The sequence below is a fragment of the Manis pentadactyla genome, chromosome 1, assembly GCF_030020395.1.
Source record: "Manis pentadactyla isolate mManPen7 chromosome 1, mManPen7.hap1, whole genome shotgun sequence".
Taxonomy (NCBI): domain Eukaryota; kingdom Metazoa; phylum Chordata; class Mammalia; order Pholidota; family Manidae; genus Manis; species Manis pentadactyla.
Window position 1 is genome coordinate 73,972,136 of NC_080019.1, and position 62,453 is coordinate 74,034,588.

General features: G+C 46.7%; 1 protein-coding gene across 1 annotated transcript; it reads left to right on the forward strand.

The window, feature by feature from the left end:
• The first annotated feature begins 7,905 nt into the window (after positions 1 to 7,905).
• On the forward strand, positions 7,906 to 31,155 carry RBP1 (retinol binding protein 1). Its single transcript, XM_036877337.2, is given in 5 exon segments — positions 7,906 to 8,180; positions 8,182 to 8,284; positions 8,769 to 8,947; positions 29,062 to 29,163; positions 30,911 to 31,155. Coding segments are annotated over 5 exon segments (597 nt in total). The 5' UTR covers positions 7,906 to 8,021; the 3' UTR covers positions 30,965 to 31,155.
• The last annotated feature ends 31,298 nt before the right edge of the window (positions 31,156 to 62,453 follow it).

The following is a 62,453-nucleotide window of genomic DNA, read 5'->3' on the forward strand; positions in this document are numbered from 1 at the left end:
CAGAGCCTCACTAAGGTACATTAATCTTTAACTCTATATGGATTTTTCTGCTTAGAATATATGCCCTATGCTTTCATTCCATGTGGGGATTCAGTTTCTGCTTCCATACTGATGATGACTTGGGATTCTTATTTTGTCTCCAGTATTTTCTTCTGTGGGCTTATTTATCAGATCCAGTATACCAAGATCCCCATAGACCTTTGCCTTATTCAGGGAACGATAGCTGATTAAGACCTTGGGCTTCGAACTCACAGATCCAGACCCAAATTCAGTCCCCAGCCCTGCCACTCTACTCATGTGACCTCAAGTAAGTCACAAACCTCCCTAAACCTTGTTCTTTTCTTCAATGAAGGCCCAGTGGAGTCATATCTCACCCAGAGTTCTCTAGTCAGCACAAGGCCCATGTGTGGTCCTAACAATTACTTCTGAAGAGTTCTTAACTCTGTGCAAGGACTCCTGTGGGCCCACCCCACCCCTCCCATCCCTCAGCCTTTTCCAGTCTTCCCTCTTCTTCCAAGGCCAGCTGCCTGCTCTTTGTCCATCAGTCAGCCTTTCGGGGTCACATCCATTCCTTCCCTCTGCCCAGCCCCTCTGCTTGGCTCCATAGGAAGGCCAGGGAATGTACACAAAAACCACAATCTTCCTTAAAAACCAAGGAAGTGGCAAAGGTATGATTATATATAGTTCATTTTCCCTCAAATTTATTACTGGCCAAATCATATTTTAAGAGTATCATCAAAGTGAAAACACAAAATCTATAAAATCTTCTGTTAAGCCTCAAATCCTCAAGGCTCAAGTCCACCAAGTACTAGAAAAAGACTGACCAAGAGAAGTGATTTAAAAAAAAAAACATCGGGCACCTCTCTCCAGCCACTGGCCCAGTGGAGATGCTCAACATGAAGCAAACACCATGTGGGTCAAGCATCTGCCCACACCTGTCCTCTGCCTAAACCCTGCAGGGGCCCAAGTTCCTGGATAACCTGCCCCCCGCTCCCACTCAGCCCTTCTGCAGGCGTGTTCTGGCAGAGGTATAGTGAGGGGCCACCAGTAGGCAGATAAATCATATTGACCCTTTCCACTTTTTAGTGACTCTGGTGTAATTGCTGATGACATCTCACTTTAAAATTCCTCTAGTAATTGCTTCAGAACAAAAACCATTCGCTCCCTCATCAATGGCGTGATATGGCAGGGCATGAAGCCCGCCATCACTGGTCTTTCCATCTACCATATCACCGACAGGATGAAACAGCTGCTTAAAGACTGGAATCAGACTGAATCTCAAGGACTGACTTCTGATTTCCTACCAGCTATGCTACCGTGTAAGATGCTGTCCCTCAGCTGAAACAATGCCCTGGGAGACCATCCTGTTGGGTGCCTGTAAACTGCTCCACAACCCTCCTGCTTCTGTCATCTGGGTTTGTGGCCTCTACTCTATAAGGTTCCTGCCCCCTTATAGATCTGTCAGGTCAGGAGATCCAGCACAGTCACCTCCCTGGCACAGCCTTGGAGCTCGTGTGTGGGCTTCCATCAGCTTATGGGTAATTCCCCAGGCCCGACTTCTGTGCCTGCCCACGGGAACCACAGGACCCCACAGGACCCAGGCTTCTTTTCCAGGAGGCATTTACCCTGCACATAGATGTCTATGGGCCGCAGGTTTGGAAACTTGGGACCCAAGGACCTTTGCAGGAGGATGTTCAACTGGGGAGGTGCACTGGGGTAGATAAAATAAAGGGTGTCTTGTTCTTCACAAAATTGCCACGACCAACAACATCCCCTCATTGAGTGTCCTGGGTCTGCCCACTGGGCCAGGTCCTTACTGTGGACAGGACCCTTGCCATTCCCATTTCTGTACCACCCTTTCCAAGGTACTCTAGCCATCTGGCAGCAACCCAGGGGAATTACCTCATCACCCTGAAGCTGGAATAGCAGGAAGCATGTGAAAAGTAACCCCATCCCTAAACCAGGCCCTGGCATGTCTCAGTGGCAAGCCTCCCAAGATAGATAGCAAAGAAATAGGACCACCCGTAGGGTACCTACCTTCCAGTTGCCTAGACTCTGCTCTTTTTAGAACCCTGAGTTTCACACCAACTCTTTTTGGTTTCCTGGACCCAATTCCTGTATGTGTGTCTGTCTGTCTGTCTGACTGGATGTGTGTGTGTGTCTGGTTTTCCCACACACTACACCAAGCAATTCTCAAATACCAGGATGCCCAAGAACTCAACTCAATTCTGATGCTATCTGCCTGGAGACAGCACCAGATTCCCCAGGTTAAGTGTTCTGTCCTCCAAGACTGCCCTCCAGCCCCATTTCAGACGCAGGTCGCAAGCCCCAGGCACTTACCTGTGCATCTGACCAATAGGTTAGAGATTGGAGGTTCCAACAACCTCCCCCTTAAATTTTATTACTCTGAGAGGGCGGCTCAGAATTCAGGAAAATACTATCCTCGATGGAGCTTGGTGGCACATGGAAGTGTCCTGGTTCCCCAAGTGTGGAAGCTCTCTCTTAGAGAGCAGCAGTGTGCAAAAGAGAGAGCAAAACACTCTTGTCGTGGGTTTTTGTGAGGGCCTCACTGCATAATCATGACTGACTACATCATTGGCCATTGGCTGATTCAATCCCCCTACCTTGGGGGGTCCAGAAGCCTCCCATAACATACACTCCTTTCACTTCTATGGTGCTGAGGCATTTTTCGAAAACTGTGGATAAAGACCAGTACACCTGAGAAATATATATTTGGTCATCTGAATGACCAAATATATATTTCTTATAACTCATGTTATCACAAGCCATGAGCCTTGTATGCCATTTCTAGTAGCATGTTACACTGAACAGTCAGTCACATGAGGTAACATGTGGGAATGAGGACTGCAGATGGAATTCAGAAACACAATTTAGTAACATGAGCCCAGATGTCCTATCTGTGCTCTGCAATTCCACCCCATTCCAATGGCCATTTACATGTACAGAGGGGACTGACTGGGGCTTTTATAATCCTGGCTAAACAAGAACATGACTGCTCACTTGGTGTCAAAACCCTCCCCAAATGCCAATGCAAATTACCTTTTTTACACCTAGCAAAAATCCAAGAGTTTGACAACATAATGTGTTGGGAAACAGACACCCTCACACATCACTGCTGGGAAGGCAAAATGGAACAGTCCTCGGGAGGGAAATTTGGCAGTATCTAGCAAAAGTATTTAAGTATTTTCCCTTTGACATAACAATCCCACCCCAAGAAATCTATCCCAAAGATAGAATATGACAAGGCTTAACCTGCTCATTGCAGCACTGTTTGTTACACCAAAAGACTAGAAACAACCTATGTGTCCATCAGGAAGGGACTGGTTCAGTAAACCTCAGCATATCCATGTAATGGAGCACTTGCCTCCGTAAAGGGAAGGAAGAAGCTCTCCCTGAATTACTGTGATAGATCTCTAGGATGTTCTATCAAGTTAAAGAAAGGTATGTAGTATGCTATCATTTAAGAAAAGAAAACCATGACTATTTATATTTATATTTTTTAATAAAAGGGTAAACCATAAAATAAAAGAGCTATATCAACCAATGGCAATGGATAAGGCTTGTTTGGATCCTGATTTAAACAAAGAAATTGAAAAAAAAATTATAAGATAAATGATATTATGAAATTATGAAATATTTGATGATATTAAGGAATTACTATTTTTGTTTTTTAGTTGTGATAATGGTGTATAATTTTTCTTTAATGAGTCTTCATCTTGGAGAGATACTTCTTGAAATGTTTCTAGGTGAAATGATATATGATGTCTGGTGTTTGCCTCAAAATAATTTTGGAAATGGGGGGTGGGTGGGGATATTGCTGAAACAAGATTGGCTGTGGGTTAATAATTGTTGAAGATGGTGATGAATCTATGGGAGTTCAACATATAATTCTCCCTATGTTTATATAGGTTTAAAACTGTACATAATAAAATAGTTATGAGAGCAAAAATGAGTGAGAAAGAAGAGAGAAAAATAGGAAGGAAGGAAACGAGGGAGGGAGGGAGGGAGGAAGGAAGGAAACCAGAAACCCCCTCCCACCTCCCACGCAGTATGTATCACAATCTGTAGAAATAACTGTTATGTATCAATGAAAGGCAGCTGACCCACTCTACAGAGCCATTTTCTAGACAGAAATAAATCCCAGGCTACTCCCCTTTAAGTGGGTTTAAGATTCTGGAGCTTGTAGACATGGTGCGTCATTTTCACATTTGCATATTCATGAATCCATCAAAGAACATCCTCCCTAGACCTTGGTGCTGCTCAGTCCCTGCGGCCTCTTGACAAGCTCACTTACTCGCCAACACCGTGGACACAAGAAGGCAGCTTTGTGGGGCCACTCTTAATCCTTTCAGACGTTAAGCTCACAGATGGCACTGCGACAGCGCAGACTGGAGCAGTGTCTGTTCTCTATTACGATCTATTTGCACACAGGAAAGGAGAAGATTCTACAAGTCTCCAAAATAAAATGAGCCCCTGAGAAGACAGGCAGACATGTGGTGTCAGATGAGGAAGGTTTTCTGTATATGCACCAGGCAGGAGTAGGAAACCGCCTGTCCCCTGCTAGGAGACTTGACTCTGGCTGAGGGACCCCAGGCAGAGAGGGCAGGATTAGGCTGGGGGGCACCCTCCTGCCCAGCCTCTTGTGAGGAGCGTCCTTTGGGGAGGGACGGAGCCTCGGGGTCTCTTCCCAGGCTCTCGGCTCCAAACCCACAGCCCTCAGGAAGCGATGCTGCCCCCACAATGCCTCAGACCAAGCATTCTGCCTCCACAGCCTTCACAAGCAGCCCCTGACTGGGCAAGCTCCAAGACTTCACAGTGACCTGGGGATAAGACTTCGCGCCTCACAGGGCCATCGGGAGGATCCTGGGCGATCAAGGAATCACAGGGTGGAGGTGGTTCCTGAGCTCTCACTTATGCCCACAGAGCAGACTGACCCGGTAGAACCCAGTTCCTCTGGGCTCCTCACCCCTGCCCCCCAGCCCATCCTGAGGCCCTGGGCTCTCTCCTGTCCTCCCTCCCCCACCCCAGGGTTGCTCAAGGTGCCTGTCAGTCCTGCGGTACACTCACAGCCTTAGGTGGTTCCCACGGGACTGGTCGCCCCTCTTTATGGTCTTGGGGGCTCTTAGGGCTTGGTCGTGGATCTCCAGGTGTCCCCTGCTCTTCTTTAAGGCAGGTGAATAAGCAAGCCCCAGTAGGCTGTCCTGGAGCCTTTTCACCCCTGTTCCCATCATTAACAAATCTGCCCCTTCCTGGGCACACTTTTGCTCTCCTACCGCCCTGCTCCCCACCTCTCTAATCCTGGCTGTCCTCAGTTCCAGTGAGAGCCCTCCTCCTCCTGGGTGTCCTCACGAATTGCTGGTCCCACCCAGATCCCCTCTCTCTTCTTTCTACACTGTGCTCAGTTACTCTTTGCTTTCCAGTCCCAGTGATATCACTGACAAGAAGGAGCTCCACACGCCACTGATTAACGGATTAAATCAGGCAAGGCAGAGGGGCTACGGGAGCATCACCGTGGTGACCCCTCACCCTCCACAGCACTGCCACAGAGCGCTCTTCACTCATCGCACTGGGGTGATTGTAGGGCCCCAGAATGGAGCACAGGCCAGCTCCCTTCTCTCCCTCTCCATTTGTCTCCCTCCTAAGGCTGCTCTGGCTCAAACAGCAGCATGTCTGGAGCAGTACATACTTTGTGATTTCTTTAACCCTTATCTCCTTTGCTAAGAGGTAGTACCTAGATATGTAGACAGAGTGTCCCCATTTTACAAATGCGGGAACTGAGGCAGAGAAGAGATAAGCAACCTACCCAAGATCACTCACTCGGCAGGACAGTGGCACAACCAGCTTCAAACCAAGCATTCTGCCTCTAAAGCCTGCCCTCACAAGCAGCTCCAGCTGCAGTTAAAGCACACCCAGCTGGAGCTATGCTTGCGGAGCCCTCCTGGGAGGAGTCCCAGTACTGATCTGTTGCGGAATTAGACAAAGGCAGAGAGAAACCAGACAAAACCAGGCTGAACCACATGGCCCAGCCATGCACCCAGCTGGCCAGCTCAGAAGAGTGAGGTCAGTGAGCAAGAGATGCCCAAAGTGGCCAGAGGAGGGAGAAGTAGCCAGACCTTGGTTCTTTGCAATGGGCAGGGAGGACCAGAGAGGTGTGGGGGAGTGGGGAGGGGGGTGGGCAAGGCCTCCACCTAGAGGGTGAAGACTGGCAGAGGGCCAGAACTGACTGGATCCCTGCTGTGTGCCAGGTACTGTGCCAGACATTTAGTATTAACCATTTCAGGAGACTTGGAACAAAGGGAGAAGGTTGGGGAGGGTGAGAAATCCAGTTGTCTGAACTGGATGGTGTGGAGGAGCAGGGAGAGGCATTTAGACTAGTTGCGGGGGACCACGGGAGCGACATTTCACTGCTTAAGCCTTTGGCTGACGCTCTGTTCCAGGGAGTCAGGCTGACAAGGAAGCCCAGGCCTAAAGCTGCTGGCCCTGACCAGACGCCTCAGGGAACCCCAGCCCGGCCAGGACCCACCCATCCATCTGACTGAGCCACAGAACTTTCTTCTTGCACATTCAGGTTAGGCAGGGCCAAACAGGCTGCCCTGGCTGTTCCACTGAGATGAGCCCTGGGCTGGCTAGGGAGAGGCGCAGAGCCAGGGCCTGTGTGCTGGCCTGAGCATCCCAGAGCCAGGTGAGAAGAGATGGGAAATGGGTCTGTTGAGGGCTACAGCAGTCCGGAGCAGTGGCTCTCAGCTAGGGGTGATTTTGCTCCCAGGGGCATTTAGCAATGTCATGGAGACATCTTTGTGGGAGGTACCAACTGGAATCAACTGCGCAGAAGCAGGGATGCTAAATATCCTAGTATACATAGGACAGACACCCCCACTTCCCACAACAAAGAATTAATGTGACCCAAAATGGCAGAAGGGCTAAGACTGAGGAACCATTGAGCAAATGGGTAAAGGGGGTTGAAATCCAAGCCACTTCCTGGCATGAAGCCACCCCTGCCCTAAGTAAGAGGCATCTTTCCCTAACGCAGCCAGATGCAGTGTGCAAGCTTTGGGGAGGAGGCGGGGGTGGTAAGGGGGGGCCATGGTAGCACTAGAGGGGGATGAGAATGCACTTGCTGTCACCCAGGCTGTGATCTGTGCAAAAAGCAATTTAGAAGAGACATTAAGTCTTTAATAGAGGGTCAAAAAGTCAACCCACGTGATTATGTCATCTCCTTACTGGCAAAGACACAAGGTTTTAAGGCATGACGACATACCCACCAGGTAGCAAATGAGATGTGATCGAAGGTCTTCACTGCAGTACTGTTTCTAATAGTAAAGAATCGTAAGCAACATAAATGTTCATCAATGGGGGACAACGCTAGATAAACAATGGACTATCCTGCAAAAAAATGGGGATGCTTTCTATGTATAGGTGCCCAGGATACAGTAAGTGAAAAGAAGCAAAGTGCAGAACCCTGCGGAGTACTGTGCTGCCTGCTGTGCAAGGGGAGGGAAAACTCAATGGCATCTTGACAATGCCTTATATTTGCAGGAAGCAAGGGATCTAAAACATCGCTGCGCACCATAGCAATCCAGAGGCCCCATACTTATTTCAAACAAGAAGTTTGCTTTAATTGGGGTGGGGGGCGTGATGTGGAGAGCGCCTCACTTTTCTCGCCCGGAGTTGAACTGCCCAGCTTTCCCCGCCCGGGTGCCCACCGGCCAACAGGGCGTTAGACAAAGGCCTTTAAGTGGCCTCTTTCCCGGACCGCTCCAGCAACACCCGAGGAGACTGTTTCCCAGCCGCCGAGGGAGAAGTTCACGGCCTTTGAAGGAACCCCGCAGGAACCGAAGAGTTGGGGCCAGTAAAGCGCCCCACCCCCAGGCCATTTCCTCTTCCCTTTACGAGTGGCGACCTGAAGGCCTGCATGAAGGTGGCCGCGGGCCAGGAGCAGACCCGGCCCTCCAAGGTCCCCCGCCCCAGTCCCCGCTGGTGGGGGAGGAGCGACAGCCACAATGGATCCTCCCGCGGGCTTTGTGCGCGCCTGGAATCCAGCCGTCGCCGCCCCTACGAGCCCCCTGCCCGCGGCGGGCGCGCATTTCCGGGCCCCCCACCGCTCGGGTCGCCTCGGCCACCGCTGTCCCGGCAGAGCCAGGAGCTGCTCGCGCCAGCTGCGTGGCGGTCCGGCCCCAGGCGCTCCCCAAAATGCCGGTCGACTTCACCGGGTACTGGAAGATGCTGGCTAACGAGAATTTCGAGGAGTACCTGCGCGCGCTCGGTAAGGAGCCCTGCGGCCGGGGCGCCCCCTCCCCTGAGCCCCCCAAGCCTGGGCCCGTCGCCTCCGCCGGGACGAGCCGCCGACCGGGCACCCGGGCAGCAGAGAGCGCGGCCGCTAACGCGGCTGCCAGGGTGGCCAGCTGGCTGCGTGTGGACTGAGGAATGCGGGTTGTTAGGGTTCATTGGCGGTAGACCTCTGACTGTTGGCTCTAGACTTGGATCGTTTCACTAGGAAAGCAGGGGTAGGTTTGCTAGTTTTTGCTTTTAAAAAGCTAGTAAGTGCAGAAAACTTTGTTGCGGGGAAAAAGAATGAAAAGGAGAAAAAGAAAAGGCAGACAGCTGTATGGAGACACAGGACTAAGCGAGCAGGGAACCCCAGCACTTTTCCCGGGCAGGAGCTGGCTCCTGGGGCCCCGCAACCTTGGGAACAGCTGTCTGGATTTTCTTGCCAACTCTCTACCCGTCTCTGCCCCGCACCTATACAGATGTCAATGTGGCCTTGCGCAAAATCGCCAACTTGCTCAAGCCAGACAAAGAGATCGTGCAGGACGGCGACCATATGATCATCCGCACACTGAGCACTTTTAGGAACTACATCATGGACTTCCAGATTGGGGAGGAGTTTGAGGAGGATCTGACGGGCATAGATGACCGCAAGTGCATGGTGAGGATTTGCACATGTCAGGATATCTCCTGCCCAGGGGACCTGACCAAAGGCTGGGCTAGTTCCTCTGAGAGGCGAGTTAGGACCTTGTGCTCTGAGGGACTGAGATCTCACCCACAGCTTCTGGGGCAGGCAGCAGGGACTCACCAAGCATGCCCCTCTGTCCAAACCAGATGGTAATAGTTATGAAAGTTACAGTTTGTTGTGTCTCCATTGTGTGTCTGGGCACTGAGCCAGGTGCTTTATACAGCTGACTTCACTTAAGCCTTACAACAACCTTTGAGGGATGTATAAGAGCGCCCATTTTACAGATGAGGACACAGTCTCAAAGAGCTGAAGAACCACGCCCAGAGTAGCTGGGCTGGAAACGCAGGTAAATCTGTTGACTCTGTTTTCTGGCTGTCTATGGGCTGTTGGAGGAAGGGAAGAAAGAACAAAAAATACAGGGAAACCTTCTGAAGCATAAACTTGCTACATGACCTAGCATGAAGCCATTCTGGGACACAGGGCACCCTGATCTCTACCAGAAGCCTTCCGACCTGCCCATCCTCCTCCCCAAACTGGGATTTGGCTCCTGGCCATCCCCTTCCCACCGTATCCTCCTGCTGCTGAGCTTGCTTTGAACCGTGAGGCCAACACCTACTTAGTAGGCTGGTACTGCTGCAGGCCAGGCCAGAGCAGGCAGCTGGGGAAGGCAGGGAGTATGCTATCCTCCCCCAGGGCGGGATGCTTGCAACCAGGAGACCCCAATTAGCGCAGCCCAGCAGACTGCAGAAGGTCAGCCCCAGGCCTCTATCAACATTCTCGGGTTGCTGGGAAGGCAGGGTAGCCCGGGCCTCCCTTTCTTAGCCTTGGGTCCAGAGCTAGTTCGTGTGCACCCCAGGGAGCCACCTTGCTTACTGATGAGGCTCTTGCTCTCCTCTCCCCCACCCCATTTACTGAGGGTCTGCAATGTGTCCTTCAGCGATCCAGTTATTTCACACCTCAGCCCAGTGAGCAGCCATAGTCCACAATGACTGAGGCTCCCAGAGAGGAGACTTGTAAGAGATGAGATTTGGACTGTATGCCTTTGGACTTTGAGGCACGCTCTCTTGCCCCCAGCCAAGCTCCTCTCTGCTGGTAGCCTTCACAGAAACCACATGGCTGAGGAGTGTTAGGACTGGTTGAAGGAGGGCTGGTGTCTAGGGATAGAGAGCCCCAGGTGTGTATGGCTCATCCCCACATTGCTGACTCATCTGAAGGCGGTCAGGAGTTAGTATCTGAGTCTGCTCTTTGGAACGATGGCAGGAGAAGGGGTAGCCAGCGGGATGATGCCAGGAGAAGCGGTAGCTGGCACAGTGTCCTTGGAGAGGCCACTAGGGGGGAAAAAACACTATTGTCCTAGGAAAGTCTCAGGTTGTGCCCATAGAAGGCCCAAGGCCTCTTAGTCCTCAGAGAGGCTCACAGCGGGAAAGGAGACCTTCAGACGCGGTCTGCCTTGGTGAAGTGGGGGCCTGCTTTTCAGACCAGTGCCCAGGGTCCACTCCTTGACCCACTGCATGGAGCTGCACCATAAACAGTCCTTGTCCCCAGCTGACTTTCAAGGTCCTCACAAGAGCACATCTCTGTCTGGGTCACTGCAGCCTCCGGAATGTGCTGGCTTGTACTTGCTTGGCTAATTAGCTCCGCTCTTTCATTCCTGCCCTCATCTGTTATTGCATGAGACATTTATTGAACACCTAGTAATACTAGCTAATACTCATCAAGTACTTACTGTGCACCAGGTACTGGTCACATTTTATTTTAACTCGATCTTCTCTGCACTGTTTTCAACCCCATTTTACAGATAAGAAAACCGAGGCAGGATTTCTTGTTGCATGACCTTGGGAAAGTTAAGTAAGCAGCAGAGGAGGATTTGAATTTGGTCTGTCAGCTCCAGGGTCCCTGCCATCAGCCACTGCACTGGACCTTCCATTTTGCTCACATGCTGATCCCTGTACAGACACAGGGACAGAGGGGAGTGTGTCACAGTCCCTGATGTCCAGGAACTCACAGTCTAACAGAACACAGTGTGGCCAGTGGTGACAAAGGGAGCCCCCAGAGGGAGTCCCAGAAGTGGTCTGGAGCAGGTAACTTCCACACTTAATTGTAAAAGAAAAGGAGTCGCAGGGGGGTGGTTTGGACCCAAAGGGAAGGGCACATGGCTGTCTTTTCTTCCTGACCCAGCATTACACCAGTGGTAAGTGGACAGATCAGGGGGCCCCGCAGCTTGGCAACCTAGATGAAATTGAACTATGACTCACGGTCACCTTTGCTGTCCCAGGACTCAGGGCAGCCCCTCCAAGCAGATGGCACACACTCAGCTTGCTGTTGGGGGAATGGATGGCTCTGCTCCCTCTTCCTTTGCTCCCTGCATTGCACAGAAGCCCTTCTCTGGGCTGCCCAGCTCGATGGTGGGCTACAGCAAAGAGCATGGCTGGGGAAGCGTATAGGATAATAGAGTTAGAGAAACTATCCAGCCTAAGACATGTGAATGCAGGGAGAGCTGCACACCAAGTGGCCACACTGGCTGAAGTCACTAGGTGCCCCAGCAGTTGCCAAAGATGACTTTTGCCCCTGTCCCTTCTGTTCCATGTGCTCTGCATCCACCAGCCAGGGGCAGTGGCCAGGAGGAGGCCACTTTGTTCTCATCGTCAGGTTGGGTTCATTCTAACAGATTCTTCCCAGCAGATTATTCACAAGGGTCTCATTTCTCACCTGGGATCATTCATTCATCTGTTTTGTCCATTCCTTCCTTGGTCCTGCAAGCACTTTGTGGTGCTTTGCAGCCCCCGTGTTACTGGTGGATGGCACGGGATTCCTGTCCTCACAGGGTTCATGTAGGGGGGCAGGCAGAGCTGAGCAGCCATACTGTGCTAATGGGGAAGGACAGGCAGAAGGACCCCCCTCCTGGGCCTGGGAGGTCAGGAAGGCTTGTCTAAGCCTGAAGATAAACAGGAAGTAGCCAGGCAAACAGAAGGTGAGGAGAGGAAGCCAAGAGGATGTAAATACTACTTCAGAACCCACACCAGGCCCTGGGCTAAGCCCTGGGCACACAGAGGCAGCAAGGCCTCCTGGAGCACTTGGACCGGTGGGGAGACAGACACGTCTCTGGGCCCTTATAGCCCAGTGCAGTGATGGGAACAGTGGGCTGAGGGCTGCAGGTTGGGGAGCAGTGGTCAGGGAAGGTTCCTGGGAGGTGATGATGACTGGGCGGGGCCTTAGGGGAAAAGTAAGAATTAGGACAGATGTGGCAAAGGGATAGGAGCATGGCACAGAGGCACAGAGGTCAGAAAAGGCCTGGTTGGAAGGGGGTTTTGGAGGAGAGAGGGGAAGCAATCTGCAAAGACTTCAGCTTGGCTGGACTGCAGGGTGTGTCTGGGAAAGAGGAGAGTGGGAGGACCCGCGAGGGAGCCCAGACGTGGCTATCACAAGCTTCAGTGAGCCCTTGCTGGGAGAGTTGTGGTCAGGCTAACATCCCTCCCCAAGGGCACAGAGGCTCCCTGGCTCAAAATCTCTGATCTTGCCTCTTTCCAGGGGAAACTTATCTGTGTCCTAGAACAGCTGGCAGAGGGTGAAATCAGCCAGCAGATGTGTTTTGCTTGGCCAGCACAATGTTTGAAAGATTTCAGAGCCAGTTGCCAAAGATTGTAAGCGTTCACTGAAAAATCCATATTCCTGGCTATTCTTACCCAGACAAATCAAAATTGTTGAATGCACTGGGTGCCTGTTCATTCCTGTGCTGTGTGGATCCCTGGGACACTGTCACAGGTGCTCCCTTTAGATGGGACATCCTTCTGTTTACCACAGTCCTCACCCCACCCCAATACTCTTAAGTCAAGGATCAAATGGCCATACGTCATTGCTTGTGCCATGGACTCCCTAGACTGGTGATTCCCGAAGCAGAGACCAGCAGCAGCATTAAGAACTTGTTAGGCATTCATATTCTCCAGCCACAGGCTGGCCTACTGAATCAGAAACTCTTGGAGTGGGGACATCAGTCTGGGTTTCAATAAGCCTGCCTGGTGGTTCTGATGCAAAGCTTGAGAACCACTGCTTTGGAGTAAAGAAACATCCTTCTGTACCTGCATCTCTATAAAAAGTACAGAACTATGAAATCAGGTGTACAGGACCCCATGGATGTTGCCCGTCCTTGCCCAGAACCATCTGAAATGACTGCATTCTCTCACGGGGCTGAGGGGTGGCAGGATTCAGAACTGCGTAGCTGGGGGGTCACTCAGCTCACATTTCCAGTCTGTTCTATTCAGATTTTACATGACCCACAAGCAGCAAGGAATGTCATTTTGGCGGAAATGTATATAGTCCAGTCTTGGCTTTTCTCCACTACCTCCTGCATGCCTTTATTCACTAAAATGAAATCCCAGTTTTAAGCCAGTATCATTTATTGAATCTAGCAGGCGTACGCTTTGACAGAGTGAGGAGCCTTGAAAAAGTGAGGTGCTTCTCAACTTCAAATAATGCTCCCCACTCCTGGGCCAGGGAATCCCTCAGAATGAGGAATGATCAGGCTCTTTGTTCCCAACGCCCCACCAGCAGGAGCCGCTTTTATGGGAGAAGACAGCCTCACCCAGGAATCCCAGCCTCGAGCCTCGCTCTGCATGAGGCAGCAGAAGGGCCATTTTTCATCCCACCGTGGACGCGGGGTCGGGTTTTCCCTGGAGGAGGCAGCTTTGTTCACTTAGAGCCTGGAGCCTCGTCCCCGACTGAGGCCTCGCCCTCATGTCCAGCTTTGAACTCAGGATGACCCCTTCCAGAGGCCTGCCTTCCCCTTCCAGCCCTCCGCCCCTCTGTGGCTTTCTTTGTTTTTATTGTAAAAGGGAAAAAAACTCAAAGAGCACAGGAGAGAGTGGACTGCAGAGGAAAGGGCCCCTTCCCACTCCCCAGAGGTCATCACTGTCACTGTTTCTGGTGGATCTGTCCGGAAGTCTTCCTCAAAATAGAAGCTGTTTTCTATTGATTGGCCAATTGATCAATTTCTCTATCTATAAGTCTCCCATCAAAAAAAAAGAAGGGAAAGAAATCTACATTGCACATTGTTTTTTCACTCAGTCTTATTTCTGGAGCTTCTTCACATATTGGCACTCATGAATTTTTCTTGAGTTCTTTCTTTTTCAACCACCTATGTTCTCTTCCCTTCCCTCCCTGACTTCCATACTTCCATCCAGGCAGCCACTTACACATGGCGTGAAATCCACCAAACTGCTGTTAACTCTGTGGTTTAAACTCTCGCCAGCATTCTGATCCTATCCTTACCTCACTGAAGAGATTTTTTTTTCTTATTTTTAAAAACAGAATAGCAATGGTGGAATTAACTCTCTGGGCTGCACAGCCGAGAATGCCAATGGATTTGGGAACCTCCTGCGAGTTGCCCCATCCAAATAAGGGAGCCAGCGTTTGGCTGGGTCCTTCTCAGGGTGGAAACACAGAGTCTCTTTCACGTCTTAGTTCTCTGACCTCTGCAGTCGGTGTCAGCAGCATGCTTTTGAGGATTACAAAAACAAGGATTAAAGCAACCCAAATAAAATTCACAAAGGTGCTTTCAAGAATGACACTGTTTGTTAGGTTTGGGTTTTCATTAGGCAGGAGCAAAGGAAAAGAATGTGTACAAGGTGCCATACCTGCACCAAGTGATTTTAGCACTTTCTCTCTTGTTGTCCCCATGACTGCTGCTCAGTAAGTATCCTTATGCCCATTTTATAGATGAGAATCTGATGCTCAGATAGGTGAAGAACCTTGTCAGGCCGAGGTCACCTAGCCAGCTGGTGGCAGAGAAAGGATTCTAACTAGTCTATTTATAAAGCTCTCCAAAGTCTTCCATGGAGGTCTGCGGGGGGCCAGCACCTCAGCTCCTTGAGGGAGCCTCATGGCAATCTAGAGGTGAACACGGACAGGATGGACAAGGCAGGGGGTGTGGAGAGGCGCTGGTTACTGGAGTCGGACATCTGGTTTTGCATCCTCCTCTATTACCTAACTGACAGAGTGACCTTAAATGGTTGGACCCATCATGGCCTCTGTTTTCACATCTGGAAAATGGGTGTCGTTTTGGCATAGAGAAATCCAACAGAAGGAAAAAATAAAGCCAGTAGAAAAGCAGAGATGAGAGAAAGAGAGAAACTCAACATTGGAGCTCCTGGCACTACCACCATTCTGAGACTTTTCATAAACTGGGAAAGAGCCAGTGCCTTCCCTTTCTTACCATTTAAGCCATTTGAACTGGTTTCTGTCACTTGCATGTAAAAACAAGCTAAGACCTTCAGAGTCCACAGAACACGGATTAAGAACCACATCCATGCTTAGAGCAGTCGTTCTCAAACTTGAGCTTGCCCTACCTCCCAGAGCTCTGATTCAGAAGGTCTGGACTGGGGCCTGAGAACTTGTTTATCTAGCAAGTTCTCAGATGCTGCTGCTGCTGCTGGTTCAATGACCAGGCTTTTGATAACTAGTAAGAAAGAAAGAAAGAAAAATGAGGAAGTGAGCTGGCCCACACCCAGTGATGTTCTTGTAATGAATGATTCACTGCAATAAGCCTGCGCTGGGTGCCCGGATAAGCATGCCCAGGTCAGGGAAGGAATGAAAGTGGAGAGATGTGGTCCAGTCCTGTGGGTGGAGCCTGCCTGGGACACCGAGCATGGAACAGCCTGCTAGGATTGCAGCTAAAAGTCTGAGTGACTGATACCAGTAGTGTGGGCACTGGACAGGTGTGGGGTACGACAGAGCAGTTAAGAGCTTTGGCTTTGAGATGGACCTGGATTTGAGTCCTGGGCCCACCCTCCAGCTGGTTTCCTTGGGGAAGGTTCATTTGTAAAAAGGAGCCAGTGGTAGTACACTGATGGGATTATTGTGAAAGTTAAAGGGGGAAATGAATTATTTCAATTTTCTATTGCTACATAACAAATCACTCCAAAACCTAGTGGCCCCATACTCCAAAATAATAACAGTTGTTCATTTTGTTCAGGAATTTGCAGTTGGGGCAGGGCCCAGAGGGGGTGGTTGGTCCCAGCTGCATGTCACATCAGCGAGGAGCTGGAGGAGCCGCTTTCCAGATGGTTCCTTCACACTCACTCTCTACTGCAGCTTGAGCTTCCTCGCAGCAAGAATGTGAGGCCAAGGGGACAAGGCAGAAGCGTGTGACATTTTTATGATCTGTTAGCCTCTGAAGTCATAGAGCCACCGTTTTGCCGTACTCTGTTGGCTGAAGCAGTCACAAAGGCCCACCTGCATTCGGTGGAAGGACTCCACATCGCGCTGGGGACACAGCAAGGTTCTGGAAGAGTGTAGGGTGGAAGATGCTTTAGAAAAGCTCAGTGTGCTGTGTGCATGCCGCGCTGTTACTGCAGTGCCTGGCATAGCGTGAGTACCCAGCAGAGTGGAACATTTTCCTCCCGCTAAACCTTGCTGGTCTGTCAGGGCTGGGTTTTGTTTCTGATGAATCTTGTGTAGCGGCAGAGCCCACAGGACTCACCGGGGGTGGGAGAAGGTGGGCAATGCCTGGAGCAGGGCCTGGCGGCAGGGCACGAACTCTGTTTCCCTGGGCCACCTACCACCCCAAAACAGGCCCTGCTCAGGAGGCTGGTGTGCGGGTGTGCAGGGGACGGGATCCTGAGGGAAAGCCTGAGCGTGCCAGGAGTGGCCCAGGACTTCACCTTCAGCCCCGTACCTGCCTCCACAAATCCCAAACAGATGGGTCTGAACAGTCGTTGAAGCCACTTTCTAGGAGTGAGCTCAGCGAGGGAACCTCCTTTTCCCTGGTTTACCGCCCCAGCCTCAGGATCTCTAGGCCCTCAGAGCCAACCCCCCACAGGGTCTGGAACCAAAAGAGGCGAGTGGGGCAGGAAGCCCCCTCATCCTCTGCTCCAGGCCTCCAGAGGCGGTAAGCTTCTAACCGCCATCAGGGTCCCCTTGCTCCATGGAAGCCTCCTCTGGAAACCAGCCCTGCAGCCTGGGTGCTATTGCTAACATTTCATATGGGCGCAGGGATTTATTCATATTTGACTTGGAGTTTATTGAAAACTCCTCTGAGAGCAGGACTGTGCCTGATTTGCATTAATTCCCTCCCTGGGAAGCATTTTCATGTCTGTCCTTGTTGCATAAATTGAGTTGTGCTAGCACATGAGCACATACGCATGCTCATGCACACACACATGCATGTGCACACACACACACACACACAGCACCCTTTGTCTTCCAAAGAGGGACCCCCCACCTCTGTCATGCTGCCTGCTAGTTCACCATCAGAGCACATTTATTTTTGTTAAATATCGAAAGATTTCCCTAGTGGTTCCTCTAATAAGCAATTTCTGTAGAATGCTGTCTGTCTTTAACACAGGGATATTAATGAGTCCTTCCTCCTGCCTTTTCTCCTGACCTGAGGGCCCACAGACAGCAATGGGGGTACTCTGGGATGACCTGAACAGACAAGGTGGGCATGAAGGACGCAGAGGTGGAGATGGAGGAGAACCCGGGGTACAAAACCCCCCTCGGCCACCTTTATGACAGATTAGACCCTGCCCTCAAGATGAAGGGGAAAAATCTTTCGTCTGACAATGTGTAGTGAGTCAGAAAAATCATCTTACTCTGACTCAGGGATCCCACTTAAGGGATTATATTCCAGGAAAAGTATTTAAAAGTGAAAAACCAAATCCATTTTACAAAGGTACTTGTTTGTAACTGTGTGGTAATAATCCTCAACAACCCACTTCAGTATAGCCACCATCTGAGAGCTGCTGCATGGCAGGCCCTGGCCTGGAATTGTCCCTACATTATTTAACCCCCCAGCAGTGCTAGAGAGGACATACCACTCTCCTATTTTACAGACAGGGACTCAGGGGCTCTGCCAGTCACACTACTGGTTAATCATAGCCCTTGAATTCAACTTCCTCTCCGACTCCTGACTTCGTGTAGTTTGCAGAACAGGCTGCCTCCTGCCAGTGCTCCTGAGGGCCAGACACACACAGGTGGTTAGGATGACTGGCTTATTCATCCTATAGACTGAGACAGAGCCATGTAAATGACCAGTGAAGTTAAATGAGAAGCGTTTACGGGCAGTCAGTCAATAAGTTCCATAGATTCTCCTTCTTAACATCTCTTTCCCCTTTCCCCATCCCCACAGCTCTAAATACATACCTCTTGCCTGTAATAATAATAATAATAATAATAACAATTAACATCTCTTATACTTTTAGAGTGCCAGGCTTGGCCCTTTCCATGGATTCATTCACATGGCTCTCCTTTCCATCACCCCTAACACCTCAGCCCATCTTTCACATCCTAAAATGGGAATCTCCCCAGCTCAGAACCCCCAAGGCTCTCCACTGCTGACAGGTAAAGGCCAGATGGCACTGGGATCTCCAGGGCATGGCCACACCTGCCTCTCCAGCCCTGTTCCCTACCTCACACCTTGTGCTCCAGCCCATCCCACCATTTGCAGGCACCTTTGTTTGCCACCCTCCCTTGCATCTCTCTTCTCACTTCCCTAGGATAAATCCCTGGCGCCCTCTGCCTCAGAGAATGACCTATTGATCAAGACCAGCTAAGGCTTAACTGCTCCCTCAATGCTGTCCTGACCCCCCAGCCCACCCCGCCCTCTCTGCCTCACTGCCCCTGTCTGCAGCTGCTGCTCCTCAGGCGCCTACAATGCTTGCTAATACATTTGAGATTCTCGACAGTGGGGCCCACGCCTTTGTATCTCTAGTGCTTAGCACAGTGGCCTCTAGTGTGTTTGTCAGATGAGTGTTAAATAAAAATAGCAGAACCTCAAACAATATAAATCCTAGTCATTGATCATATCACTGCAGGACCCACTTGCCATTTAGTAATAGCTCATGTTGGGTATTGCCCATGTGCTAGCAGTTTTAACACTTCTCACGCATCAATTCTTTTAATCCTCACAAGTCTATCATGAAGATGCCAAAATCCTTCCTATATGCTATGTGAAGAAAATGAAGGGAGCACAGACATTGCTTGTTTGAGATCAGGTAGCTGGTGGGTCCCCGGTTTGGGTCCTGGCAGTCTGACTCCAAATTGTTACCAGAGGGAGATGGGATCGTTGCTACACGAAGGGGTCAGAACTCAGGATTGTTGCCCGGTGAGGCTTCCGGAATCTCAAATGCAGAGTCCCCTGATAAGTAGTGCTGTCATGGAATGGAGCTGTCAGGGACAGGGCAGGGAGGTCTGGTTCGCATCTCATTCCTCCCAACACTGGACACTGTATTGCTGTCTGAGGACTGCAGCTCAGGGACTGAGGGCAGCTGTTCCTGGTCCTCCTTGAAGCTATTGCTTGTCCACAGCCCAGCTCCCTCTGAGGCAGCTCCTAGCCATCTGGCTGAGTCACACCAGTTCAGCTTTGAAACCCCAAAGATGTTTTGACAAACTGGTTGGCCTTAACCAAGTTACTTCACCTCTCTGTGCCTTTACTTGTCTGCGAAATAGGGGTAATTTCAAAGTAAGCGTTACCTACTTCATGGTAAGGATTAGGTGCAGGGAAGCCTGCAGTCAACTGCTCCATCACTATGAGCGGTTACTGCTAATCCTCTCACCTTGTGAACTGTTCCCCAGAAGACAAATTCTGGTAATGTGTGATGGGGCACCTGGCCATGCAGAGAAGAGCTGGTGTTATATGAGCCAGGGCTGGTCTGAAAGGGCACAGGGCTCTCCACATCCCCAGAGAACAGGCTGGACGAGGCCAAGAGCAGAGGGGAACCACTGCTCCCTGAATACTTCAGGTTTCCAACCCTGAAATAGGTCCTTGCAACACTTGTTTCATCTCGTCCTGATGGCTCTGTTCTGTGACAGGCCCCATTTTGCAGATGAAGAGGGGGAGGCTCAGAAAGTTGGCTCACCTGGCTAGAAAGAGGTAGGGATGGATTGCAACTCAGGCCTGCCTCTAGCAAGGCTGTCGCTGGGTCCTCCTGAATGCCCAGCTCAAGCAGGCAAACCCCTATCCAGTGGCTCAGCCACACCCAACCCACAGCCTGCCAGCTGCTCTTCAACAGCCACAGCATCCATAGCAGCACGGAGTTTCTGTGGGCCAGCCGTGGGCTCAGAATCCAGCAGAAGAGGATCTAAACCATGACTCAGCATCTTCCTGGCTCTGCAGCCCTGGGCATGATGACTAATGCTGGGTACACTCTAGGACTCAGAGACTAGGGGCCAGTGTCACTGCGGTGGCTAGCCTGCTTCTATAAGGCTGATCTATAGAAGGATGAACAGCCACATTGCCTGGGATATTTTGCCTTAATATAAAAAGGGTGTGCATTGCCTGAAAAATTACAAGGAATACCCCTAGAATGTTTTCTGCCATTCATTCATCCAACAACTGTTACTGTGCCTTTTCTCTGCCATAGATTCTAAGGGGGACACTGGTATCCTGCAATGAGTAAAAGGATCCCAGCCCCCAGGACTCTTGAAGAGCTCTTGAACTGCTCCCTCTCCCCGGTTACCACATCAGCATCTCTTCTCATCTGGGAGCTGTATGTTTTTGTCCACCTTGAAAGATAAAAAAAAATAGAGGCCCAAGTACCCATGAAAGTGATGAGGCCTTGGATGAGCTCTGCCCTTCAGAGGCCCCCTGAGCACTCTCTGGCAGAACAGCCCCTCCCTTATTCCACCCCTGCCCCCGGGGGCTCCATAGTAGGCTGGTTCCTTGCGCTGGCCCAAGGAGCAGAGCCAGTCTGCCTGCCAGGTAAGCAAACATCTGGATTTTCCATTGCACCAGGCTTGGCTTGTTGGAGCTATGAAGATGAGGAAGAAGAGAGGTGTGAGTGACCTCCCTGGTGAATTCTGGGGCTGGAGGTGCAGGACCCAGCACCATGGGGAGGGCCGTGCCAAGAGAGTCCAGCCAGCAGAGCCCTTTTAGAAGCTTCACTCCTGCAGCCCCTGAGTGCTCTGTCCAGGCTGTTCCCTCAGCCCAGGAAGCCCCTGGTCCTCTCTTCCAAGTTCTAATTCCCGACCTAACTTACTGTGTTTTTGGTGTCAATCCCAGCATTACTTCCAGCATTACCTCCTCCAGGAAGCCTTCCTACATGGACCTCCATCCCCGCTTCAGAGAGGCTGATGAGCTGTCTTCCCCTACCATCAGCTGCCTCTACCCAGCTCTTGACCTTCTGCTGGAATTCTCTGTCTGCTTGTCTTCTCTGACTGTGAGCTCTGGAGAGTAGGGTCCGCACCTTGCCTGCATCTACTTCCAGCTCCCGAGGCTGGTGAGCAGGTGCAGAACCTGTAAATGCTATATGTTGTTGCCTTGCACAAAACTGTGCTGCAAAATCCTAGTGCTTACATAAGCATCAGCTTACATCAATGAACTGCTGAGCACAGTAGCCAAGGGCATAGGCTTAGAATCAAATCTCTCCGCACTTCATGGCTGGGTGGCCTTAAAGCCTCAATCTCCACACCTGTAAAATGAGCTGAAGTGCAAACTGCTCCAGGAGGTTTGAGGAATCAACTTGATAGACTCATGCCTGTTCAGTACCCTGCCCAGCACAGAGTATTCAGTACATGTTGCTGGGGTGATGGTGGTGATGGTGATACTGGCAGTGGTGCTGTTACTTCCACCAGGAAGCCTTCCTTGACCCTCTAGGCAGGATGGGGTGCACATCACACACTCCAGTGCAGAATACAGGTAGTGTCAATGCCAGTTTACATGTCTGCCTTCCCTCCAGGCCCAAGCTGCTCCATGGCAGAGGTTGGGTCCAGCCCAGCCTTGGGCCGCCCCTGGTGCTAGGGCCCTAGACTGACCGAGTGCACATCCATGTGAACACTGTGACCCTCTCTGCCCCGTTTCCCTTCTCCCCATCCAGTACCTCGGCCTCATGGGGCCTTGAGCTCCCTAACAGTTTCTTGTTTTAAAATTGGCCCTGGACAGCTTCTGGAATGTTTAAGGAATTTAAAAAATGACATGTCAAGATGAACCTTCACATGTTATCCTTTTGTTTGTGCTAAGAATTGTGTTATCATTTGCGGTCAGCTTCTTCATGGCATTGGAGCTGCACTCTCTCATGCTCTCAAAGGCCGTGCTGTGGCAACGCTGGTCTGGAGAAGCTACTTATAACAGCTGTTACGTCTCTAATTACTCATGCACCTTTTAAGGCCTTATTAATTAAGTTTTAATCTGCTGTTAGAGTGCACTGGCTTTTCCCCTCAAATGTGCTAAGTTTAGATAATTGCCAGCCCCTAGGAATGGGTCAGGAGAGAAGCGCACCCACTCACCCAGCCCGGCTCCATGGGCAGCTAGTGGACTTTCAGCCAGAAAAATAGATGTAAGTGATGGCTCAACCTCTAAACCCTGTGTGGCTTGAGCTGGTAGCTTAACTAAGCCTAATTTTTACCAGCTCCAAAGCTGGCAGTTCAGGTGAAACATGACAGAAAGTTCCAGCACAGTACCTGGCCCTTGGCACGTTTTCTGTTTCTCTCTTACCTTCCCTGCCCTCCCCATCCGCTCACCTATTTAACACAGGTACCAGAGGCTGAGAACCTTCTTATTATCCCAGGAAACTTCAAAGGGCAAAGCCCACTTTAAATCAAACTCCAAGAGGAACAGTCCATTTGCATCTTTTAGGAATTCACATCATGTATAGAAAACATCTGGTCACTATCTGGTTTTGCAGTTTCCCTCTCCCCCAGCTCACCCCAAATTTAAGACAGGCTTTCAAGTCAGACCTAGGTCAACCCTGGCTCTGGCCTTTGCAGGCAGAATCGCCATGGATAAGGCCTCCCCTCTTATGACTTGGTCCTGGAACCACAAAGACAGTAAGATTCAGTCCCAGCCCTCTGGGAGGTGGGTCCATAAGTAGAGGGCCTCCTAGGGCTGGGTGGAAAAGTGTGTAGAGAGCAGAGGCTGGTCATCCCCCTGCTCACTGGAGCGGGTGTTTTGTGGATGTGGGAGCTTTAACGCATGTTGCAAATTCTTGGCAGCCAAGTTGAATCCCACTATTTGTGGTTCATACTGGGCCACTGCCAAGAGATGGGTCCATTTAGTGGGAATAGTCTGTTACGCCCAGGACAGGTCACCTGCACGGGGCAAGGGAACCTTGAGACTTCCCTGTGGCATGCCTCCTCCTGCAGCCTACAGGAACCCAGACTTCTGTGTCACTGCTCCCCCTGCAGCAGGGCCGGCTGGGGTCGCTAAGCGGTCAAGGGAGCTGGATCATGGCTTCTGAAGCGACAGTCCCTTGCCAGAGTGCGGCAAAGCTGTCTTCATCTATTGGTGCATATCTTTCTGGGAAAGCTGCTGACAAGGCCAAAGTGTTGAAGGTTGTTCATTTTTAATAGAAATGTTTCTTTACAGCCAGCTGGCCTGGGCTCCAGCCTGTTTGCAGACTTTCAGGTGGTCCTTTTGGTGAGACTTACTATTAGGAGGGGTCTGGTAGGTGGCCATACATCCCCCTTGCCCTTGGCTTTGTCTGGACTTCATTTCCAGGGTGGACTCCAGAGCGCATGGCATGGGTGAGGCAGCCCTGCCCATCCACCCCAGTTTGTCCCGGGTTCACGTCGGGCCCCACGAGCACCTGCTTTCCTGCGCACTAGAATAGCGTCAGGAGCCCCTCACTGGCATTCCCCCAGCAGACCCTGATGAAGCTGGTTAAGCAGTGGTGTGTGCCCAAGCTAGGGGACAGTATCGAATGACCTCTGAAAGGCCCTTTCCCGTCTGGCATCCCAGGACAAGCCAAATCCCTGTCCCAGACATCACTGCTCCTGGTCTAGCCAAGGGGGCTGGCTTTACCACCCGGGAGGTCACAGAATGAGTGCTTGGGTCCTGGGGAAGCCTGTTATCAGAAGTTATGTTTTGTGTCATAAGGAAACAAGCAACCCTTGTTTGTCACCCAGTCCCCTTCCAACAGTACTTCTTCCCTTATTTCCTCTCCTTCAGTTTTAGGCGATCACCCTCCCTGACCCCCCACCCCTCTTCTCTATTCTTAGAACAAATCAAATCCCCCGGGCAATGGCTGACTTATTCCCACAGGATACAAAGCTTAAAAAGAAAAACCCATGCCCATCAAAAGCGGACACAGGGCAGCAACGTGGGAAGACAAATCACGTTGGAGCTGTCTCAGCTGTCAGTGGGGAGTGTCTAAACAGACCAGCTTAAACAAAGGCTAATTAAATCTTAGGGGCAGCAGACATCCTAGGGCTCCTGGGTGCCCAACCCAGCCCAGCCCGCAGCCCCTGCAAGATCTCTTGAACCCAAACTCCTGGGAGGGAAGGGGCTTCTGAAATATTTAGCTATGATGAAAAGTATGTCCTTTTCTCCCACTTAAAAAAGAAAACAAAACAGTCAGGTATTGTTCAACTTCGACAAGCAAATCCCATCCTATCTAAGCTGTGGATGTCATGATTACCAGGACCTAGCGGCTCAGGTGCCAGCCCTTTGTATTTTATGTATATTTTCTCTCATCTTCAGCACAGTCTGGTGAAGTAGGTCTTTGGTTATCTAATAACACCTGACATGAGTAACTTAGTAACTTAGCAACCTTAACAAATTAACGGCTGCTTGTCTTCATGATCCTGTGGGTTGACTGGGCAGCACCTCGGCTCCGTGTGACTGTTGTCAGCTCCAGGCTCAGTTGGGGTGCTTTGGCTGTCCTGAGGTGACCTCTCTTCCTCATCCTCCAGAGCTTCTCCGCATGACCATTCTCTCCAGCAGAATAGCCTGGACGTCCTGAAAGCACAGTTCGGTTCCCAGAGGGGAGGGTGCCAGAGGACAGGCCCCCAGCGTGCAAGCGCTCATGAAGGCACAGTTTGCATCGTGCTTGCTGATGGCCCATTGGCCACAGCAGGTCACAGAGCCAGGCCCAGGGTCCATGTAGGCAGGGATTTTACAAGGGTGTGAATGCTGTGTGAGCCCCTGGGGAACAGCCTGCCACAGCAGTACCATTAATCCCTCTCTTGTGGATGGGGACACGGGTGCAGACAGGCTAATCCCATTGCCCAAAGTTGTTATGCATAGCTAGGGACAGAGGGCCCAGGTCTTTCCACTCCAAGGAACATGTTCTTTATTGATGATACTGGGTCAACCTCATACAAGTGGAGGGTGTACAGCGGTAGAGGGCAGATCCCAGGAGCCCCATGTAAATGACAGCTGGGCTGCCAGGCCTCTAGTACACAGGACAGCCCAATGGATTACCTGACCCACGTGGTGAGTGCTGTCCCTGATGGTCCCCCCAGCAGATCAGAGCCATAGGGCTGTGCGAGGGTGAGGCCACACTGGGAGGCATTGGAAACACACTCCAGGCCACGGCCCCAGTTTTCAGGCTGGCACTGTGGCCCCATCTGCCCACCAGCCTTGTTCCTTCTCTGTATCTACAGGGTACCTTCTACAGTAGCAGCTTGCTCATCCTTATTCGCTCTGTTTGGAATGCCTTCCCACTTTAGAAAGCTAGCTTATGTTTCCTGTGAGACTGAGGTGCCCTCCTAGACACCACAGCCCCTGCGCTGCCCCTGATTCCGGCACCTGCTGCCCCCCGGGCCAGAACGCTTGGCACTTCTCTGCCCTTCTCTGTGGCGATCTGTAGGGAAGGGGCCTTTGGGACCCACACCCAGCAGTGGTCAGACTGAACTGAAGGGTTTTCCTCCTGGGGGCTGCTCAGTCTTAGCATGAGGCCCGCGTATCTTTTGTAGCCCCCAGAGACTTTAGCAGACATCTGAGGGGTGCCCTGCCCTGGGCTGGGAAGCAACAGGGCGCTGAGTCATGCAAGGCCCATATTCTAGCCCAAATTCTGTCCCTCACTGGCATCATGACACTGGGAAAGTCGCTGAACCTATCTGAGCTCAGCCTCCTCTGTATATCCAATACAGGTGAGAATAGTCCCTGTTCTGTCCAACTCCGTGAAGATTGGAGTCAGCAGGAGCTTGGGGTTGAGAAAGAGGCTCCTTTGGAAACTGACAGCATTTGTGGGTTAGGGATCCTTCTCTTCTGGGGGTCTGATCTGTGCGGCTCTACGACAGGACTTTTTACACCTGAACAGCCTTCTGCTCCCTCTATTTCTCTCTCATGATGCCAGAAATTCTGCTATCTGTCATTCTTTGGGTAAGGTATTTTTATAATTATATATAATATATATATATATAATATAATAATTATATTATTAATATAAGGTATTTCATTATATCCAAATGGTCCCTGTGAAAAGTTGACAAGTGATCTGGAAAGGGCAACACAGTGGCCCAGGAGAAAAGGTGGCTTTACCATTAATGAACATCTCTTTCACGTTCATTCTCTGACATTGGTGTTGGAAAGAAAACAGGTGTGAGCCTTTTGGAGCTCCGGCTGGCAATGCTTATCAAAAGCCTTAAAAATATGTGTAGTCCTCTGCAAATTTATTCTAAGGAAATGGTGTGTTCAAAACTGTACAAGGAAGGCTTTTTTATAGTAGCACAGAATGATGAATCACCTAAATACCCAAGAATCTGAATGGGATAAATACTGTTCTGTATATACAATGGAACACTACCAGACTGGCTTCGTGGGCCTGGGACCAGTGCAGTCACACAGGCCCCCGCACCCAGGAGGGCCTCTGCTTGGGTTAATGCACTGCTGTCACTCTCTGAAAATTCTTAACCACTCCTTTAAAAGGAGCTTCTCACTTTGATTTTGGGCTTTGCCCCACAAATTATGTAGCCATTTCCTGAATATTATGTAACAATTGAAATGATGCTTATGAAGAATATTTGTTGAGGTGCAAAACTGAAGAAACTAGAGTTCAAAAGCATAAATGATACAATCCTAATTTTTTAAGACAGAAATATAAATGTGTATTAATAGAAGAAAAGGCTGGACAGAAATACTCCAAAATGTCAGAGTAATTATCTCTGAGGAAGCAAGATCACAGGTATTGCATTACTATGTTCTTGAGCATTTTTTGTATTTTCCAGTACAGAAGGTATGAATATGCTCACTGACTCTAGTATTTCTGGTCAAGGCAGTGTCTATATTGCCCTAAGAACGAGCTATTCTCTCTTGGCCTCTGATGGAGTCTGGAGCCCTTAGTATGCAGAGTAGATATCTGGGTAAGCACATGAAGGAAGCTCAGTTGATGAGGAATCCAGGTGTTCTTAGAGCTCCTTGAAGTTGAGAACTGTCTGATTCCTCAATCCTCACTCCCGTCACAGGTGTGGCATAGACAGGGCACCCAGTGATTGGGCATGTTATCTTGTGGCTTGAAGTCATTAGTGTCTTTACCTGTGACACACCTCGCCAGACATTCATTTTGTGTTCTGACTTGGAGGTGGGAACTTCTCTCTGGCTCGGCGCTGGATATGTGCCCCAAATGATCTGTGAGCCAGGGAGAGGAGATGTCCCCACCCCAGGTCCTCCTGTGCCTGTCTGCCTGTGGGAAGACGCTGCAGGAGCACATGTCAGATTTATTCCTGTGCAAATCTGGGGGCTCCACCTGTCACCCTTGTGCTTGCAGCTCTCTACAGGCTTCATCCTAACAGCAGAGGGCAACAGAGATCCACAAGCCCAGAAGGGAAGGGGGTGGGGGTTGGGGAAGAAGGGGGAGGTGATTCCCCTGTAGGGAATGGCCCCTCTCCACACCCATTTCCCAGATCTCTCCTTCTCTCCTAAATCCTTATCTGGCTGTTGCTGACTGTCCTCGCTCTCAGCAGCAGGGCCAGGAACACAGGAATCCTAGAACCTTATCTTTGTAAAGCCAAGACCTCCGACCCCTTCATATGACAGATAGAAACAGGGGGGCCCACAGAAGAAATGGACTTGCCCAGAGCCACACAGTGAAGAAGGGGCAAACAGAGTGCTGACTGCTGCAGAAAGGAGGCAGGGCTCATAATGTAGAATGGCCCCGTATGGAGGGCTGTTCAAAGGGAGGTGGGTGGCCGCATATGGGAACTGCCCCCTGCACATGCACACTGGTCCCAGCCTAGACCATGAGTTCCTGGACTGTCTGCCTCTAAATTCCAATGCTTTGAGCCCTGTGTTTCTGGGTGCGCCCTTGCCGCTCCAGTAAGACTGTGAGATCTCCATTGGGCACAGGCTGGGCCCCCCCCCTGTAGCACACGCAGCCCCTGGCAGGCACACAGTACCCAGGGAAGATGTGAGGTTCTGAGGTGGTGGGGGTGGGTGCAGGCAGTGGGCGCCGGCAGGGCAGCCAGAGCTTCCTCCTTCCCCCGTGGCTCCCTGGAGCCTGCCGGAGGAGCTTCCTACGCTTGCCTTATCGTGCCGCATCTCTGTGCCTGTCCCTGGTGGTCCACCGAGAACCCCTCTCCTCCAGCGCCTCCTTTCCTCTGCTTCAGCTCCTGGGCTCCAAGGCCCAGCCTGGCACATCCTCCCACAGCTTCCTCCTCCCTGGGTCGTCTGGGCTCCCACAGTCTCTGGTCTATAACTGGTGGTACTCGGGCATCTGAGGAAGCAGGGTAGTCCAGTGAGGAGAGGACTTCAGAGCCCTACACATCTGTGTTTTGATCTGGCTCTGCCGTGGACCCTCTGGGTGAACTTGGCAAATTCCTTAACCTGCTCTCTAAAACGGACATGCTAACCCATGCTCCAAATGGACAGTCATGAGAATTCAGAGACAGCACAGAGTGCCTGGAAGCGCTAGCTGCCATTTGTACCTACAGTTGGTTATTTATATCTAAGGTCACTCTCCTTGAGATGATGGTCATTCTCTTTGAGGGCAAGGGCAGGGTCTTTGGGTATCCCAAGACCTTGCAAAGGTTGGAACAGTGAATGAGGGAATGAATGAATGAATGCACTGATGGGGTACTCTGAGATGTCTGCCTCTCTCCCCCAAGATGCAGAAAGGCAGCCCTCACCCTGCCCACCTGGTGCCTGCTCAGCGATCAGAAGACCCTCCTCCCTTCCCAGCCCCTTTCTTAGCCTTGCACTGAGAGCCCCACCCCAATGACTTTTTCTTTCCTAATTACCCTTTTAAATGAAATTTGTTGAGACTGATTTGCATACTTTAATAAGAGCACATAATGGAGAGGGAGTATTAGGCTACCAATTTTCTATGATGAAACTGACTTGAGCACACCCTGGGTTATCAAGGTTGCAGCTGCTCCCCCACCCCGTGGCCTCCAGGGGCTGTTTGCTCAAGACTGACGGCTGTGTTTTCTTTGCTTGGCAGACTACCGTGAGCTGGGTTGGGGACAAGCTCGAATGTGTGCAGAAGGGCGAAAAGGAGGGACGTGGCTGGACCCAGTGGATTGAGGGTGACGAGCTGCACCTGGTACGTTGGGAAGGCGGCGGGGAGTGTGGCAGGCTAGGCTGGGCCTTGATTCTGCTCCGAAGCATCTCTCCCAAGGGCCTGGTGAAGACTATTGACTTTCAGACCTGAGCAATGCATGTTCAAGGTCCAGGCTAACCCAGTTGTCAATCAGAGGGAGGAGGCAAGGAGGCACACCTGCAAAGTATCACATGGCGCTTAGTCCTTTTGCATTATGTATCTTTCTGTTCTCTCAGCAGTCCTTTGGGCCAGGTACTGTTATGATACTATTTTGGAGATGAGGATGTGAGGTTCATATCCAAGGTACACAGCTAGAAAGTGGCAGAACTAAAATTTGATCCCAAATGATGCCTATCACCATGCCAACTTGTGGCAGGCCAGATCCGAGAAGAATTTTCCAAGCTTCTCTAAGGCATGATCTCAACAAGCTAGGTTGGGAAGAGAAGCCTTTCTCAGCTCAGGTGAGTTGCTGTCCTCCAGCCTGGGACCTACTCCATGCATCGTCTAGGAAAAACAGGCAAATCCAGAGGAAGGGGCCTCAGACCCTGGAAGGCTAAAGTAACACATCCTCTGAGAGAAGATGTCATATCAACTCCTTCTGCACTCTTGGTGCTCCACACCCACCTTCCTTCTGAGAAGGGAGCCTGCCCAGGTGACCTGGGTGCTAGTCCTGACTCCCTGGGTGCCTTTGGGTAGGTGCCTTGCTTCTCTCAGCCTCGTCTGCAAAATGCCATTCCTCCACAGAGGAGTTCTGAAGATCAGGGTCTGCAGGAGCTTTGGGATATGTGAGAGATGAGAAGAGACATACCAGGGTGCTGTTTTCCACGGCAGCTTAGGCTAATGCAGAGAGCCTGGTCTGCAGTGCTTGACCTTGAGGCAGCCTCCTCCCTGGGCCACTGTTTCCTCAGCTGCAGAGCAATCAGAGTAGATGATGTGATTTCAGTTGACCCTTTCAGCTCAGTAGTTCTGTGGCTCAGTGCAAGAGGTTGCAAACTGGGGGCACAGGCCTGTTTATTTGACTATGAATGAGCTCCAAACTTCTTCAGCCAACAATTTAAAAATTAGGAGATGTTACATAAATATTCAGATTTTCAGCCCCCTTCAAAAAAAAAACCCACCTTGGAAGGTGTGGCTGTGCACTCATCCCCCCAATGGCACTCAGCAGGGCTGCCCTCTAGGCAGGGCATGGGCTTTCTCGGCTACATTTTAGTACTACCGGGGAGCTTTGGATAATAGCAATTTCCGTACTCCACCCACTACGATACTAGCATAACTGGTCTAGCCTGGGACCCAGGCATTTTTCAATTCCCCAGGTGACTCTAATGTGCAGCTGAAGCTTGGAACCACTGTGCTAGTTGCCACCCTGATCTGTGGCAACCTATTGAGCCCTTTGGGGCTCGAGGCGTGTGTCTGGACCTGATTTCTTCCAAGCCTGGGCACAGACTTTGTTGGAGGCTCAGACCTGAGGTTCTGAAAGCCTTTGGGTCTCTTGAAGGTGGGAGGGAGACGAGAGGCATCAAAGGTCAGTTCTGAGCCATTCTCTTTCCTGGCCAGCTCTGTCTGCAGGGCCCACAGAGCCTGCTCTCCACGGATTCAGTTCAGCTGACTTTCCAGGGAAGTGGTTAGTTCAAACAAATTCATGGGGAAAAATAACAGCCACGGAGTAACTTCAGAGTTCCTGCCCCTACATGCACTGAGCCCAGAGGGGAACCTTGCTCTGGTCCCCAACAAGCTTCTGTTTCCATTTCAGGAGATGAGAGCGCAGGGTGTGGTCTGCAAGCAAGTGTTCAAGAAGGTGCACTGAAGCCTGAGAAGACCTTGGCCTCAAGGAATGAGCGGCATGGATGTGTGGGTCGGGATCCCCATCTTTGCACAGCTTGCGGCAGCAATGTCCAGCTACCCCCAGCATTCCTTAGCAGAGTCTGTCTCTCAGCTTTGTCTCTTTTCCTTTTCTTAAAATGAAGCCATCCCAATAAAAGTGTTCCCTGCTCAAGACATGTGTTTTCAAGAAGCATCAAAACTCTACTGTGCCCACTTTTTCTCCAGGGCCTCTGAAGCCCACTTCTCCCAATGCCAGACCTGGGCAGAAGGGAGAAATTCAGCCTCACGCTTGCAAATTTAGTCCTGACATTGCTCCTGTGTGGCTTTTCTCCAGGCTTGGGTCCAGGGTGTGTGCCCTGACACTCATACATGATCTGTGTATTAAATACCTGCCACATTACATGTCCAGTCAGGGCCAAAGTGTAGCAAGAGCCACAGAAGCAGAAGATGCTCTCCACCCTGGGAACTTACAGCCTAGTTGAGGAGTCTTATCAACAGAGATGTCTCACAGTACACATAGTTGATGCTCTAAAAATTATTTGTGAATGAATGGGACTAGATAGAATTGTAAGCCAAAAGCTAGAATGAGGTGAACCTTAATCAAAGGCAATCACCAATTAGATTTGAGTTCAGAGATGTCATGAACACATACTTCACCACCCCAAAACCAACGCCACCTCATTTATGGGCTGATGTAAAGCCTTCCTTTTCACTGTTGTACATGAGGCATAACTTGCAAACCTCCCTAGAAGAGGGAAATTAGCCTCAAATTCACACTAAAATGTAACTGATTGCTCATTTTGCCTTTAAATAAAGAAACACAGGGGGAAACTGAAGGGTGAGTGAGGAGGTGGGAGATCATGGATAGGGAAAACTTATATCAGAAACCTCCATGACATCAAGTCTGCTTAGGCTGTGCCCTGCCCCTTGGAAGGAGGACTGGGTGAAGAGTCAGATAAGCTGAGTTCGAATTTCAGCTCCACCATTCACAGAGCAATACCACAGCACTCTGTACCTCATTTCTCCAGCCAGAAAACCATAATAATCTACCTTACCTCCTGTACAGGTTGGTTATGAAACCTGTAATGCACATAAAACTTCTGGACTGCCAAGCACTGGATCAGTGACTCTCAGTCCTGGCTAACCACTAGAACCACCTGGGAAGCTTTCAGAATTCCCTATACCCAGCAGCTCCCCAGTACCAATTACACTGGAACATCTTGAAGTGGGATGCAGGCATCAGTATTTTTCTTAAGCACCCCCAATGATTCTAATATGCCACCAGAATGAGAATCACTGCCCTGGACCTGTGTTCCTATGTGGGACAACCCAGCCCCCACTGTCTTGCCAATGGATTTCAGACCTGGACAAGTTCACTATGGATTCAGTGAAACCAAAGAACGACAATGGAAAATTCTTGGGGTGGAAGGGTTATATCCAACTTTGTTTCCATGGTGGCAGGTCAATCACTAGAATCCCATCCACTCAGAGCGAGTCTGCGTGCAGCAAGCTGGTCTCTGCCTCTGGGCTTCTCTGTCCCCAAAGCCGTCTCAGTTTCTGTCCTCAACCCTGCCACCACTCCAGTCTCTACTCTCCTGGAACTGTGCAGCTTTTCCAACATGTCATCCAGAGCATGGGGCAGAGCTCCTTATATAGAGTCAGTAACGATGTATTGCCCACATATGTGCAATGAGCTAGCCAACCAGGGCCAGGTGAGAACCCTAGCCATAGGAAACTTCAGTTTATGCATACTTGATTTAATTACTTGGATTGTGGGGCACTACTGGAATTAGTGGGCAGAGGCCAGCAATGTACAGGACAGCCCCCCCACCGAAGAATCATCTAGCCCAATAGGTCAACAGTGACAAGGCTGAGCTAGACATATGTAAGAAATGTGTGTTTCATTATTATCAAGGTCATTTCCCTCACCTAAGCTAAGGAAATGAAAGCCCAGAATTGCTTAGGATTTTGGAGACCTCTTCACCTTTGCAGCCCAGGTCTCTGTCCCTGAGGGTAGAGAACTCAAAGACAAAGATTTTTGTCAAGACCATTAATTCGTTTATCACACAACTGTTTAATGAAGGCCAACTGTGTGCCAGGCATTGAGCTGACACCACACTGGTTGGGCATCCAGGAGTTTCCATCCCATCCCAGGTATTAACAGCCCCATTAGACCTCCACCCTCAATACTTAAGTGCCTCCCCCAAGAGTTAGGTTCTGATGGGGACTCAAAAGTGTGGCCCTGTTAGTGTGAGTGTGTGTGTGGTGTGGGAGCCATGGCCCCACCCTTGGGAGTCTCTGGTCCCATGGGAAACTCAGACCCACTCTGCTTGAATATAAGGACATATTTTAGTGGGCAGTGGGAGCCACAGGAGGCTTTTGAGCAGGAGAGTGCTATTAGCCTTTCAGCAGAACTAATCTGGCAGCCATTTTTTCAGTGGTAAGAAGAGAAATGAGTGAATTTACCAGTTGAGCCTAGCACTGGGCAGTCACATCTAATTCAAAATTCACTTCACAGGAAACTAATCCTCCCTAATAAGTATATGTACAGTGGGAGAGATGTTCCTTATTGTGCATAAGTCCATAACCACAGAAGCAGGCTTTGGGCTTCAATGAGGCTCTCCATTTTCTCAGCACCATGGCCAGTGTTTGGCAGAGGGCTCACTCCCCATGAGGCAGCAGCTTGCATCACGTGCTCACTCAGCCTTCTCTGGGGCAGTTTAGTACCTTTCACCTCCGGGCCGAAGCTATTGATGTTAGCTGCATTTTTGGAACACTACGGCAAGCTCCACCACTTAACTGATGCTTGGATGTCATTGTTACAGGACAGAAAACAAATTCTCAGTTCTAACAGCACCTGGTACATGGCCAGGCCGTGGAAATGGGCTAGCCGAATTTCCATAGCAAGTCAATAATACTGTGATGCCCACCAGACTGACAAGAGACAGAGGCTGTCTATTTGCCAGCCCACCTGGTGCCACCAGGCTGTGGAAATAGCTTCACTACATCTTGCAGTTCCCTGGAACTGCCAGCTTCAAAAGTTTTGCATTTTTTTTAACTGAAGTGTTTCCATATTTCAAAGTACATTCTGAGTGAGGCTTCATTAACCTGTTTACATGGCATGTCTTCAATTTTTTAAAAACTAGGACTGTAGCAAGTGAGGCCTGAAGTGCTGAGGCCCAGCCTAGGGCAATGGCAGACCCCCCTACAGCAGGGCCAAGTGGCTGACGGCCGAGCTCTGGCATCACGTGGTCTGGGTTCAATGTCCATCCTTACTACTTACCCCTGGCTTTGTGAGCTTAAAACAAGTCATGCAACCTCTCTGTGCCTGTTTGTTTACTCATCTGTAAAGTCAGGGCTAACAATTCCTCGTAGACTCTTTGTGAGGATTAAATGAAGCTAATACGTGTAAGCAACTTAGAAGAGAGAGAGTTGTCCCCCCTTTATCCGTGGTTTTGCTTCCCAAGGTTTCAGTTACCCCTGGTCAGCTGGAAATAGGGGATTCTCCTTCTGACATATCATCAGAAGGTCGGTTGTCACCTAACACTACCCTATGATGCCTGCATCCTTCACCTCACTTCATCTCATCACACGGGCATTTTATCATCTTACATTAAAACAAGAAGCAAGGTGAGTGCGGCACAATAAGCCATTTTGAGAGAGACGCCATTCATGTAACATTTATTACAGTATATGGTTATAATTGTTCCATTTTATTATTAGTTATTGTTGTTAATCTCTTAGCATGCCTAATTTATAAATGAAACTTCATCATAGGTGTGTACATACATAGAGAAAAATTACAAATAGGGTTTGATACTATCTGCAGCTTCAGGCATCCACTGGGAGTCTTGAAATGGATCCCCCCATGGATAAGGAGGGACGACTATATATATTTTAATTGCAAAGAGATTTGAACGGTGGCTGGCATATAACAAGCCAAGTTGTATGTGTGTTTAACAAAAAGCACACAGAATTGAGAGGCACCTCGGGGTGGACTCAGCATGGCTCATCGCTGACCCAGTGTCCAGGAGCAGGGGAGCCAGAGCTCAGGGGCAGCAGGGAAGCAAGCATTCAGCCAGATCTGGAGAGGTGGCCCAGCTAGGCCCAAAGACCTCAGTGGCCACAGGAGGAGGGGCTCGAGCAGAGCCTCCAACATCCTGGGGGTGCAAACCCAAGTGCAGGTCTCTACCACACACAGGATACTAATTAGGACCCCAGAGTTTCTGATGCAGACACGGTGACCCGCCACCCCAGGGCTGGCGGGGGGATGGACTTTGTACCCTAAACCCCCAAGGCCCCTGAAATGTCATTCTCTGGGCAGCCTCCAAAATCTTCTCACAAGAAAATCCTGACACGGTGAACCCCAAGGACCTTCCTGGAGTCCTAGTTTATAACCTCTGTCTCAGGTCATCAGGACACCACTACTGTTCCTTTCAGGTGCAAATCAAACAGCTCCTCACTGCACAGCAATTAAGCTCTGCTCAGTTCTCCTAAATGTCCCTTATCCACACCAACAGTGAGAGGAGCAATTCCCCCACCCCACCCTCACCTGCAGATCTGGGCTTTCCCAGCCCAGGTTCCCAGGGGCTTCAGCAACTCAGCCCCAGCCTCCTATCTCACCCTGAGCTGGGAACCTGGAGGACTGGGTCAGCAGAGGTGGTGGGGCCCTGCTGATCACCTGCAGCACAGAAATGGGCTCTCCTCTCAGGGGAAGTTGGGACAAGGAACAGGATCACTGTCCCTTTGGGAAAAAGGACTTAATTTGCTCTGCAAGGGGCACTTACCCATGATGACATCTCCTATTCCCCCTGCAATAATCAAAACCCTACTGGTCCTTTGGAAACAAGTTTGGGGTCTTCCTCTCCTCCCTCCACAGCCCCCCAAAAATTCCCCCTGCCTTCTCCAAGTTCAGATACTCTCAAGGGTGATTCTGGCCACTTCACATTATTGAGATGTCCCCAGTAAAGAAATATCAGGTCAGAATTACAAGTTGTTTAAGTGGTTGCATGTAACAAATTGAATAGTGCAGCACACAAAAATACAATGTAATAAAATTATGTTGCACCAGTTCCAAGATAATTATAAGATTTTTTAAATGTATGAAGTCATAGTGTACCCAAGGGAGTCTGGTCTAATCATAATTCACAAATGTAAAGGTGGAGAACGTACTTCATTCTGTCCCATTACTATCACTCTATATAACTAGCCAACTTAAATGTGTGTTTAAAAAAAAAAACAGAATTGAGAGGCACCTTGGGTATAACTTCATTTGGTGAAAATGTCAGAAATTGAAAAGCCTTTCTTGAATGTGACTACTGGGCCGAATGGGTCCCTTCCCCCAATACCACATGCCCCCATTGGAGGTCCTGTGGGGACTCCTAACACTTAACTCTGTGTTGCCATTGTTTTATCCACACACCCCCCAGGAAACATTTGTCACATTTGTGGCTGTCCACCATCCTGTGAACAATTCTCCCATGTTTGGGGAATCTCCTTCATTAAAAATTCTATTTCTCCACTGTATTAACAGGAGGAGATATTAGCTTTCCCAGCCTGCCTTGCATCTAGGCTCCAGGTATGAGGCTGAGGTTCCCTCAGATGCAGCCAAGTGGAGAGCTTTGGAAAGTGAATTATGTGAGGGAGGTGAGTAATGCGGATTCAGTTCTTGCAGGTGGTGGTGGCTGAAGACTCTGCTCTGGGGCGGCGCTTGTGGCAGATCTTCTGATTCCCAGTGTCCAGGGTCATGAACACTTACTGCACTGGCCATGGATGCAAAACAGAGGCAACCAGGCCTCTGTGCTTCTCACACAAACCACCTATACAGTGGTCTCACCAAGAAATCAACTTGGAATCGGGTCAAGTCTCTGGATCTAACTAGATATTTACAGGAAATGCTGGGGCACAGGGACACATTAAAGGACGTCTCAGGGAGGCAATCAGCAAAACCCAGACTGTGAGAAACCACAGGATAAACAAGCTAATTTCTTTAACAAAAAAAAATCGCAAGGAACAAAAAAAAGGTACACAGTGAGAACCTATGGTCTAAAAGAGACTCCGGAGACATATCAATTAATTATACTGTGTGGCCTTTATTTGAATCCTAACTCAAACAAATGAACTGTAAAAACATTAATTAAGCTAAACAAATAAAGTATATGACACAATTAGAGAAATTTGTATACTGACAACATTTGATGAGATTACCAGACATACTGTTAAAATTTAGGGTGTGATAATGGATTATGGTCATGCATTTTAAGAGTTCTTATGTGTTACAGGTACACACTGAAATATTTATGGATTAAAGGGCATAATCTCTGGGAATTGTTTCAAGATAATTGGGGAGAGATGGAGTGGTAGGAATGGAGACAAAATAAGACTGGCTATGACTTGGGAAACATTGAAGCTGAGTGAGGGGTATATGGAATTCATTCAACTATCCTGTCTGCTTGTGTAGATGTTTGAAATAGTCCATGATAAAAACTTTTTAAAAACCTAGTTAAACGATGAATACTGAAGTAAACAAATAATCCTGTACAAAAATCAAACTCCATCTGGCTCAACTACGAATAGCTACAGCTATTCTACAACTACGAATTGCACAGCTGCCTTCTTGCAGAGCCCGCTAGCAGGGTTAGCCAGGCACTCTCCATTTAGATCAAAGCATGAAAGCACCTCTCCTCTGGGGGAGGTGGAGGCTGAAGCTGCTTGCAAGTGGAGGCTGAGAAGCTGTAGTGCACTCCGGCCATCTGGTCTCCCTCAGCTTTGGCTGCTCTGGTCTCCAGGGCTGCACTGGGACCCATGGTGCCCGGGACCTGGCTACCCTGCATCTCCATTCCATCCTAGCTGGCTAGCTCGGCTGCACACCTGCAGCCAGATTTCTCCATCATAAACTGTCCACACGGACATCTGTAGCCAAGGGGTCTTTGAGAAGTGTGTGGAGAAGATGGATCTTCCAGAGCCAGATGCAGGCTCAGGTGCTCTGAGAGAGTTGGAGTGGGGTCAGCAGGATGGCGCGCCGACATAGTCCAGGGAAGCAGCAGCGAGGGGCCGTAACAAGTCAGTGGGTTGGGCAGGAGGGGCAGTCAGAAGCCACTGACCTAAGGGAGAATCCATAGAATTTCTCAACTGATTAACTCAGGAGAGGAAAAGAGAAGAATCCAGAAAAGAAATTCCCATCAGCTACTGGCAGTTTGTATACTTCAGCTCCTTCCGTCTTCGCCATCAGTGCAGTGGACCCCTACCTGTTTGCTTGTTCCAAGTCTGACCCCCTTTCTTCTGATAATAAATGCTCAGTCCATGTGGCTCAGACAGATTCACGTCCCTTCTCCCCAGCCACCTCCAGGGCTGGGCTCCTAGCACAGGTCTGCCATTCAAACCCAAGCTCACTGGACCTGGCACAGGTACATAACCTTGGTTGTTTCATTTAAACTACTGCGAAAGAGATGCTCTCTGTCACTTGGGGATGCTAAAAGGGTAGAATGTCAGCCCGCAGCTGCTGAGGGCCTCATGTGCAATGAAGCCAACATGGAAGAAAGCAAAGGCAAGAGATGAAGAGATGTTCCCTCATCTGAGCATCAGGAGCCACCCCTGCCTGAGGTCGGTCCTCACCCGACTTCTTATTTATGAGCTATTAACTCCAGGGGTTTTTCCTTAACTAGTATGAGTTAGATTTCTGTTACTGGCCACCAAAATAGTCCCAATATAACAGTCTTTTGAAACAAATTATCTCAGTAATTAATTAATTTTTAATTAACATTCCCAACCTCCTGATGATAAAACTGAATCACTGACAAGTTAGTGAAATTGCTTAAAAATCATGCACTGATGTGTCAAAATGGGGTGTTTTTTCCCAAATCCCTTTCTTTCTCCCCTTACCTTTTATTGAGAAGGTCCTTTGGAATAAGAAGAGATTTTTGTGAGCAAATCCAGCACCCCATGCCACCACAACCACCACATGCACATGCGCAAACACACACATTCACACACACATGCATTTATACCCACATACCACTCCAGCATAGAATCCTGGACTCTGGAGGTGGGGGTATGGGAGTGAGGACGCGGCATAGTAATAATACCAATCAAATGAAGACAGAGGAGAAGGATGGGAACCTAGCGGAAAAGAGAGCTGTGGTGATTTTTAAGTATTTTGGCAAATTCTTAGGCATGCCTTCCTTACAACGGGATAGGCTTAGTTTCCTGCTCTTGAATGTGGACTGGTGGCAGAAGTGATGGCAGGCGACTTCTGAGGCTAGGTCGTGAAAGGATGCAGTTCCCTCTTTGCTGTCCCTTGGATCACACCATCTGAAGGAAGCCGGTCACCATGCTATGAGGACACATGAGCAGCCCTGTGGAGTGGCCTGTGTGGACCGCAGCTGAGGCTTCTCACCAATAGCTGGGGAGCCACCTTTCAAAGCCGATCCTCCAGACCAGCTAAGCTGTTCTGACACCCCTGACCTACACAGACTATGACATAATAAATGTTCATGTTGTTTTAAGCCATTAAGTTGTGGGGTGATTTGTTGCACAGCAATAATTAACTAATCAGGACCCTCAGATCCACAATCAGGGTGGCCTCTGTGTGCACTGACAGTATCTCAGTGAGAACCCTGCAGGACTGCTGTGCCCCATGAGCACGACACGGCAGCTCCTGGCAAGACCTGCTTTCCTCTCTATGGGGCCTCACAGGCAGAGCCGCGGGGCAGCACCAGTATTGGCACCTGGGTCTTTGGGATGCCAACAATGTGCCCCTTCCATGAGGCCACATTTCAGAGTCTGGGTGCCAAGGAGCTACAAGAGGGGGAGGGAGAAGCTGATGAGACTCAGCTTGTTCTTTTGAATCCCAGATATCCCAAGAACTGGAGGGCAGAGTAAGGAGGTGGTTCTCTTATTAATTTAAAACCCAGTGGAGATGTGATTAAGGAAGGGATCGAGATGAGGTCATACTAGATTAGAGTGGGCCCTAAATTCCGTGAGTCTGTCCTTACAGGAAATGGAAAGGGACACACAGAGAAAGAGGTAATCTGAATATGGAGGCAAAAATTAAAATAATGTGTCTACAAACCAAAGAATGCCAGGGAATGCCAGTAGCCACTAGAAGCTAGGAGACAGGCACTGAATAGATAGATTCTTGCTCAGATCTCCAGAAGGAACCACCCTGTCAACACCTATCTTTTGGACTTCTGGCCTCCTGAAGTGAGAAAGTAAATTTTGTTGTTTTAAGCCAAAACAAAAACAAAAAACTATCAATGATATTAAATAACTAGATGAGGCAATACCAGATACCAGTTTCAAAATAGCCTTAATGGATGGAGATCCCCCTTGTCCTCCGTTCCCCCCAAAATGTGTACTGATGGCCTGGTCAGTGCCGGGCCATGGCTGTGTCACTCACACAATGAATGCCCTGTCAGGGCCAGGGCCCCATGAGGGCCTCTAACGGCCAGGGCTGTGGGAGCTTGCTGGCGTAGAGAGGGCAGTGTGGAGTGCAGGAATCTAGAAGGAAACGCTGGCACAGGGCAGACTGAACGAGCTGGGTGGATATTTGAAAAGGTAAGCAAGGGAAAGTTTCTAGCAGGCATAGAGAGGCCACCCCAGGTGCAGACTGTGGGCTGGTCCATTGTGTAGGAAGAGTACCAGAGGGAAGCAATATCTTCGTATGTTTTGCTTCCAAAAGAACCTGAAGAGAGTGATGCCTTAATCTGAAGAAGTGATCCTAGGCCCTCCTTGACATCTCCACGACAAGCAGTGGAAAGAGAGTGTGGGGAGCCACCTCTGCCCACGGGACATTTTAATTCCTCTCCCACAGCATCTGCCCATCTCATCTTGGTGTTCAAGTTAGAAAGTGCCTCCCCTGAAGTCCCGGACACACCGTTTCTCTCTGAGCCAGGCTTGTCTCTGAAGCGAATGGGCTGGTCCTGCACTATGCTCTTGTTCTTCCCACTCCCCCTAAAAAATGTCCAGTTCTTCCCTTTCTAGCAAATTCTTTTGAACTTGCTCAAAAAGTCCCTCCTCCAAGAAGACTTCTCTGACTGACTTTTTGGGCTGATTCTGCCCAGGTTTGACTGGTTTGCTGCTGCTGGGTTATTGGCAGAGAAGGGCCAAATCCGATTGTCTATTCCAGGAGTTCTTTCCTGTTGATTACTACATGGCCTCCACCAGGCTTTCTCCAGCCAGGTAAGACCTGGTCTCATGCCATTCTCCTTTCCTCCTCACTCCACCCTGATTTCTCTGAGTTACTAGACTGTGCAAGTATGTTTTTTAATCGCCTGAACTTCACACACTGTGGTTATCAGCCCAACCTTAACCATGCTTTCATGTATGGCTCTTGTAAGGGACCGCCGACAATGTTAAGAAATCTTGCCACGAAGCAATAGGTAGGGACCTTTGACCCACAAAAGAGGCCACCTGTGAGCAGATACTGCTCTTTAGATGAGGTGGGCATTACATCAGCTAATCTGGGATATCAAGATAAAGCCTGAGAATGTCTTAAGAAAATGCCTGCTATTTTGCACTTTGGGACTCTCACCATTTTATAGCCCCTAATTGATAACCTTCAAGGCTGCTGTCATCACTACAGATTATTGCCCCCAAGCCCTGCATATTCTTCAATACTCAGCTAAATGCCCTACTTAAGCAAAATGCCTTCCCCATCAACCCTGGGTAATCTCTTCTCTGACTTTGTGTCATTATTAAATTCCATTCTTTTTGGATTCCGTTAACACTCTTTAAAAAATGTTGGATCAAACAGTAAATCAAAATTGAAATGCAAAATAGTTAGAAATTTATGGTTTTTAAAAAGACTACACTGGTAATGTTTGCAAATGACAAATCCAGAAAAGAACTCTCTAAACTTAACAGTAAGAAAACCAACAATCCAGTTAGAAAACAGGCAACAAACTTGAATAGCCGCTTCACCAGTGAAGGTTAAAAAATGTTCAACATCATCACCCATTGGAAAAATTGCAGATTAAATCACAATAACATGCTTGCTAAAGAAGTATGTTAACTTACTTGTTAAAATTAAAAATTTGACAATACCAAGTTCTGACAAAGATGCAGAGATACTAAATCACTCATAGATGTTTGGTAAGACTATAAATTGGCAAGGCTACTCTGGAAATGAGTCTGGCTGTTCCTTAAAAAGTTTACACCTACACTTTCATACATCCCAGAAATTACACTCCTGGGTATTTTTCCCAGACAAATGAAAAGCTTGAATTCATGCAAAAACCTATGCATAAATGTTCATATCTGCTTTATTTGTAAGAGCCAAAAACTTTAAAATTTCCAAATGTCTTTTAACAGATGAAAACTTAAATTGTGGTACATTCATTCAGTGGAGTACTAAGCAGCAACAAAAGGAACAAAACTATTGATACTTAAAATAATTTGGACAGATCTTAGGGCATTAAGCAAAGCAAAAAAGTCAATCTCAAAAGTTGCATACTATATTATTCCACTTATTTGACATTATTATCTAAATTACAAAATTTTAGTGATTTAGGACAGATCAGTGGTGGCCAAAGGTTAGGAAGGACCAGGAGGATGCGACTATAGAGAGGCAGACTAAGGAATTCCTTTGCAGAACAGTTCCAAATCTTGATTTTGGTTATATGAATCTATACATGTGATGAAATATTATAAAATTATATACAGAGACATACAAAAAATGAGGGCGTGAAAAAAAATGGTGAAATCTGAATCAGACCTATAGTCAATTGTATTAATCATGTCCATCAATTTCCTGGTTTTCAGAGTGCCCTATGGTTATAGGAGATGTCACCACTGGGCAAAGTTTGGTGGTCGGTACACAGGACCTCTCTGTGCTGTTTTGGCAACTTCTTATGAGTCTATAATTATATCAAAAAATTTTTTAAATTTTTAAATAACATTACATTGAAATATTAAGGGATATGATTAAAACAGAGCTCAAAGGAAATATTCATATATTTAAATAAAATTATTCAACAAAGAAAGTATGGAAATAATTGAACTAAGAATGTAGAAGTTAGAAAACAAATAGCAAAATAAGCATAAGGATAATAGGAAGAAGGAGTTGATGAAGCAAAAAGCAGAAATTAGTGCCACTGAAAATAGAAAAGTAAAACAAATCCAAGTGTTGAATCTTTAAAAACAAAATAGAGAAACCACCCGCTAATCAAATCAAGAACATGAGAAATCATTAAGTGTATAAAACTAAAATTAGATTGAGGAAATAGCCACTGATACAGAAGAAATAATTGTTTCTTCAAGAAATGAAGACTTTCAAGTAAAATATAAAAGATCAAAACTGAGCCAAAATGGACAGAGATCTAAAGAGAACTTGGTTAAAATAAAGAAAATTGTCAAAGAACTATGCTTCCTCACACAAGCACCAGGTCCAGATGGTTTCATGGACAAATTTTACTAAATCCTAAAGATGTAAATAATGCCTTAGCATTTTTTTTCTTTCAAGGCTCCATGGGTTTGGGTTTTTGTTGGTATGAATACATTTTTCCTTTCTATCTTTGTACTCTCATCCCCTTTCCTCCACAAGCAACCATTTTAATAAGTTTTGAGTTAACATAATTTCCAAGATGTGCATTGTTTTGTGCTACTATATTTTTTATTTACATTTAAGCAATAGTGTGTTATCTATCTCATTGTGTTTCTTATCTCTGTGGGGTTATTTTTGCTCCATTTTTTAGAGTCCAGTCCATTGAATTAATGCCTCTACTTGCTGCATGATACTTAATGGCTGCATGATACATTTACCACATTGTCTCTCAACCTCCTCAGTAATAAATACACAGATTTCCTACAACATTCCTAGATAATCCCTTCATTAATTGAAGTGAGAATTCCCTCAGGATATGCACTCAGGAACAGAAGAGCTAGGATGTAGGTAATGTGTAGGTTTAATACATTTGACTGAACAGGGCCAGATTGGGCTCAAGGATGGCTGCCCTGTCACCTTATCCATATAACCACTATATTCCCACCGTACTTGGCATTATCTAGCTTTCTACCTTGGGCTGGTTTAACAGATGTCAAATGATAGATGTCTGATTGTTATCTAATTCATATTTGTCTGACTCCTAATGAGTTTGCACACTATTTCATATGTTTGTTAGAATTTTGAGTGTTCTCTTCTGGGCTAGTACTAGTTATTTTTGGTTATTCAGTTTGTTTAGTTATGTTCTGCTAGAAAGGAAGACAGATTCTTATTAAATTAAATACAAATGACTATATTGCCATGAAAAGGAGACTCAGAGTTTCTGAATTCCAGGGAGTTGTTAGAATTAGATATCACTCTTGAGTGTTTCATTTTAGTTTATAAAAGTAGATTCTACCAAATTGCCATGGATTACAGAGAGCATAAGAAGAAATAGAAAGGGCTTCCTTACAGGTCTGGAAAATAGTACATTAAAATAATATCAACAATATTCCAAACAAATAACCACAATAAAATTTTGCTTATCAGTTCATTCAGCTGTATGTAATTAATTCTTGTTCCACTGGATAATTCCATTAATAATCTCATAAAGTCATCTGTTTCTCAACTAAGAAGGGTTCTGGAAATTCTGGCTCAGTCTACTGATATGGACTGAAAGTTGCCCAAATGATTACAGCTCAGATGCCTCTACCAAAGAGTCCATTCCTTGAGAGTCAATATTTTGAGTACCTCTTTCCACAAGGCTCTGAGACTCCTTCTTTGTTGAAGACACAAACTCTGGCCTGTTGCTTATAGGAGAGACTTCAGCAAGCATTAGAGTAAAACAAAAACTATTCATAAATGACAGACCTATGATTATTTTATTACTGGAATTTTTCAAGCATGAAAGGATGGTGAGAGTTCATAATAAAAATAATACAAGAATAATATGACTGATAAAGACATTTTTCTATTTGGTTAGTGGCATGCAAAACAAAGATAATAAACTCATTCTCCAAAATAATTTGAAATAAATGTCTCTCAAGTCTACTTTTTAAAAAGCCAGTGAATGCTACATCTGATTTATGAAATTGGATGAATGTACTTTTATAGAGGAGAAATTCTTAAGATATAACATGATAATCCTTAGGTATAACACACAAACTATATGTGTTATATATGCAAAGAAAATCAAGTAAAAATATTCAGTAAGTTTGGAGTGGGGCTGAGACATCTGTATTTCTATAAAACTTCATGATTAGGTCTGATATGCATTGAGAACAACTGGCTTAACAATTATTTGATTCAAATTTTTTGTTAAAGACTGCAGCAGTCAACATTTTAAGAATTAATTGAAATATACTATTGCTCAATATCGTCAGGCAAAACATTACCAAGACTCAGCTAAAGAGGGGAAAGTTTAACAAAATTATTTTATAAAACTTTCAATCAGGGTTTTCCCTGAAATTAAAATATATACAGAAAGCAAGGCATTGAAAATTCTCTAAGGACTTCCCTAAAATCTCTAAGGTTCTGAAATATTTATATGAATTATATCTTACTTATACAAATTTAACTTAGGGAAGGCTGGGCATCTCTACTGATTCCACAACTCTTCCCATACAAATCACCAACAGATTATTTCTAGCATTCCTTTACATAAGGTAAAAGAACAAATCTTTGTGATTTTCCAGGAACCCTCTGGGAAATCTCAAAGACTATTTTAGATGTAAAAGATGTCCAGCAAGTTTTCCTTTATTTTCTTCTGTATTTCAGACCAGATTTTTGGAAGGCAAAAGTCAAAAGAGTTGTCAAAGGAGATTTGATGAAGACAGGATCATGGGTGCCTGAGAAATATATTCAGTTGCTTATTGAATCAAAGTGACAATAAAACATTTAAAAATAAATAGAGGGGAGAAACAAGATTGTACAGAACCTTAGGACTTTCATAAGCAGGGAAATTTTTCCTTCTCTTTTTCCTTCTCCTCCTCTTCTTCTCCTTCTTCATATTCAAGAGCATAAAGCCAACATACAGCACATAAAATTATTCAGGTAAGTCACAGAATCTTTGCTTTCTAGGCAGGTTACACAGAAAGTAAATAAGGTAACCAACTCTCCTGATTTCCTCAGGATTGTTCTGATTTTAACACTGAGTTGTGAAACTTCTCAGGGAACTCTCAGTTCCAGGCCCATCAGGAATGTGAGTCACCCTAGAAAGAATGCCATTCACATTGTAGGTAAAGACGTTAATCAGAAAACCAAGGATGCAAGCCCATCAGGGTTGAGAACTTCACAAAAATTTTAACACATTTCAAAGCTTATAAAATTTACTATTATAAACTAAGATAAGCAAAATTCACTTTCCAAGTTTTATCCTCTATTATGCTTTTGCATTCTGGTAGCAATTTTATTCTAATACAGGGTTCAAGGAGTCCACAAGTTCAAAACAAACTTCATAATAATAAGGCACTATGTATGACAGCATGCTATGCATTTATCCTTGCTTTCTTCAAATGAATAAATAAATGAGTATTTTGAGTATTTCTCAGTTTCAGTTTCTAATAAACATAATATAGTTGTAACCACATAAAAGTTCCTGGGGTCCTTCAATAAGTATGAAGTGGTCTGAAGAACAAAAATCTCAAAAACCACTGCTTAAGGAGTAGCAAAAGCATAGTTTCAGTTGTAATTCTCTGTCATTATTCTCCTAGTACAGTTGCAACTGCTCATATTGATTATAACTTTTCACTGAAACAATTAACTTCTATTTCACAGAGAAAATTAGAGAGCAGATAATTAGAACTTTTGTCTTACGGAAGCATTTTAGCAGATTAGCAAAGTTTATAATGTAATTTTTTACAGTCACATGCATTCCTATGTAGTAAAAATGAGCACATTCATTAGCATGATCCAATGCTATAGCTTTTCTTATAGCATATAAAAATAAATAAAATTATGCTTAGTAATCAATGTGTCAGTGTTCTATCCTACTTAGAAGGTGTCTAGATAACCATTGATAACATAATAATTAATGTAATATCAGTTTAAGGTTTTAAGTTACTGAGAGATCTTGGAAATTATCTTCAAGCTGACATACTTCAAGCTGGAAATTGTCTTCAAGTAACATATTTACTGTGGAAATTAAAATTTTGTCAGAATAATTGTTCAATTTAGTCAAACAAATTTTTATTTTGTATAATCTTAGGCATTAGGTAGGAGTAATGTTAGCTTGTTTGATCAGCAAACCTGTAAATGTTTAGGAAAAGTTTACACAAATAGAAAAAAGTTTGCTTGTATTACACTTAACAAGGATAAATCAGGTAAGACAAAGCTTTTTAAATTAAACCCACATTAGTAAACTGGTCTTGTTGCCATATCTAGTTTAACTATGTGAATTTGGATTCTTAAAAGGTTTCTGAGTAGCTTCAGGAAGAACAACGTTTAGCACATGTTTATAGCACATTTAAAGTATTAGATGCTTAATTATCTTATTTTGGGGGGATATTATGTAGGCACTTACTTGTTCTATAAACCAATCAGAACAAAGCTCCTTTAATTTAAAAGCCTTTGTAGTCTAATTTATTTATACCCTCCAGAAATAAGAAAATATATGCATAAATGTTGAGAAGTAAAAGTCTTTCCAAATTACAGATAATTAGAGAGCTTATAGTTTCAATTCCACAATTTTATCCACAGGTCAAGTGACACAGATAATTTTTTAAATTCACCATTCCATATATCAAAGAGAACTATTCTCCCTCATAAAGAGCGTGAATTTTTTTAATTAAATTGTGTTCAAAACAAACACATAAGGAAAAAATTAAAAATAAATAAGACTAACAAACCAGATTCTCTATCATTTCTCACCCAGCAAAGAATAGATGTTTATCATTCATCTCCAGAGATCACCAAATGGTCAAACCATCAAGACAAATTCTTAGTCATTGCTGTCACGAATGAGATATAACTTACGGGCCATAAATGAATAAAAACAAAATGCAAAATTAATTGAGATGGAAAAACCCCAGAGAATATAGTTGGCAAAGTTAAAGTTCTATTGACACTTGGGATTCACGTCTAGGAGCCAAGAAAATACATGCCTCGGCTTAAGCTGCTCATGAAGTATCCTCTCTGAGTGTCCAGTCTACCTGGTTTTGTCAGGTGAATCTATTGTGCATCTCAGCACAACTTCTAAATTGTTAAAAGATAATTTTTTAAATAAATAAAATCATAACTCTCATACAAATATAAATGAACACTTAGAAAATATTTTAAATAAATTCATTAATTATGGAAGGAACTAGTAAGATGTTAAACTGTTTCAAATGAGGATTTGACTTATGGAAATTTATATTCTCTACTAGACAGTACCTACTTGCATTGCCATGATCAGGAATCAATTGTGTAGCTACAGACTGGAAAAAACTGCATTACAATCAGTTCTATAAATTAATTTATATCCCTACAAAGTTGGAAAGTAGCCTAATAAAAGACAACCAAAGGCAGAGATACATGAATGGGTGAGCTAGACAGAACAGTCACTAATTATATTTTTTACCTATTTTGAAAATTTTTGAGAGGAGTAAGAATGCCATAAACCAACAAAAGTGAAGAAAGTGAAAGAAAAGTTGAGTGAAGGGAAAAATGGAACAGTCATTGGATGGTAACTGACTTCGCATAAAAAAGAAATGCGAGTGTCACAAAAGAATATGCCAATGAGGAGCAACCCAATATACTCACAGAATCTTTTCTGGGGCACAGAATTCAGAAGTACCAAATGCCCAAGAAGGCAGAAATAAAGACTGAAAGCAGGAGGATCAATTACATGCCTATAAAGGAACAACTAGGATCCCAAATTTTGACCTCTATCGCATCCAAACAACTGACTATGCCTACCTAACACTATTAAAAACTACAGGTTTACTTTCCAGGAAATTGTCCAGTGGACGTCTAGATTTAAGGACACAGGCACAACAAGGCCCCTTTGGATCAAGGTGCAAACTAAACAGGCAGGTTAAAATAGGGCTTCAGGGCAATATCTTCAAAACAAAAATGCCATACTTGATGTGCTTGTTTCTACTGACAGTGATTTTACATTATGCTTGAGAGTTTGGAAATAAATTGTGAAGAATGTGTATTAGGTTGAAATATATGAAATTGACAATGTTCAACTGTCATGAACCCACAAAAATCTGGGGCATTGTTAACTCCAGGAAGAAAAACAAAGAGTTATACAGGAATGAAAATCTAATTACAGTAAATTGTTCAGCTCAATAATAAATAATATTTAAATAGTCAAAATAATATAAGCACTAAATATTGACCTAACCAAAAATTGAATAATAGAGGACATAAATGTATATGGGGGAATGGAAGGAGCCAGTATAAAAGTGCTAAATCTTCAACATCTATTGACAAAAGTCAATAAAAAATGTCTAAAATTGATGTAGTAAAGAAAAGTGATATAAATTGATTTAGAAATGTGGGGGCAAGTGCCAACAAAACAGCTAAAAGTGGTAAAAACAGTTGCTTCTTGGAAGTAGGAACTTGGTGAATAGAGGCAAGACAAAAGATTTACTTTTATAAGACTTGTAGTGCTTTAACTTTTGTAATATGTCTCCACGATATTGAGAAAAATATAAGGAAAAAGTGTAATAAAGAAAGGTAAAAGGCAAACGAGGGACTGAAGGAAGTATTTTTAATAGTTACATAGCAAGACTCATTTCCTTAATATATAAAAAGCTCTTTAAATCAACAAACACAACCCAATTTAAAAAGGACAAAGGGCATAAAAAGGCAGCTCACAGGAAAAGAAAAAAGGTTCACAAATATTTGAAAATATGCTCAATTGTACTTACAAGAGAAATCCATTTTAAAACAACAGAATATATTTTTACAAACCTATCTGACTCATAAAGACTTTATAAATTACTTGCCAATACACAGGGCTGCCAAGAGTGTGATGAAAACAAGAACTTTCACATACTGAGACAACCTACTTGAAAACCACTTTGACATTTTCTGTAATGTGTATAAAAACAAATGTATGAGATATATCAGAAGAGCACTGCTCATAACTACAAGTAAAATAAACAACCCAGTGACCTTCAACTCAGGACTGGCTAAGTTAATTACAGTACTTGAAGTGAGTGGGATACTGTGCAGCAGTCAGAAAGAATAAGAAAGCTCTCTCTGTACTACTGATAGGGAAAGCTTGCCAAGATAAGCAAAATGAAAAATATGGATACAAGTTTGTTGTATTCTGCTTTTTGGATGAAAAGACAAGAGGGAGAAAATATCTTCGTATCTGATTTCATGTGCATAAATGAATAGAGAAAGATACACAAGAAATTAATACAAATGGTTTCTTGTTTGGCAGCAGCAGTAGACACTGAACATGGGTCAACCAGACTTTTCATTGTATGTTTTCTCATATTACTTAAATTTTGCACTATGTGAATATGTTAACTGTTCACAAATGCAATAAAATATGAATAGATAAATAAAAGAATAAAGCAAATCATGTGTGCTGATTTGGAAAGATTTCGAAGATATATTAAATGGAAATGTCAGACATTCCTTAGGTCTGGTGGAAGGAAAGGTTAATGAGAAGCAGTTTCCATTGGGTGGGATTTCAAAGGGCAGTCCAGGGATTCTTGGAGGAGAGGCAAGGACAGCCCCCTGGGGAAGAGGTGGTCAGGAGTGACCCCTGCCAACCGACCCTTGACCCCTGACTGTTGATAAGAGGGTGGGGGATGGTGGGAACGACAATGGGATTGCCAATGGACCCCCTTCCTGGGCCTCAGCAATTAAATCCTTATGGTCCTGGGAGAGATGAAGGTTTATGACCTTCTGCTCTCCTGGCCTGACTTCGGGGAGCAAAAGTAGCGAAAGGACACAGTTTACATGAAAACTAAAGCAAAGCCCAGAGCTGGCTGGTGGTGAAGGAACTCCAGATCTCCTTCCTCCTGGGGACCCCAGGTGAAGATAAATCCAGTGGCTCATACTCCAAACATTTACTCAGGGCCCTCTGGGGGCTTTGGGTCTGGGGTGGCACCTCTGTCAGCAGAGGAAACATGCTGCTGGTCTGGCCCCAGTGGCTTCATGGGGGTGACTGGTTGGGAAACATTTGATCTGACTCATGCCCAGAGCTGAGGTGGGCGCCTTGCCTGGTCAAGGGCAGCAGGACCAGGTGCTCTGCTCTAGAGGCCTAACATTGGCCCAGACACTGTGACATGACCCGGGGGCTGCCTTGAGGCCACTGTGGGCATGAGGATGACCATGGCCATGGCCATTACTAGTACCTGTTTCTGGGGCCTGGCTCTCCCACACCCAGAGAATGTGGGGCACTGAGAGGACCATAAAAAGCTGACACTTTCTCTAGCCCAGCATCTTTGGCCACCCTCTGCTCTCTCTTTACACCTGGGCCTCATGGGAATTTTGTAATTGTTTTGAAGCTCCCCCATGTTTCAGTGTGTACAGTGTGCTGCACCGATGTCCTCACACTTTGACAAGTATCATCAGAATACTTGGGGACTGAGTAAGGCACCCAGAGGCCCAGGATCCTTAAAGGGGCAGAGGACCTGGCCTGTTTCACCAGATAATGAGGGTGATATTTTGACAAGACAAAGTTTGAGAACTACTGTGTTAAATTCTTTTCAAACATCATACAATTTAATCCTCGGCATGACCTTAAGAGGTAAACATTATTTTCCTCAATCTGAAAACAAGGCCTAATAGGCCAGACAGAAAAATGTCTGGGTTCAGTAGTCATATTAGCTGTGTGACCTTTGCAAAGGCACCTCACCTCCCTGAACCTCCTCTTCGTAATCCTTATAGTGGGAATTCAGTGACACCCCCTTTTTTGATGGGTTGCTGAGGGACTTAAATGAAAGAAGCCAGGACAAGTGCTTGGCACAGTCAACGAAAGGTCACAATTGTTATTTCAATCATGGGTCAAGCCACTTATTGGAAACAAAACACTATGTAATAAGAGTTTTTGAATGGGCACATGTTCATTGATTTTAACACATCAAATGGCATATGATAAATGGTGGGAGAGTATATGAACCAATATCTTATTGATTAACTCACCCATGTTTTCATTTAATTTGAGGTCTTGAAAAGAAAGATTGCTGGTAGCTTATAGAATCACTGGTAGTCAACGTCCACCTCGTCCTCTACACACACAGATATGGGGCCAAAGAGCATGCTGAGGCTGTGTTTTCTTGAGGACCTATGACAAGTCAAACATTTTGCTTAGAGCCTGACCTATGACCCTATACCATTGCCTCTACCTTGGAATAAACTTGTACATGTACCAGGGACTCTGCTAAGAGCCTTATGTTTATTATCTCTTTAATTCTTACAATAGCCCTGAGACTCAAAGAATGAATCTGACACTCAGAGAAGGTAAGTGTCCAGGGATCCCACTGCTAGGAAGTAATGAAACCTGGATTCAGCACTTGGTGTGGCCAAAGCTTTTCGTATGATTTCGTATTCCCTCTCCATTGATTCCCTCTTCTATTTCGGTTCTCTCTAGCAGCAGTCCTCCAATTGTGGTCCTGGACCAGCAGTATCGGTACCACTTGGGAACTTAATAGAAATGTGCATTCTTGGGCCCTACCCCACATGCATTAAACCAGAAATTCTAGGGTCATACCCAACAATGTATTTTAAAAGCCCTCCAGGTGAATCTGACACTGGCTAGAGTTTGAGAACAACTGCTATTGAGGTTCCTCCTAAATTGTAAGATAATATTTAAACTTCATTTCTTAAAAACATCTAGTCAACCAATAATTACTATTTCATAGTGCACATTTACTTCATGTCAATCACCTAACTTCTTATGAGAGTTGTAATGTGGGATTTTGGATTGGGTTGATACTGAATCTTTTTGTATAAACAGTCATGAATGAATACATGAATACAAACCAATTTTATTCATTTATTTGTTAAAATATAATTTACACACAACAAAAAGGAACAGATATGAGTTGCAGAATTTGAGTTTTGACAACTGTCATGCATGCACCACCTTCGCTATAGAACATTCCCATCCTACTTTCTAAGAAACTTCTCCTGTGCACTTTCCTCTCCCAACCTTCTCTCCCCACCAAATCACATCTGTTTTATATCACTGTAGATTAGGTGGGCTTTTTTCTGAAGTTTCACATGAATGGAACCATGCAATATGTGATCTTTTATGTCAAGTTTCTTTCCTTCCGCATAATGTCTGAGTTCCAGCCAGGTTATGTTGTCAGTAGATGGTTTTTACTGTTGAGTAGTAGTTCTGTTGTGTGAACGGAGCACAATTTGTTTATCCATGAACTAGTCCATGGATGTTTGGGTTATTTCCAATTCGGGACTTTTATATGTGAAACTCTTTTAGTTTTAAAAACCCTCATATTTTAATGAAGTTGGCCAAGTTTAGAATTCTCATTCAGAAGTATTCCCTCCACCATTGTGAGATGTTGTTCATCACTGGCTTCCATCAGAGTGGTTGAGAGGTCTGATACCAGTCTGATGATTGTATTGTTTCCTTATAGGTAACGTAAATGGTTGTTTTGTTTTCTCTGGAAGACTTTAGAATTTTATTTTTATTTTCTAAACGTCTACGAATGTGTTCTGTGCTATGTACATTCTGCATAATTTCTTTAGCCCTATGTTCTCTCTTCAGCTTGTTTAATCAGCTGTTTAACTCATCTATTACCTTTTTAATTTTAATGACTGTATTTTTAAATTTCTACAACTACTCACTTGTCATTTTTTAATCTATCCTTCAAAAAACATCGTTTACCCTTTTTCATGTAAAAAGATGAAAGTGCTTTTAAAGGTCTTTACCCATTTGTGGGTAAAATTGTAATATTTCCAGAATATCTCACGTGGCTTTAGTGCATCTGCATATCAACAGGTCTTCCTAAGGAGTGGAGAAAGGTAGTTCATCTCCATATCAATGGGTAGTTACCTGGGCGACCAAAGGCTTATCTGAACCTGAGAGGTTGGGGGAAGGTCTTGCTTGCTTCTGCAGGAGCAGGAAAGAGACAGCCCAGACTGCAGTTTTAAGCAATAAATAGGTTTGAAACTATTTCTCCCTTTGACTGATTTTGTTTTTAGAGGTATTTTGCCCCAGGATTTCCTTTCCACAGAGTTACATACAGTGGTAGTCTACAGGACCTCTGAACCCAAAACTGTCATAATGGGTGTGCCCTTTGGGAGGGCTGCCCCTAGAGATGATGGGGAGATGCCCAGAACCCCACTTGAGTGGTGGGGAGGAGCCAGTGGATGCACTGGTAGTGGCTGCAGCTTCACTTGTTATTGTCCCCCTACCTGTGGGGCTTCCAATTTGGGAGCCGCTAGTGGGGAATTGGTCTAGGGTAAAGCACCTCCTAGAGGGGTGGGACCTTCCCCAAAACAGGGTAAGGGTGAGACACTGGAAGCTGCAGAATTAGCCCTGAGATAGAAGGCTGCTTAGAGGCCCTGAGTGGCTGTCTAGCAGTTGGCATTGTGTAGGGTCTCTTTTCATCGAGATAGTGGAAAATGTTAAACAGGAGTGAGAGGGACTTAGGCAGGAGAGAGACGCACTTCAGCACCACTTGGAGGAGCTGGGTGATAACCTATGGAAGGCCATTAAGGAAGACAGTTATTGAAAAGAAAGGTCATGCTCCTGGAAGATTCCTTAGCAGCCGCTAGGGAGGCAGCAGAAAAAGCTGCGTTGCAAGAAGCCCGTGGGGGTTTGGGGGAAGAGGGCGCCTTCAGCCCGGGAGATGGAGGAGGGGCGGGGGCGGGGCGAAGAAGAGGAGGCGGGGCCATGGGCCAATCCACCCACCCCAGGTACCAGCCTCTTCTGTTTTAAAGGGCTGCTTGGCTGTAATTAAGAAAATAAAAACGAAACAACCTCGGGCTCCTCAGGGGGAGGAGCAGCCCCTGCCCCAGGTTGTGGAGCACTCCACGCTCCGCCCCTATACCCAGGATGAGCTGGAGGACGTGGGCGTCCGGTATAGGCAGAAGCCATCAGAATCTTTGCCTACATGGCTTTTACATCTCTCGAATATGGGGGTGGAAAACACTGTTATGTCGGGTACTGAGATGAACAGAATGGCTTCCCTTACGACTCACCCTTCCCTCCAGCAGCAGTTGCAAAATGCCCGTCACGCCTCAGGGAATCAGACACTCCTGGAATGGCTGACAGCTGCCATCAGGGTAGTTTGGCCTAATCAGGGTGATTCACCATATTTTCCCAGTAGTTGGAAAATGTACGCAGAGCTCCAATAGGTACTGCGGGAATTGGGTATGAAAAACATCGTCTATAATATGGACCCCCAGGGCCCTGATGAGGATGTGTTCACTATAGGAGTGAGAAACCTGGTGCTGCATACAGCTCCCACATCTCTCTTTGGGTGCCTAGTGACTACTCTTGCCCCCCACCTAGGGCAGCCCATAAGGGAGGCTACTCGTACTTTAGCAGATCTGGGGGAGGTTGGAACAATAAGGGCATGGAAAGAAGTATGGGCCACGACTTGAGAGAAGAGCTGCAAAAGGCCCTGTGAAGGTCTTGAGGACCCAGATATGGGTTGATTTGATAAAGGCCCAGGGTAGTGAAAGAAAAACTCAATGGGCAGCCCAATAGGATCTTGTCAGAACTGTGGCACCAATTAAAGCCAGAGCAGCAGTTCCAGCCACTGAGGTGCAGGACATGGAAACCAGAGTCAAGGCCTCATGCTTGGCCTGTGTCCCTGCAAAACTTCCTGGGATACAGCACTCAGGATTCACCTGAGCCCTCACCCCCATAGGAGGACGACTGGGCATCACAGTTTGACTGAGGGAGGTGTCAAGGTCACCACCTTAGGGGACATGGGGGGGACCAGAGGCCACATGTGGAATTAGCAATTCATTGATCCCCTGTGAATATACAACGTGTCCTGGTGCTGGTGGACACAGGAGCTGAGTGTTCTCTGATTCATGGCAATCCTGAGCATTTTTCCAGGACCCCTGCAGTGATAGATGGCTATGGGGGTAAGGCAGTTAGAGTGAAGAAAGCCCAAATCCCTTTGGGGATAGGGTATTTACCTCCAAAGGAGTATACTGTGTACATTTCTCCCATCCCTGAATATATTTTGGGGGTAGATTGCCTGCAGAGCCTTTGGTTAGAGATGACTGCAGGTGAGTTCAGACTGAAGGTACGTGTGATGAAGGCAGTTTGAGGGGACATGCTAAGCACCCACCTGTAGCTCTGCCTGGACCTCAGCGGGTGACAAATACTAAGCAGTATAAATTGCCTGGGGAGCACAAGGATATTGGAGAAACTCTACAGGAGTTGGAGAAGAGGGGCATCATAAAGCCCACTCATAGTCCTTTTAATTCCCCTGTGTGGCCAGTAAGAAAGCCAGACAGCTCCTGGCATATGACCATGGACTACAGGGAATTGAATAAAGTCACACTCCCTTTGCATGCTGCTGTCGCCTCTATAGTAGACATTCTGAACACCCTCAGCCAGGAGCTGGGAACGTATCATTATGCAGTAGACCTTGCTAATGCTTTCTTCTCTACTGACATAGCACAGGAAAGCCAGGAACAGTTTCCTTCACATGGGAAGGCCAGCAGTGGACACTCACTGTCCTTCCACAGGGATACCTCCACAGTCCCACTTTCTGTTACAGACTTGTAGCCCAGGACTTGGCCATATGGAAGAAACTGCAAACAGTGTGGTTGTATCACCACATGTATGATACTATGCTCAAATCTGATTCCCTTGCAGATTTCAAAGGGAAAGTTCCTAGACTGTTACAACATCTATAGGGAAAAGGATGGGCCGTGAACAGCACCAAGGTTTAGGGACCTGGTTTGTCTGTAAAATTCTTAGGGGTTGTCTGGTTGGGTAAAACTGAAGTTATTCCTGAAGCAGTCATAGACAAGGTCCAGGCTTTCCCTACCCCTACCACCGTGGCAGTATTACAAGAGCTTTTGGACTTTTGGGCTGCTGGAGAGCACTTATCCTGTACTTGGCACAAATTCTGAAGCCCTTATACCAGTTGGTACAAAAGGGCATCAGGTGGGACTGGGATGAATCATATGCAGCTTCCTTTACTACTGCTAAGCTGGCAGTCAGGGTCATGCAGGCCTTGAATGTAATGGATTCATCAAGGCCATGTGAGCTAGATGTTCATGTAACCGAAGATGGTTATGGATGGGGAATGTGACAGTGGCTTGAATGGACACACCAACCTATAGGATTCTGGTCACAACTATGGAAAGGAGCAGAGGTCTGATAGAGGAGCAACTGGCTACTGTGTACCACGCCTTGCTGGCTACAGAGCCCGTCGCCGGAACAGCTCTGACCAAGGTAGTAACCACCTATCCCATCACAGGGTGGGTGCAAGACTGGACCCAAAGGCCACAGAGTGGCGTGGCTGGCCAAATGGGGTGCATATTTACAGCAGTGCAGCACCCTCTTTACTAGCCCTTTAAGTGGAGAACTCCAATGCTTATTGGGACCAGTGAGCTTTACCAGTGGAAAGCAGAAAGAACTTGCTTTTGAGCCATTGGTAGCCAAGAGTCCTTATCAGGAGGGAAAAGCCCCTGTACCTGAAGATCTTGGTAGGCACACAGCTCCAGTCATGGGCAGCCCCCGAAGTGGAGGACTGTGGCTTTCCATCCTAAGACTGAGACAATATGGCTGGATGATGGAGAGGGGAAGAGCAGTCAACGGGCTGAGTTGCAGGCAGTATGGCTCGTGATCACCCAGGAGGTTTCCCCCATAGTTGTCTGCACTGACAGCTGGGCCATCTATCAGGGCTTGACCCTTTGGCTACTGACATGGTGCCACGCCAACTGGAGGGTTGGTCACCGGCCCCTTTGGGGGCAAGAGTTGTGGCAAGACCTATGGGCATCTGGTCAGACTAAGACAGTTACCATGTATCATGTGAGTGGCCATTTGCCTTTGGCATCCCCAGGAAATGAAGAAGCAGACATATTGGCCCAGGTGCACTGGCTAGAAGGAAAGTCTGCCTCGATGTGGCCCAATCAGCATTTGTTGCACATGATGGAAAAGACAATGTGGGCTGTAGCCTGTCAGTGGGGCTTGCAGTTGACCTTTGAAGAAGTCAGCCAAGTCCGAAAGGAGTGCCTTGTGTGCTCTAAGAGGGACTTACACTGAGTCCTGCAGCAACATGAGACAATAGTAAGGGGGGTCTATAACTGTCGGGAGGTGGTCTGAACCGCCAGCCTGATGACACAGTCCAGGCAGTCAGATGGAAGGGACTGCACAGCGGCCTTCCCGGAGGAGCAACCCCGATATCCCTCCTGCTCAAAATGCCCCTCCTAATAAAATTTGGTTATTTCAGTTTCAATTCAAGCTGCCCCTTCAGGGAAGAGGCCATATCCAATTCTCCCTGAAAATTTTAGGTAGTGGCCCTAAAGGAAATTGGAAAAAACCACTACTGCCCTTGTGACTACCCCGATGATGGGAAAGTGAGACCCCATGAGTATTGGACCCAAGTTTATGGGAAAAAGGATACAGGAGATTTGTCTGGGTGGAGGTCCCTTCCCCCACCCCTACGTGGCCTCCAAACAATATATTCAATGATTAATGGCAACAGGTGGGTACAGAGAACAAACGATATTCTTTGGCTAGCCCACCAAAGAACAGCCTGGCAAACTATAAAACAAATGAGAACAGGGCATTACCTAACTCCAGATCAGAAAAATCTCCATTGTAAGTCTTACTGAAAATGGGTCAAGGCACAGTCTGTAAAATTTGTCCCTGCCTGCCAAAAAGGTCATTGTGTCCTTTTGGAGAGAGCCTCTTTCTTTCCTACCAGAGATGAGGAATGGGAATATAGCTATGAAAGAATAAGGACCCTACATAAAAACAATAAAATAGTGAACTTTAAATAGTCATCTGTAAAAAAAAAACCAAGAGTCTAGCACTACCTAACCTTTGTAAGACTTTTTAACCGCAGTGACTAGAAACAAAGCTTAGTCAGAAAAAAGTAGACCACTAGGACTTGCCAAATGATTTAATCTCATTTTCTAAACTCATGTAACCATGCTATACGTCAATTAAATGATTAATATCTGTACTTTATGTAATCAAAGAGTATATAAACAGACTGCTACTTTTCATTAAAGGCCAGGCTCAGCTTAACAACTTTGCTAGAGTCTGTGTCCTCATTCATTCGGCCAGTCACTGACGCCATTCCTCCTTTGGGGACTCCTGGACTCTCTGGAGCTGGACTCCGGCACTATCCCCCTTGTCAGGTGGCGAACAGACTATATTGGGTCTCTGCCCACATCAGAAGGATATCAGTATGTCATGACTTGTGTGGACATGGCTACTGGACTATTGGTTGCTTTTCCTGCACGTCATGCAGATCAGCAAACCACCAAGAGAGACCTGGAGCATCTCTGCAGCCTATGGCCAGCCACAGGTGATTGAGAGTGATCATGGCACCCACTTTACCGGATAAGCATTACAAGGATGGGTGCAGCAATCAGGAATAAAGTGGAAGTTTCCTGTACCATATAACCCTACCGGGAAAGGCATGATAGAAAAATACAATGGTTTGTTAAAATCTGGCCTGAAATCAGACACCAATAGTCTACAGGGCTGGTTAGTTCCCTATGAACAATGCTACAGAATTTGAATGAGAAGCCACATAAAGGAGCTTTGATCCCTCTGGATATGCTAACACACCTTGCTGCCTCTTCTATACAATTGTATGTGTAAAGTATAAAAGAGTTATTGAAGCCAGGATATGGCCAGCAGAGCAACATCCCACTGCGAGCCCTACTGCATTAAACCCTAGAGACACCGTTGAATGGACCTGGCCCTGAACATTTTGACACATGGACCAGTGATGGCTGGCCCTCTGGCACTTTGGGGAAAAGGCCTGGAAGCTGGCCTCCTGTGTATGCTGGAGTAACAGCAGAGTGGGCCCCAAAGATCATGGTAGTGTATCCAAAACATCTGGGAGGTAAGAGCATCTTACCGGGAAGTTTTGTTTTATCTTTATGGTGAGTGCATGTACCTCCCATAGCCCTATACATTGACCCATCTGTAACTCCCACAGGGAGGGGGGTGAAAGTCTGGCATACTAGACCAGGATGAGATCCCATTCCTGCCACTGTTCTATCACAGGACCACTCTCTTGCATGTATCCTACCTGATGGACAAGATTTGCCTTTGCTGGTATCATTATATCTTATCGCCCTTAAGGTTATTTCCTTCTACAGTCCTTGTAGCCTGAATGTGCCCCCTGGGTGCAGCTGCTGCGTGATGATTGCTCTGAACCCTCTACCTCTTCAGCTAGTGCCTGCCTATGGAATGGGCGAGCTACAGACTTAACCTGCATAGATCTTTGAACCTAGCTGAATCCTCTGGCTTGAGGATTATCATGATTTCATTGCTGTTGCTATTGTACATCATTAGTCTGGTCACAATGCTTCAGTTTCCTCACCCAGGGACTAGTGAGGAAGAGGGGGAACGAGTAGATTGTACAGCAAGATTTCTGGAGGGGTGGCCTGTGGGTAAAATTGTAATATTTCCAGAGTATCTCACCTGACTTTAGTGCATCTGCATATCAACAGGTCTCCCTAAAGGGTGGAGAAAGGTAGTTCATCTCCATATCTACGGGTAGTTAGCTGGGTGACCAAGGGTTTATCTGAACCTGAGAAGTTGAGGGGAGGTCTTGCTTGCTTCTGCAGGAGCAGGAAAGAGACAGCCCAGACTGCAGTTTGTAAGCAATAAATGGGTTTGAAACCTTGACTGATTTCGTTTTTAGAGGTATTTTGCCCCAGGATTTCCTTTCCCCAGAGTTACACCATTTTAAGTATATTTATAGTTTATATTTGATCATTTTCATTATTGGAAGTTTTTAGAAGTCTAAGTTGACTATGTTTCTGTTGATGCTTTTGGGTGGGTAATTTTCATATGCGCTTTACTATTTTGGATTATGAGCTCACATTTGGCACAGCTTTACCATGAGAATCCTCGTTGGCCTGGTTTGAAGCTGTGTCCCTCCAGACAGTTTTTACATATACTTCCTTCCAGCAGCATGGAAGTATTGCAAGCTCAGGACTCCCTGTACTTTAATATACTGTCTAGCAGGAATTCAAACCTGAAACCAGAGTCAGAGCATGACAGAACCTTTTCTAACTCACATACATCCCAGGCCAAATAGACAAACTTTCTTGCCTCTGGCTATTTTACACTCTCACTGAGAGAGTAAGTGTTTTGGCACAATGCAAGCACATCGGTTTTGACCTCCTGCCTTGAGCAGTGTGAACGCTCCCCATCCCCTGCCCATTAAAACCCAAGTCCCTGGCTTATTGCAATTAGAAGCCCACTCATGCCCCCAAGCTCTTTCCTACAGGCCAGCTTTCTGCTACTTTCTTTCAAGGGAGGCTTATAGGAGATTCAGCTGAGAGTAGAAGGGACTGTTAGAAGGCCCTTGAATCTGAACCTGGAGAAGACACCTAAGTTTCCAACTCAGGAGGCTGAGTGCTCAGCCAACAGCAGCCTCTGACTGGACCAGCAGGATGAAGCCCAAGGCTTCCTGCGTGTCCACTTCTGCTGCCTTCACTCATTTTCTGATTTGGGGAAAGTTGTCTTTAATTCCCCCTCCCCTGTCCTACATTGGCCTTTTGACAACAACTGGGCCATTTTTTACTGTATGTTTTCCTCACTGTGATATATTTACTGAAAAGTAAATGTGTTGTTTTAATAACAATACTTATTTTATATTTTATAGTATCTATATATAAACCAAACTACACCCAGGCAGAACCACTTGCTTAGATTTCACAACACAAGAATACTCACATTAGAACTCCAAAGTGTCAAAAGCAAAATTGGCCTTGCCTCTGGGGACTTGTGGTTTATCCATCTCAGCCCACACCTCCATTCTTCAGAGTGTAGGGGGCCCCTGCTCAGGCCTCATCTCTCAGAACCATGCATCAGAGCAGTAAACCAAACCATTTCCTGACCTACTAGGACAGCTGGTTTAGAGAGCAGCCCTGCACCAAGAGGCCTTGTCCAAATGCCTGATATGCCCCCAACACTTTGATCAAGACCCTCTTGGCTTGCTCTTGGCTTCTCAAAGCAGAATGCCTCTGCCTCCCTGCTGGCCTCCCTGCTGGCCTCCCTCCAGGCCTAACTTGCTTTCAGCAGATTCGTGCTCCTACAACATTTCTGGAGTAACCCTACTGCTTAGAGGCCCTGGAGTACCTTCCTGGAAAGCAAGGGGGGCCAGATTCCCAACTCAGACTCTAACCCAATGTCCAAACTGACCTTAACACACTGGAAAAAAAAAGAGCTTTGGAACCAGACAGGCCTGGTTTTGAATCCTAGCTCAGCCACTTACTAGTTGTTATTAGACATGTGATATAACCTCCTTGAGCTTTTCTCATCTATAAAACGGAGATGGATAAATGTAACTCAGAGTTCTTGTAACTAAAACAAAATGAAGAGTGGACACTGCTCAGCAGAGCAGAGCAGAGCTCCACGGGTGTGAGGCCCCATCATCCTGGTTTTACCATCCAGACCAGAAGTGCC